The 72089-nt window shown below is 40.1% G+C and overlaps 3 protein-coding genes across 5 annotated transcripts in view; all 3 read right to left on the bottom strand.

Moving 5' to 3' along the window:
* Nucleotides 1-5592: 5592 nt before the first annotated feature.
* LOC121674199 (cytosolic phospholipase A2 epsilon-like) lies at nt 5593-41086 on the bottom strand. Of its 3 annotated transcripts, XM_042048339.1 has the most exons (21): nt 40921-41084; nt 39063-39135; nt 29600-29731; nt 26098-26234; nt 22713-22844; nt 21583-21623; nt 21098-21140; nt 20290-20353; nt 19436-19599; nt 19072-19164; nt 18519-18556; nt 17761-17896; nt 16155-16291; nt 15455-15677; nt 13903-14017; nt 13252-13389; nt 10141-10248; nt 9048-9239; nt 8477-8643; nt 7137-7323; nt 5593-6925 (listed from the first exon to the last, which is right to left on the bottom strand). In XM_042048339.1, exons 1-21 carry the CDS (start codon nt 40945-40947, stop codon nt 6717-6719), a joined length of 2556 nt encoding a protein of 851 aa, XP_041904273.1. In that variant the 5' UTR covers nt 40948-41084; the 3' UTR covers nt 5593-6716. The 3 variants fall into 3 exon arrangements, with proteins under 3 accessions (XP_041904273.1, XP_041904274.1, XP_041904275.1); XM_042048340.1 differs by lacking the exon at nt 10141-10248 and having other exon boundaries at nt 40921-41086; XM_042048341.1 differs by lacking the exon at nt 29600-29731 and having other exon boundaries at nt 40921-41082.
* A 3096-nt stretch (nt 41087-44182) lies between these two features.
* On the bottom strand, nt 44183-68983 carry LOC121674201 (cytosolic phospholipase A2 epsilon-like). The gene is made up of 20 exons (XM_042048342.1): nt 68839-68983; nt 66851-66923; nt 59291-59427; nt 58856-58987; nt 58468-58508; nt 57661-57703; nt 57043-57106; nt 55504-55664; nt 55180-55272; nt 54492-54529; nt 53665-53821; nt 53069-53205; nt 52365-52587; nt 51084-51198; nt 50247-50384; nt 49303-49410; nt 48005-48196; nt 47369-47535; nt 45751-45934; nt 44183-44901 (listed from the first exon to the last, which is right to left on the bottom strand). Exons 1-20 carry the CDS (start codon nt 68863-68865, stop codon nt 44663-44665), a joined length of 2469 nt encoding a protein of 822 aa, XP_041904276.1. The 5' UTR covers nt 68866-68983; the 3' UTR covers nt 44183-44662.
* A 2759-nt stretch (nt 68984-71742) lies between these two features.
* The window catches only part of LOC121673724 (cytosolic phospholipase A2 epsilon-like), a 33134-nt gene continuing 32787 nt past the window's right edge, over nt 71743-72089 (bottom strand). The window contains exon 21 of the mRNA XM_042047333.1: nt 71743-72089. This exon is cut by the window's right edge and continues 269 nt beyond it. The gene's annotated coding sequence lies outside the window, so the exon portion shown is untranslated.

The following is a 72089-nucleotide window of genomic DNA, read 5'->3' on the forward strand; positions in this document are numbered from 1 at the left end:
AAGCAGATAAGAGTTATGCTTTTATACATTTTCCAGAGAAAGGCAGTTGAACTTTAAATGGCAGCTGTGGGAAACTCCCGTCAAGATGAATGGCATACAGTATCCAGTGGTTAAGTTTTATCACTTTTATTTTACAGAGATTTGTTCAACCAAAGAACATGAACAAAAGAGCAGATGAACATCTTCAGGCTTACCCAGTGAAAATTACCATCTTCAAACACAGAAAAACAAATGAATAACAAACTAGAAGCTCCAGTAACAGTAGGCTGTGTCATAGCATCTGCATTCCCAGCATGAAAAGTAGTTCTGCCCACACTGGAAGTACAGGAGCATCTTTTGGCCTCAGGTCATGGACACTCTGAGCTACATCCTGGAGAACTCCTTTTGCAGCTTAATTTAGACAACAAGCATCATTCTTTTTTTTTTTTTTTTTTAATCTGGTCAGAACAGAAGACCTGGTTGACCTTGGAAGACCTGCCATTGGATACTAAAAATACCAGGGTACTTGTCATTAGAGCAGAACAACTTTCCCAAGGCTGGTTAGTTCAGAGAACCATTAGCATAACTGATGATGAGTGAAAGAAATCCCTCTAAAGTTGGTGAACCTGAAGAAAGCTGTGATTCTCTGTCCTCAAGGAAGCCTGTGGAGAAGAAAGATTAATTCTGTGTACAGACTTCCATGTCTGCAGAGTGAATTCCCCATTACAGGCACACTTGGCTATCTATAATGATCTGTACAGCCTTCAGCTAAATCAAGGTGCTCTGCTCCCATCTGAGTCACTCCACAGGGAACACCATAAAGAAAGAAAAGTGCAAGGTTCTCATTAACAACTGACCTAGTGCTATCTCATTTAAAATCTCAATGTACGAAGCTGGATGGTTTCAACTTGGACAATGAAAAGCAGATGCTTCAAGTGGAAGTATTTTCTTTACATCACATGTTTCAGTCATTTAAGGATAGGTGAAGGAAAATAACCCAGCTGTTTCAAAGATGTAAATGTAGTTGCCCTAGCAACAAATTGCACACTACTCCTTTAGTGTAGTGGTATCACAGTCTTATCTGCTTATCACACACAATGTGCCAAAACCAGCACAACCTTGTACTTCCTCTACTGCTTAGGTTTCTTACTCATCTTACAACGTGGTTTGCAGAAGCATCACTCACTTGGCAGAGGTACCTGTATAACATCCGACTGCAGAGACAAGCTGTGGAGAAATAGAGCTACACTACAAACTTAAATTTTTCAACAAGTTCAAATGTAGCTTTGTGATTCCTTTTAATCCCAGTCCTGGACTGGACCAAAACCATTGAAAACCAGTGTACCACTAAATGCCTTGCAAAAATATATGCTTGCCTAGCCTTGAACAGGCCAAGCAAAGTGAGCCTGAGATTATTCTAAAAAGGTGGAAGCACAACCAGGACTGGCTGCAACCACCTCACTACTCTCAGACATATAAATACTTCTATACAAAAAAGCCAGCACTGGAGAGCAAAGTCAGATGGGAGTTCTGGCTCAGCTATGTCCTCTTCCTGCAGGAGAGGAGTGGTGTCTTAGGCCATCACTTGTGCAGTCAGTGAAGGAAGGAGATGTGGAGCAGGAGGGAAAAATGACAGGAGACTGTCATTACTGCTGTTGGTTGTCTTACCCCTGAAACAAGTAAGCATGAATCTTCTGAGAAATAAATTTTAAACCAAAAAGTTTAAAAGTACTAGAATGTATTCTTGTTAAGATCATACTGAGAAAAGTATGGCACTTTATAGCCATTGTATAGATGCATCAGCATTTGTATGCATCTAGCATATAACTAGAACAAACCTCTGATACTGAGAGGTATTCCTGTCCCAGTAGAGAGGCTACCATCATTAATGACTTTGTACAACTTTGCACTCACAGTTCAATACCTGTATACATTTCTTTCACGTTACAGTTACTGATGCACTGGATAAAGCCCAGAACTTACCATACCACTCTTAGAGCTGCCTAATTGAAGTGTAAATTTATACTCGTGTTTCATCCCTCTCAGATTTTATGCATGTTGCAAATGTACAGCCCTCAGTGGTTACCTGTAGAGTGAGAAAGTCCTCTGTGCCTGGAGATCTCTCACTATGGGATGTTGTTCTGTACTTGGAGAAAATTTCCCAGGACTACAGTTCTACAAGAGCAGTTCCCAAAGTTTTTTGCATCACTGTTCATTCTCCACATTTCTGCAGACTACAGGCAAGTTTATCATATCCCCATGAGCTGAAAACCAGCACAAGTGCAATATGACCACCACAGTCCTTCCTCCTTGTGCCCAAACCCAGCTGTGGGTTACAGGCCATCAGCTCCTGCACCAGCAGAGATTATGGACTAGAGATTAAGAATGACCAGAAAAAGTGTTTGTTAAGCATCTGTGAAGGATTTTCTGAATTATTTTCTGTATGTGGGACCAAAGCATTTAATCTTCAACAAATTCTAGGCTATCATATCATCTATTAAATGTCAAAACCAAGTTATAGCCTATATTTACAAAGTAGATATTAAGTTAAAAGAAATGCAGCTCAAGGAGAAATTTGGAGCATGACTTGCTTTTAAGACTGGTTGTCATCCAGCTGAATAGCAGAAATTGCAAAATTGAAGAAACAACTTGCTCAAGATTTAAGAGTACATATTAATATATGTAGAAACTTGCAGCTCCTTACCTGATAGTTATCAGTCTCTAAGGAGGCTCCATTTTCTCAGCAGAATAAAGGAAACGGGAAGGGAGCAAACTAATATACAGATTATTAGCTGAGAGGGAGAAGGCTGCAATAAGCAGTAGTTGGCAGGAAGTTAGGCTGCTAGGGGCCAAGGAACCATCTTTTCCCAGTATTTAATGGCAGAAAAAAAGAAGACAGAGCTGGCAGCTAGGAAGTACTCACAGTGTGCATATCAGATATCTGTAAGGCCAGATGGTCAGAACCTCAGCATTAAGACTTAGTGCCATGACATTTTCTAGATTAGAGATTTCTAGTTGCTGTTCTTTTTAAAGGACCAGCCTATCAAAACTGCTTTGAAAAAAATAGTGAGATATATATTTAAAATGGAGATAAAGTATCTCCATGACCTTTTAGTTCTCAATTTCCTCTTTCTTTTCCTCTTTCCATTCCCTGACATATTTTCTTTACCATTGACTTCTTGGATTTCAAAGTATGTGTTTTCTTTCTTTGTTCATCTGAATACATCATAGCTAAAATTCCATTTTTCACTTTTCTCAGGTATTATAATTTGTTTTTTTCCTTCTATTGTTTCTCCCTCCTTGCGTTTTATACCATCTTAATCTGTCTTAATCATTCTTAATCTTTCCCCTTTGTCTCACATCACCTCTGTACTGTAACTGTGCCTCCAGAAGCTTCAGGTTTGAATGATGGAGGTTTGGTCATATTTGGAACAAGCATGAATACTACAAGCACTAGGGCAGCTGGGATCAAGCTATGACATCTGGATGAGACATCCAGCTGCATGGAGAAAAGGGGATAAGCAATAGTGGGTTGGAGGGAGTGCAAAGGAGACCTCAGGACCCAAGGAGGAAAAAACGGGAGACATGACATCATATCCCAGAGTTTTGATATCATGAGCTGGAGGTGTGGGAGGAGTGCTAGAGAAGTACTTTATGAACACTGCAGGAGTGCTGGGCTTCAGTGGGAGCCCTACAAGGGAGAGACTTTCAGGAGGAACTCGAAGGTACAAAGCTTCAGTGGCATGAATGACACAGAACTCTCAGCTGTTTTAACTATTGACTAAGGTATGAGGAAATAAGGCCCTAATGGCCTCCTCTGTGGTATTATCACTCTAGTAAGGCAGTGGATGTTGCACATACACAGCAGAGCTTTACATGTGAGCAGGTTTTAGCACAGAGTTTCTAAGACAGGAGCCCTGTTCTACCACTCACATTCTCCTGTATCTGCTGTGGCAAACACATTTCCCATCAGTCACATGGTGCAACCTGTAGTCTCAGGGATGGCTAGCTCACTTCCCTCAGAATGTTTGCAATAATCTCATTTGATCACTCTTTGCGCTACAGGGCAGCACAAAATGCTGCTGCCAACCATCCCATTAGCTCCTGTTTCTTCAGTGGCACTCACCCAGTAGGACTGTCCGAGTTCTCATACACCTTGTGAGGAGTTAAAGAATCCCATTGCTGCTTTCCTTAGTTTCATGTGGTCTGAGTCACCTCAGGGAGCTGCCCAGTTCTTCATGCACCTTTGTGATAATCGGAAGGGCTGGGGCACAGGTGCAATTACATGCTAATCCCTTCACTTACTACAGATAATGAATAGGTAAGAAGGAAAAGGCAGACACAGAAAAGATGCAAAACATATTAATTACAACTAAGGAGGTCAGCATGTTAGTGTTTGTAGTTCCTATTACCACATCTACCAAGAGCTCTATCTCATAAAATATTTAGGAAAAATCAGGTTAACTCCTGCTGGTGCTAACACCATGATACAGCATGGACCTAGATTTTTGCAGTGCTTCTCTCCCCTCTAGTTAGTTTCCTTCCTTGAAGGGATAATTCCATGAAGTCACTCCTCTTTCCTGCAAAAAGGGACACTCCCAACCTGCAAAACCAAAAAGCACTTTCAAATGCCCACATCTGCAGCTGTTACCTACATTCTTGTAGTGCTTCAGTACAGCCCAGAGTCAGAGCATAGGAAATGTACCCCATTAAAAGCTGAACCAGAAAGAAACAATGCCCGCAGACCAAGCCACACAAAACTTCCCTGCTGGCCTTCAAGAACAGATGACAAGGATCTTCTGCGAGTGTTCTGCTGGGAGGTGGGACAAACACCCTGGCAGGTGCAGCAGAGAATGCCTCAGTGGCCCACTGAAAGTAAATAGGGCTTCCCACTTTTAAACCAGAAAACATCAAGAGAAGCATAGTTAAAGGTGGGGATGGGAAGAGAGAGGCAGGCTTCTTGAACTCTGGTGTCATCAAAGTCTCAGATGGCAGGGGTAGGAACTTCATTTGCAGCTCTTGAAGCTGCCTGAAACCTCAGCTGTAAGATGGGCAGTTGGGAGAAGTAGCAAACACATGTGTCACACAAATGGGGTTGTCATAATGATAACCAGGGAAGCCTGGGAGGGAGTTAGAGCTGGGACAGAGGAGAGGAAATGCCAAGAGGGACCAGATGACTCGGCAATGGAGATCACAAAGAGGGGAGCCCTTGATGAGCACCAACAAGTAAACAGCCGTTTCAGCACACTAGAGGTTTGAACCCAGGCTGCAAATTGGATGAAGGTGTGAGGGCCTGGAAGAGCAGCCGGGGTAAGGACACAGCACACCTAAGGGGGCTGAGGTCATCTGAGGTGAGCATGGGAAACTAAAGACAACAAAGGATAGAGGAAGACAAGGCATAAAGGAATCATTGAAGGGTGAGAGATCATTATAGCAAGAGGGAAGAGAATTTTTCAGCCTTTTAGAAGTTCATATTTCATTTTGAATTAATTTTCGGTTTTGGCTATGATACATTATTCATAGCTCTGTGTTTGCCAATACATGTTACTTCAGCACAGACAAGCTGCTTTGTTTTATTTAAATCTGAAGTGATTAAGGGCAACTGATACTGACTGAAGCATTGTATCTTTTTATTTTAGATTAGGATCTTTGTTATAATGAAACAGGTTTACATACTATTTGTCTTATTAAAATATTTCCTAAAACAAATAATTATTTTGGTCTTCAACTCAAAAAGAAACAGTTTCAACAAATTACCTTGTGCTATATCCTATGTTGCTTTTAGACAGGCAGGGATTGACAAAATCGTGTGATTACCCATGAATTACCCATGGATATCCATGTAAAGCACTTAGCTTGCCTTCTGACCACAAAATCTCTCTCCCTGTTTTTGATGTTTTAATTCTCACAGCATCCCATCTTATAATAACAAGAAATACTATGAAAACCACTGAAATTAACAGGATGTGGATAATTGAGCTGGATCCTCTAAATACCATGAACGTTCACTGAAAAGTAGAGCCCTGGATTAGATAGTTATACCTGCACTGGAAGAGCTGATCCTGACTCACAATATGGCTTGAAACAGTAGTTTCCAAGAGATTTTCAAAAACGACATACTGCTGGTGTAATAAAACTTCTAAATTCAGAAGTATAGAAAATGTGTATTTTTCATGTGCAGTCTCAGATTTTCTTTTATGTTTAGCTTGGCAGGTTATTTCTAGCAAAATTTCTTGCTGACATTATAGGAAAGTGTAGTTTTCATGTTCTTTGAAATTTTCCACATTTATTATGTATTTTCCTGCTGCACTAGATTTGAAATAAATTAAATATCCATAGCTCATTTGTCTTTACTTCACATACAACTTCTAGTAGTATAGCAAATTTGGAAGGAATTTGTACTACTGTCCCAGATTCATGCATTTAAAAACTTCTCAATAAACCTCATCTTTCCTGATCTTCAATTTACTTCATATACATGTATATGCATGAAAAAAAGTTCACTGGCAGTGAAACCCAACATAAATAAAGCACAAGTCTAATCATTATTTTGTTTGATTGTTTGATCTCTCTACCATGTGGTAGAGAGGAACCACAGGCTGAGACAAGTCTGTACTTTCCAAAGTCTACTGTGCTCGTTTACAGACAGGTCTTGATTCTTCTCTAGAGAAGAATCAAAAATAAAATCCAAACCAAAACAAATCATGCAGATTTCTTTCTGAAACTCAGGAGAATGTTTATTTTTTGTGCTGTCGCTTCTGCTCTATGGCTGAATTCAAAGCCTGAAGGATGAGATGTTGGTTGTTCTGAATGTTGTAGCTGGTCAGTTCTATCAGCTTGTCAAACTCCTCCCCTGTGTAGGTAAAGCTGTTTAAGCAGTAGGGGGAAAAAATGGTGGAAACATCCACATTACCCTGTGCCAACTCATCAGGGCTGCGTTCCACACCTGAAAAATAAAGAAAAATCATCAGTGGGGTATAGATATAGATACCTCCCACTCTCCAGGTGGGGCACAACATTACTCCTTGCTCCCTTGGCATTTGCATTTCTCTCCAATGGGAGGCACAGCAGGGGAGGAAGGAGATCACACTACACCATGTCTCCCATCCCACAGCCAAAGGGCTGCCAGGTGGTGGGAGGATCATCCTATGTCTTACCAGGTTCTTTGTATTTTCTGAAGGAGTCATTCACCAGGGGGAAAAACACCACAGTTGGTGCCTCTGGAGTCTCTGTGTCTTCAAAGATGTAGCACTCCTTTAGATTTTTCTTCTCTTCTTCACTCATGTGGATTTTGGGAAATGGGATTCCCTGCTTTTTAAAGTATTTGGAGGCTTCCTCCAAAGGCTGAATTCAGACAGAAGAAAAGAAAAGGTCAGAAATTCTGCCACATGCCACCACTTTTCCTAATGTACAATGCATCCATTAAAAGATCTTCACAAAGATGTGAGAGCAGGGTTCACTATCAATATCTCTTTTGTCCTTGTCTCTTATGTGAGATATTAACTACTAGCTATTAACAGAACAACAATTCAAGACTCAAGTCTCTACCTTGCACTCCTGATTATTGTTCTACCTTCTCCTTCTCCTCATTAGCCTTTATCTACAAGATAAGTAAAATGTCCATGATTATGGGAAGGGTGGCCTAGCAGCTTATGATACAGAAAGATACCTCTTCTGAAGAAAATCCTGAAACAAGTAGAATGGACAAGAATCTGAAATAGTGAAGTTTTTAAATGCAAAATTACAAATATTTTTTTGACTTGGCATAAAGTATTTAAAAGCCTCTGTCTTAGATGCCTTAGGATGGTTCTGAAAAGTGATGTAAGCAAACAGTGATCTGGGAGCAAACATCACCTTAACTGGAATGTTAACCTTGCAGGTGTGTTAGCAATTTTTGAAAATAGGATTTTTCTTCCTGAGTCTGGTTGGCACGTATGAAAATTTTAGTCTTCAAGAATTTCTGCCTTATCCATATCTAGTAACAGGAATATTAGCTGGTATTTGAAACAGCAGAGATTGTCAAAGGACAATTCTTTTCCACAATTTTGAACGATGACAAAAAAATCCAGTTACTGTTCTAAAGACAGCTGGAAAAATTTTTCCTAATTATACTGCATGTAGATAACTTTATATGACTATCACAACACAACCAAAATGAGTTCATCAGTGGTGGTAACTAGTACCAGATAAACACTCCATATGAGTGTAATCTGGATAGCCAAATGGAGATCACAGGAGCACACAGGTCTAGGAGATAGCATTTAGCTATTAGAGGGTTAATTCAAATAAAATATTTAGAAATCTGATATTACATCTTTCTCAGGGGATTTACCAGCATCACTTGCAAGACCTAGCCATCTGCACAGGGAACTGTAGACCAAGGATCCTTTTCTCCCAGAATCAGTTAAATCTACATAAATTATTCTAAATCTTTAGGAGTTAAGGAGAGCTAAAAGGCAGCAGTTGTTTATCAAAGAAAATCGAGTGTTTTTCACACCGAGGTCTGTGATCCAGAAGAATAGTTTAAGTGCAGGACAACATCCACTTTCCTCTCTGGCCTCATGAGCGGTGGATAGCTAATATCGATGTATCCTGCCGTGTCTGCCAGGCACATGAACTCTGCTGTTTCTGTCAGCTGGTTGGGGAAATTCTCTAGTACGGTATCTAGAAGGAAATATTTGTTACAATGAGTGATTCACTGAAGAAACAGTGTATCTGTTGTTTGACTAATAAGGAAAAATTGGGAAAAAAAATGCCTCTTGGCTCTCCATTACATTTACTTTCCAAGACCCTGACACACTACAGAAGTTCAGCCTTCACACATAAAAGAATGACCTGTTCAATGAGAAAGAGTTCCTTCATTTCTCATGTTGCTATTCTTCCACCCCAAACGAGAAGTAATTTTCTTGTCCTGGAGTCAAGGGAATTCCTGAAGCTGATTTAACTGCATGAAATTTAAATAGTTATCTTGAAATATTAATTTCCAAACATTCATCCTCTGCCTTCTCTTTACTGATGAAAACACCAACCATCTAAGAAGGCAAAAAATTACCTTCAAGGATGTTTACCTTTCCATATACAGAAGTTTTTGCTCTGAAGGTATTCGTTGTGCAGCTGGAACCCCTTCAGGAAGTTGTAGAACTTTGAAACCATCACCCGCTCCGTCAGGATCCGCCGAATGATCCCCATGATGCCACATTCAGGGGTGACCAAGTAAGTCTCCAACTCGTGTCTCCTGTCTGATGGAGAAGGCTCTTCTCCTGAAAGATAGAGGAGGTGAAAAAATTGTTGTTTTGATATAATTCTTTGCAATACTTAAAATAACAGAAGACATCTCTCATTAGCTAGGGAAAAGAAGATCCTAATAAGGCATTGCAACATACAAATAAATCGATGTCAAAATAGGAATAAGAAGAAAATCAATCTTCAATAAAGCATATTCCATGAGAAACAGAGTGGCAACAAACTTGCTGAAGCTGGAAAAAGTGATCTGCTCTTTGATAGAACTCACAGATTGATTCCCTGTGTGAAGGTCAGAATCTGGACCTGTTCCTTTCAAAATTAATAAAAATCAGCTTCGCAAAAAAGAGAAAGGGAAAGCTGTCAGGACACTTAGACATCCATAAAAGAGCAGAGAAAAAGAGTTGTGCTAAACAGCACCTCATGAGATTGGCAAAGAGGGCTCATGACTTTTTATCACAGGCATTTATTGAGCTTAGGGCTTTGCAACACTTCCATGGAGAAAGTGATAGAAACCCATAAACCAAACTCACTAACTGACTTCGAACACAGGAAGAATAACCAAGGCCTCTTAGAAAAAGACAGGTTTACAACAAGAGCAAAGAAAATTGAAATGGAGTTGCACGTAATTGTTATATCCAAGTCTTCAATAACAATGTATGAAAAGTACCAGCTGCTGAGGCAGACACAGAACACAGCACTGGGGTGTTTGTTACAACATAGAGGTTTGCTGGACCCCTGGCAAAGACAGTCTGTTTAAAACCTTCAGTAGTTTTATATTTGCATAAATTCAGTCTAAGAGAGATTAATGGAAATAATATTGCTGTGAATAAATTCAGAGGGGAAACCTAGTTAGATACAGCTGACAACATGAAACCTCTGGATTTATGAGGCAACAGGTAAAACAGAAACATAACTAACCAATATCAACAGTGCTGTGTTGGGTACACCTCAGTGAGCGCCTTTGTGTAGGATCTGATGAATGCCAGGCATCCAAGAGGTTGTATGAAAAGACATTGCTCCATAGGCCTGTGGAATGGAGAGAACAGGGAAACTTCTTCAGAAACATTTTAATGGAAAACATCCCTTTAAAAAAAATAATTTCTCAGCTTTGCAAGGGGTATTGGAAAGCCTCAAGGTTTCCAAATTATTACCAAAAACTATATGAAGTTCATTTCAGCAACTAGCATTCTGTCCTCAAGGAGGAGCCTAAATAGTTTAAAACATTGTGTGAGGCCTTCAGCCACTGTAATTCATTGCCACATACAAACCAACATTTTCCATCCTATAATCAACTGTCATAAGTAAGCAAAACCATGCCATTTCCTATAAAACAAGGGTCTGCTCCACAAAATATGTCATATGCAAGTGGATACTCAGTTAAAGGTTTGGATGCTGCTCCTGGACAGTCAAGAATCAAATGGTTAGAACCACAGTTTGGGATAGTCTGCAGAAAAGTCCTCTAATACAAGACGTCTTTGCTGTCCCTCTATGATTTCACTTTGCACAAGGACTTTTGAGGGAGACTCTTCTCCTTCTATTTGTTGTTCTCATTCCTATAGTCTTTCTCCCACTTTTGCCATCCCAGGTTAAAGAACATCAAAAAATGTCTCCACAGTGCAGAAATCTTCAAAAGTCCCTTAGATCTTGAAAAGTATCTCTTCGTCCATGGCTCTGTCATAGGCAACAAGAGGAGCTCAATCAGAATAGGCAGTGCTGTGCTTTGCCTTGAAAATCTCTACCAGTGAAAGATTTGCAAAAGCCATACATTGTACAGGATGCAATAATTTGAGTTACACAATAAAATAGTTATTCATCCCATAAATTGTTAACAGAAATACAGTTCCCTTTTAAACCTGGCATGTTTCTGAGTGGGACAGAAAGCCAAAGGCCTTCTGCTTCACAGGAAGTCCTTGTAAGAATAGACTCTCTTAAGATATGTTAGAAATGCATAATCAAGAAATCAGTGGGGGCTCTCTGGATTTACAGTTAGCTGGCTACCAGAGTTCATTTGCACATAATTACTGGCCAGTTTCTGTCAAGAAAACCTTCTCTTCCAGCAGCTTGAGAAGCTTCTATCCAACTCTGCTGCGAGAAGGCAACTCCTCTGGTTTCTCCTGTCTTCTCTTGGTGCCTTTTCACTCCGTAACTCTTCCTGTTCCCTCAGCCCTGGGAGTAACACACTGTTCCTGCATTTTAATATGTTTCAAACATTGTTGTGTCCTCAGAACCTGTTTATAATTATATAGCAGTGTTGCCCTAACCTCTTGCACTGAATTTTCTTTGTACCTATATTGGCTGAAGTAAGAACTGTGAAGAGGGATGGTGTCTTTCACTAGGCTGACAGAGTTGAAAAGAACAGACAAGCTCTCATGAACCCCAGACTTTCTTCTGGAAACATGAGGGTCTTGTATCCCCATAAGCTCATCCAGTCTTTCCAGCTCTAGCCACTGCTCTTTAAAAAGGCCTTTCATCTCCCTGCAAATGACATCTTGCTTTTATCCTTGAACTATCATGCTGTAACTAACAGTACATTTTAATAGTAACCCAAGAGGGCATTGCATGTGGCATCACTAGATGGCAACATTGCTTTAACTCGCCACCTTATCCTTTTTAAAGACGCACCCGTGGCTGCGGGATCACCAGGCTCAGGTGCCAAGGCCGAGAACAGAGCTCAGCGCAGGCTGGACATGTTGGGTGTGCTTGCTACCTGGCCACCTCTGGTATGAACACACTACCCCCACTGCTACTAAGGAACTGCAACAGAGGCACAACATTCTCAGAAGAAGGCTCTGTAGTCTCACCTAGCTTTGTGACCTACCTCTAACAGAGTGCTTAATGGAAAAGTAAAAGAAAAAGGGAAGAATGAAGGGATCTCTTCTTCAGCATATTCTCCAGTATCTCAAGCTCCTGGATTTGGGATTTCTAGTCCTGGTGGCTGCATCTGTAGTACTGGGTTTCAGAGCCACCAGTGGGATTTACCTTGCATGAATTTTTCCTGCCATTTGCAGTTCTATTCATACTCTTGGATCCTGTGTTTTCTTCTGAGTCTTTTCTGTCAGACATCTCTTTTCTTAACTCATGACATCACTAAAAGCTCTTAGCATAGCTAATAAAGCTGTGAGATTTAGTGCTTGTGAGACTAAGCACAGTCTTTTCTTTCTTATGCCCAACTATTATCTCATGTTTTGAACAATATGATTCTGGACTCCTCCTGTATAATACAGACATTCACAGCTTCTCTGAACACTAAATAAGGAGTACCATGTGGTGTTGCTGGTTGTATGGATTTGTCACTTTAGAAGTTAACAATTTTTGACCCGTATCCTTGGTGTCCTGTTGTGTCTTATGCTCATTTACATGTCAAATATCTGTTTAAGAGCAGACGGACTTGTCTGCAGAAACTTTACCCCAGAGAACCAACATACAAGGGTTGTAGTAGAGTTCCAGTATCAAGCAAAATTAAAACAATTGAATAAAAACTGCAAAGCTGTTTTTCATATATTACTGGATGCTATCCAATTTACTGAATTAAGAATGATAAATTTTAATGATTTATCACGGTAGCAAAATTACAAAGGATTTAGAATACTATTAAACTTGAAAAAAGTGTCAGTAGCAGTTCACAAAACTACTCTAAATTGCCGTATTTTGTAACAAACTCAGTAACAACATTACTTTGGCTTCTCAGATCATGCCATTCATAGACAAATTTGATTGTAAGATCAGGTTCAAAATACAAAGTTTTCACGTGGAACTCTGCTGCTGGTTGGTCCAAAATGAACCTAACCTCTTCAAGCAGCCCTGAAACTTCAGGGATGAGCATCACTACTCAAGACAAAAGCAACAATGAATAGTGTGAGTTGAAATTTCCTCTCAGTACTTTCAGCCCATCTCCATTGTCTAAGGAATTCAATCAGAGGTGAGAACAACCTGGTGTAAAATTGGTTTCAGTCCAATGCAGGGTTTGCATTATATTAAAAATAAAACACATTTTAATGCAATTCAAATTTTTGCAATAGAGCACATCACCTTTCATGAAGCAGATTCGGGACTCAGGAAGTTTCCTCATCAGGCGACCCACAAAGAACTCACTGCCAAAATCCTCTGCACGAATGAAGGCACCATATTTTAAGAACCCAACCTCATAAGGGGTGAACTCCACCCATTCTGCAGAGACATAAAGCAAACTTTTAAATCTCAATCCTATCCCTACTTCCCTGCTGGCAGAGCTATAAAAAGGCAAAAAGGCAGCTGCAGGATAAGCCCTATCTGCAAGGTGACCACAGACTGGCCTTCTTCAGGGTAGGGAGTTATCATTCAGCTGGTGTCAGCCACTCACTCAGTAATGTTTTACAGTGTTGTTCATTCAAAACTTTCCAATGACCCTCTCCAGAGAGAACATAAGTGAAGTTTATATGAAGAGGGGTCAGCCTAAGTTACCCCACATGTGGAGCTAAGGCTTGTGACTACCTTGGATGTCCTTAAACACTTCCCCAAGATTTCTCCTGCCCCATAGAAGATGAATTCCTCCCATAACCTAGGCACAAAGTCTGGAAATGGAAAAGGAAGTTAAGGAGGAAAAGAAACTGTTTATAAATGCTATGGGTCAGCTGTACAAGAGGTTGAAGTATTGCTAATGCCGATAGTTTAAACACCAAATGAGCCCATTTTTGCCATCACCTTTGAACTCTGAAAGGCTGTAATCTTCTTTGATGTTGAGGATCATGTAGATAGGTAGGGGATTTTGACCCTGACTCAATGCCTGTTGCTCATCTGAGAGTTTGTGGTTATTTTTCTGTGAATTGATAAAAGACAGAGCAAAATCAAGGGACCCTCTTGGCATACTCTATGACTTCCAAAATACAGCAAAATACATACCCTGTTTCCCTCTTAATTTCATCATTCTCTCGACTCATTTTGTGTCCAAACATTTTTTTAACCAAGGAGTGATCTAAACATTCACATATCTACATAGGCTTATTTAATTACAGGTACAGCTGTAGGACACTTTTTAAAAAAATGGTCTCCTGTTCTTTCTCATAAATACATCCACTTTACATGGAAATTTAAGTTCTCACAGGGAGGAACAGAGGAAAATAAACCAACAGTATGACTCTTTAGTTAGGTACTCAGGTACTCATACTTGAAGAAGGAGACATAGGTTTTCTGGTCTACAGAAGCCCCTTGGCTGCTAATTATGCATTAAGAGATACATGGGGATAAAACTCTCAACAAGTTTGCAGACGACACTAAACTGGGTGGGAGTTGTTGATCTGCTGGAGAGCAGGAAGGCTCTGCAGGGGGATCTGGACAGGCTGGATCATGGGCCAAGGCCAATCATATGAGGTTCAATAAGGCCAAGGGCTAGGCCCTGCACTTGGGTCACAATAACCCCAGGCAGTCCTACAGGCTGGGGGAAGGAGGCTGGAAAGCTGCTCAGCAGAAAAGGACCTGGGGATGCTGGTCAACAGTGGCTGAACATGATCCAGTGTGCACCCAGGTGGCCAAGAAGGCCAATGGCATCCTGGCCTGGATCAGCACTAGTGTGGCCAGCAGGACCAGGGCAGTGACTGACCCCCTGTACTTGGCACTGGTGGGACCACACCTCAAGTGCTCTGTCCAGTTTTCGGCCCCTCACTACAAGAAAGAAATTGAGGTGCTGGAGCATGTCCAGAGAAGGACATGGAGCAAAGGCAATGGAGCTGGGAAAGGGTCTGGAGAAAAAGTCTTACAAGGAGCAGCTGAAGGAGCTGGGGTTGTTTAGCCTGAAGAAAAGGAGGCTCAGGGGAGACCCTATCAATCTCTACAACTCCCTGAAAGGAGGTTGTAGACAAGTGGGGATTGGTCTCTTTTTCCAAGTAACAAATGATAAGACAAGAGGAAATGGACTCAAGTTGTGCCTGAAGAGGTTTAAATTGAATATTAGGAAAAATTTCTTCATTGAAAGGCTGGTCAGCATTGGAACAGGTTCCCCAGGGAAGTGGTGGAATCACGATCTATAAACTTGTGTAGATGTGGCACCTGAGGACATGGGTTAGTGGTGAACATGATGGTGATCATGGATGGACACAAAGGTCTTTTCTAACCTTAACAGTTCTAAAACCCCTTTGTTAGTAAGCAGAAATCATCTGCTGGATAATGCTGGCATGCTGTCAGGCATCTGTCCTTGGAGCTTCATTTTCTATACAATAGTATTCAGTAGCTGTTAGAGAAAACGTAGGGAAAACGCTACCCCATCATCTAATGCTTTTTCCAGCAGAAGCCCCCAAAAATCAACACTAGAGATCTGGTATCCTTCTTGCTTCCGCAGTTTTAGCTCCTTTGCATAGTATTTCAAGCTCTCCAGGGAAAAGCAGCTTAGCTTGCACTTGGTCATATGTCTGCGGACTTCACCAATCGGTCTTGATAGATCCTTCTGTGACCAGTCAGCACTCTGATACAAATGTGACAGAGTCCTGGGGAAAAGAAAGGAAGTGCATTGTCATATGCTAGAGAAACTTTCACTTTTCAGACTTAGATTTAAGGTCCACATCAAATTAACTAGCTGAGGTTCTTTAAAAGCATCTTTTGGGCTTAGTTTATTATGTAAAAGATTTTTTGATTTAGAGGACTTTCCAAAATCACTAGCGAAGCATGAGGACTTGCAAAAAGCCCCTCCTTGCTACTAAGGTTTATGCACAAGGCTGTGATTTGCACCCAGGTGACTCTGTAGGAAAGATCCTGGACCTGAAACAAAGAATCAAGGAAAATCTTGATCCCTGTAGGCAGCACCTAGGCCATACACTGGCTTGGGCAATGTGCTCCTAATGCAGCAATAAAGAAACCTTGAGACTAAAGCAGTGTGCCTTTCTTTACCAAAATAAAGAGAAGAAATATCTCACACAGCAGACTATAGAGGTGATGAGTCATGTGTTTGTTCAGGATCTCCTTACCATGTTGAACCAGATGACCCAGTGATGTATGAAATAGCATCCAAGAGACCCAATTTTTGAAGACCCAACAGGTTGCCTAACAGAGATGTCAGTGCCCGAGTGCCACCTCCTGTTGTCATCACTGCTACAACTGGTACCTGTTTAATCATCAACACAGCAGTGGTAAGCAACACTTTGTTTACCAGCACAAGTGATAAGAGCTGAGTGAAATGTAGTATTTCAGTCCCACAAAAAATTCCAACATTTCACCATTTCCCCAGGCAGGGAAGAAAAACAAATGAAAACTGCGTATTCTGCGCAGGAAAAAAAAAGTAACTAACTGATTTTGAGGATTTTGATAAAAAATCAATCATTTTTGATTGTAAATTTTTACATGCTGGCTTATCAAAGCAGCTCAAAACTTATTGTTTCAAGGCATTTCAATATTACACTGCATTTTCCTTAGCAAAATATCTCATGAGAGCTCTGTTTTGATAATGAGCAGAGCTTATCCTCTCTGTAAGTCAAGCATAATAGCTAGATTACATCTCCTACAAAGTACCTAGAGTATATAATTGCAGTGATGAAGCCTAATTGCATGGAAATCTAAATTATGTTACCGGAAGACAAATTTCTCTAAGGAGCCCACTGAGAGAAGATGATCCAATTGACATTTTCCACACACATTTCCAGGAAATTGCATCAAAGAAATACTCAACAGTTTCCTTATTCAAATTGAACATTTCAGGTCAAAGCAACGTATTCTGATTTGGATTTACCTGACTATAAGGAAATATTCTCTTGCTGGAAAATTTGAAAATAATAGTTAGAAGTACTTCCCCTAAAAATTCTTATACTTAAGAAATTACTGTGCCAATAAGAAACAATGTAGTAATATTATCAGTTTGTGAGCAGGGATATCATTTATAATGTCTAAAACCATGCTGTCATATTTTACCTAATATGCCTTTGGCCCACCTGTCCTGGACAAAGGAGAAAATACAGGTGAAAAAAAATTAACCAACTCTCAAGTTGGTTCTTCATTTCTCAAGTTCCTGATCACAGACCATTCTCCCTCCCTAAAGCACCAACCATTCCCATGCCAGCATGGACATTACAAACCCTAACTCAGACAAGCAGATGAGAGAAAAAATGTTGAATGTCTTTGTTCTATTTGAGGAACTACAGCTGAGATGATGAGCACCAGAGGACAGAGTCTATAATAAGACACCTTCTCATCAGCCAGTATTATGCATCACTTCAACTGTTAGATTTTGTCCCTCCAAAAATCTGATAATATAAAATACCTTATGGGGTCTTGGTGACTGAATGATCAGCTAAAACAGTCAGACTATCCAGGTCTACAATGCACAGATGAAAAAGAAATAGAGAAAAAATGCTGATTTATAGCATTATGTTTTCTGGAAAAATGTGTATCAAGAGAATGTACACAAGAGATACAACCCTGGCTCTCACATTGCTTCATCTAAAGTACAAAATGTAGAAAATGCTTTACATGGTGCAATGAATGTATCAGGGCTAGTTAAGAAACAATAGGCAAAAGGCTATGAACATAACATATTCCTGTTACACAGCATGTTACAGTCTCTGTGATGCTTCCCCATACCTCATGATCTTGTAGGTCTTGCTCTAAATGTAGTGCTTTTTTCAGAGCAGAAGCCACAAACTTCTTCCTTTTCTGTAGGAAATTTTTCTCCTCCATACAAAGATCAAATTCCAAGCGAGCATCTAAGTTTCTGGACCTCAAGCAAAGTCCAGGGTTAAATAGGGTGTGCACGATCACTTAAAATTAATGTCTGCTTACAAGCTGCAACTCTATTATTAGGCTTAGAAAAGCTGCTACTCTGGCCCCATAAAAGCACATCACAGATGGTATAGATAAAGTAAAGGCTGATAAACTGCAAAAAGCAAAATCTTACAGAAAGAAATATTCTTTATTACTACAATAATTTTCAGGAAGCATCTAACATAAATACTGCAATCCATATATGGATACTATAAACAGTGGAATATTTAGGATTTCTTGCCTCAGGACCTCCAGATTTTATAAATACAAACACCCTGTACTTCTTACAAGTAAGGAAAGTGAAGTGTAAACACATCTTTTTCTAAATATATAGCTCTACAGATGTTGCAACCAGAAAACATTATTCTCCCCATCTAAACTGAGCTCCTATATAGCAGCATAGCAGGAAAATTCACCTAGCACAGTTAACCAGCTTCTGGACATGGGTAATGAACATAGGGTGAATAGGTAATATAATAATTGACAAAATACTTTCTCCCTTAGATACAGAAATAGGTAAGAAGGCAAAAAAGCATCTTTTTTTCACAACCACAAAACCCGAAGACAGAATTTCTTACCAGTCATTTGACTTCACATGTAAATTGATTGTCTCATCCTAGGAAAAAAACCACAATATAAACACTGGAGATTACGTTATGTTCCTTCTTTACCATCAGCTCTGAAGCCCTTCTCTTTTTCTAAAAGCTACATTAAGCCACAAAGCCATAAGAATCAGAGAATCCATCTAAATCTTAAAACTTCTCCAAGTCCACTTTATTTTCTTTATATTGTTTTATACTAAAGATAAAGAGAGCAGTATGCAGCAAAACCCAACACCAGCTCTGCCAGTGTGTTCCGTTCTGCCTCATCATTTACATTTGCTCTGATCTGCATTAGTCCCCCAGGTGATCACAGAAATCCCTTTGTCATGTGTTTGCCTGTGATTTTTCTTTTCTGTTTGGTTCATATGAAAATGTACATGTCCATAATGCTAGAAATTGTTAGGAATCAAAGGGCACTAAGAGTTATATATATATATAAACCCCTACTTCACACGGATCTAATTAACTCGTGCCCATTGATCTTTAGTCTATAGCTTAATATTTATTCTAAGAAGTTTGTATCAATCACCTTTGCTACTTCCACTTTCTCACTGAATGGAAGTGAATCCAGAGGGATAGTGAGGGATGCATGACAATCTTTTTTCTCTTCACTTGAAGTACACTGAAAAATAAATTATAATGTAGAAAAATATTTCACATATACACTATAAAAAAGCACTGTCTCCAACTTACTTTTTTCAAATGGGGTCCTTGTCCAGCAGTATTCAAGTTGGCATCTAATATTTGTATGTCTTAGAGGTTACAATGCTGTTTCAGAGCTGAAGTTCATGAAAGATAGCTCTTAATTAAAAATACAAACTCTTTCTATTTGCCTCAGTCAAGTGTAGAAAACCATGAGTTTACTGTGCTTGCTCAAGCTAATGACCACATACCGAGCAGAAATGAGGCTTCTTCTCTGCTAGAGCCATGCACAACTCTGACAGGCTGTACTTGATGCAATGGAAGTTCAGGGGCTTCACAGGTTGCCAGAAAGAGCCCAGCGACAGGGTCTGGGTCTTCTCGTACGATCCCTTCACTGAAAACAAGAAGTCTTTTTCTGAAAAAAGAATCCAAGCATCAAAAATATACAAAGAAATTAGTGACTATGATCCCAGAAATGGAACACTAAATGGTCTTTCAGAAATTTATATATAAACCATTCAACAATGCTTAAAAGCTTCCAAACTCTATTTATGCAACAAGAGAACATTACAGGAAATAGGAGGAGAAGAAAAGCAAACAAGCAAATCAAAAACAAACCACAAAACCCCAAAAAGCTTATGAAGTTGCAGTAGATGTTTTAAAAAATCAGACATACAGGCAAATTGGACAAAATGTAAGTTGAGAGAGAAATATATATTTACTTCTACTTTACAGCATTTATAAGATTCATTGTCATTCTAATCATTCCCTTTAATTTCAAAGTCCAGTTTTTATAGTTAGTTAGCACAGACACACTATGTTGGATCTGTGAACCTGTGTATACACTCCTAATCACCCAGTTCCTGTCCTCTAATTGTAAGAACAAAGTAGGAAAATTACCAGATAAGAAAATGACAAAACAAAACAAACCACAAGCCAAAAAAAAAAAAAACTAAAAAAACCAAACCAAACAAACAAACAAAAAAACCACCTAAAAAAAAGAACCCCCCCAAACAAACAAACAACCCCAAACCAACCAACCAACTGAGGAAAAATCAGTTAACCATAAAATAAGGCGGTTTTAGTTTCTACTTTGGAGTCTAACCGGAAGGTTCTTTCTTTGTCCATCTGTTGTCCAGCAGGACTTCCAAGCAGGAAATTTCACGAGACTGTAGCAGGAATGAACAATGAGAGATTAAAGTATATAAAACATGCAATATCAAGTCACTTCCCTGCTACCTGTCTGGTCACCTGAGTCCCTGGGATCTGGAAAACAGTCCACCCTGTGTTCGTTAGGCTGATAAGAGAAAGATTTTGTCACTCTGAAGATGTGACAGGTTTCAACTGAAAGAAAAATGGTGGTGGTTTTGGACAGGACTGGGAAGATGAGGGAAATAACACGGGAGCAGTGGGAGTGTGCTGAGACATCCTGAGGGTTATACTGATGGGTTGGCCAAATCACGGGGCTGTCCTTGCCACCCTGCTTTGGTGAAGCTGGACAGTCAAGTGCAACTCCTCTAAGTAATGAGATAAGGGAAGCTGAGAAAGCAACTTCCATATCATCCTGTGGAAGTGGGGAAAACAGGATGGCCATGAGGGAGTCACAAAAGAAGTTCCCCAAAGGAATGACACAGCAGCAGTAAGTCAATGAAAGACTACTTCAGGCTTTGTCAATAGGCTTGATACCAGCCTGTGGTGGTGAACAGGTTTCTGGGTATCCCAAACGACTGTGCACGTTCTTTCCTAACACATCCTCCCACAGGGATCAGCACAACAGGATGGCTACCTGTGTCTGACCCCCATCTCCCTCCCCTTCAGCCCTGCCTGCAGTGAGGTGTTGGGGCACCTGCCACATTCACGATTCCCATCACTATCATGAAAAAAAAGATAAAAGAGCAATAGTTTAAAATTACCACTAATACACCATTAGTCACAAGCTTTTCAGGAGGGACTGGACTGAAAGAGGAAAAAAAAAAATGCAGTCAGAACTAGTATCACCTAAATACATCCTTAAATTAACACCAAGGAAAAATACTTTCCTTGATGTTTGTCTTGTCCAGCATAGTCTCAAACATGTCACTGATCTGAAATGTGAGACATCTGAAATGTGTTTTCCCTTTTTTTTTTTTAATGAAAATGGTAAACAATAGTTGTGATAAGTATGATGACTGCAGTTCTTATTATCTTCCCTCTTCTATCAAGTAATAGGATAAATTAATAACCAGGATGATTCTTGGTAGATAAGGAAGACAGAGTTTTAGCCAATATGCAACTAACTTCATCAACACTAGCTCTTGCTGTTGTACTGAACATTTTAAACTATATTATACTAAATGCTAGCATGTGTTTGACTCCTTGCAAAGGGATACTTCTACGGTTCCATGTGGATGTTACTCACATGCTCTCCGATGTAAACTCAACCTCTAGCATCTCCTGTGTCTGTAAAAGATTAATTTGTTATAAGCATATGAATTAATTTTCTTTCTCATTGGCTATGGTTGTCAATTATTATTCTGGCTCCTGAAAGAGTTCTTCAATCAAATCAAATTTCCTTCCTACTCCAAGGTATAGTGTGAAGAGAGAAAGCATTTGAGTTAGAGTGATTTTGGAAGTCTTCTCCCTCCTTTGTTAACTATCAGTCCCCAGGCCAACTAGCCCTGTTCTGTTTGGTGGTGAGGAAGAGTAGAAGGGCAGGCAGTCCTAAGTCCTGCAATAACTGGTGGCTTAAAACTGTCTAAAGGCTTGGGGTTTTACTGTATAATGTTATCAGAGGACTGATACTGCTGTATAGAAGAGAGCATTCTCAATTCTTCTGATCAAAAGGACTCCTATAACATGGACAGTACATTGACCAGTGCCCAGACAAGTTAAGGTAGACTGCCTGCCGAAATCACTGTGGAGCTGAATACCCACATACACCCTATAAGAAAAGTCAGTGAAATAGCAAATCTATAGAAGTATCTAAATTGAATACCCACATCCCACATTGAAGTCATCATGTATGTGTTCAGGCACACTGAGATAATGAAACAGTTTGAGCAACTGGCTATCAACTGGTTTTAGCACCTCAGTATGGATCTTTGGGTTTATTTTCAGGTATGTTCAAAAGAATTACAGGACAAGGAATCAGTGAATACAGTAACATCTGTGCTAGACTATGTCCAAACTCATAAGTGCTTGTGCCAGAAAAGGAAATTCTAACAGAGAAACTTTGTGCAATGGTGACCAAGTTTTGTATTTCCAACAAAACCTGTTTGAGCAACAGAGTCAAGAAAGAGGGGAAAAAGGCAACTCTGGTGTCAGAAAAAACCACCTGTTAAGAAGTTTGATGAGCTAGCAAAATCCTTCAGGATCATGTCCTTGTCTACTTTGCTGATTACGGTTTGGAAGGTTCTTTACAGGGTATATGAAGTGCATACCAAGAGGAAACAAGCTCTCCTACCTACAATTACTTTAAAAGAATTTATTTAGGAGGTAATACCAAAAAATGTATTTTCTTCCTGTGGCCAAGGCAGTTTTATCACTCACCTTTGGATTTAGCTGAAATGTCAAGTGAACAGTTTCTCCAAGCTGGATTTTAGCAATATCAAGGAGAACAGTGAAGAGGAGCTCATCTTTAGTGACTGCATTTTCATCATAGACTTTCATCTCAAGAACATTCTGTGAACAGAGGCACAGAATGAGGATCCTACTTTGAGACCTTACAGAGGCACAAGATGATGTACTCAGCATGTTAAGGAAAACAGAGAAAGGATGGGGAGAAGTGAGAGAGCATGTGCAACTTGGCATCCATGCAGAGAGGAAGAAAGATATTCTGAACCTAACACAGAGCTGGGTTTGTTGCTAAATGGTCCTGCAAAGTAATTTAAATGAACAAGGCTAGTAGAATCACTGAATATTGAAAAATATGTTTGGCCTCTAATTTGGTTTGAGGTCACCAGTTTTCCTTGAATTGTAGGAAACCTTCTAGTGGTCAGGACTTTGTTGCTGTTGGTAGAATAAGAAATCGTTGGATATTAGCAGCAATTAAAATACATTAGGATGCTCCATATAATTACTTCATGGTTGCATAATTTTATCCTGTAAATTATTAAACAGATCACATGCAGATAATTACCATGGAATCTACAGAAAGGGATATGCTTTTGTTATATTGCACAAATCCCACTAAATAAATCTCCTCTTCTCTCTCCTCTGTCATGTGTCTGTTTGGATGGACAGGAGAGGGTAACAACCTCTCCGGTGCCTGATTGGTAGCTGGACACGGGATGGCTCAGAGATGCCTCCCAGAATGCTGAGCAAGTGAACTTTAACTGCTGTTTTCTCAGTGGGGCAATAATTCAGGCCTCTCTCAATGTATTCAGCAGCTCATTTTCATGTAAATTACAGGGAGCGCTTATCTCAGATTCTTACTTACGAATCAGATTTAACTGGAACTTGCTAAGAGGCTTGATGTTTATTAAAGACACACAGTTAGGCTCATGGTCTCCACACAAACACACAGATAAAACAGAGTGAGTGCATGAACTTTGCTGTCTTAGAAGTTCATAATGTGTCTCAGAAAGGTCCATACCTAAATATGATGAGTTATTGACTAGACAAATACACTGAAAGGAAGACACTCTAGATGGCAAATGACCTTGAGTTTGCAATTTACTGTCCGAAGACAGAAATGCTGCTGATCTATAAGGCCACCTATGTAAATGCACTGCTCTGTGGTCAGCCCTGTCTGTGACACTTGCTGATAGAAACATATTGTCAAGAGGCAGAGACAAACAGCCACAGCAACTTGGTTTACAGGCTAGCCATGAATAGCTTGTAAAGGATTATGGATGGTGATGGAGGTGATATGCTTAAAAGCAATGGTCTGCAGTTAGTAGAAGGCAGGCTTGCACTGAAGAGCAGATCAGTTTACCTTGCTGTGATACTGCAAGAGAATGTCCTTATCTGGCTAAAATGACTGACTTATTTTCGGAGTGACCAACTGATTCGAAGTCCCAGTTACTCCCAGCCAGCCAGGAGAGGTATGCACAGGGTGCTGGCTGGCCAAGGGAGATCTCTGGCTGTGCCACTGGGATGCTGTGTGGGAAGCAGCCAGGGGTGTCTGGGCAGTTCACGGTATCTATCTCTCCTGACAGAGGATATGAGAGCAGCATCACTGGGAGCCAGGTAAGGAGCAGAGCCAGCCCTTAGCAGGGCTGTGTGCCACCAGCTCTGGGAAGGGTCACCCTCCTGCAGCTGTGGGAGTTGTGCCCACAGTGCAAGCCTGGGAAGCTCTTTCTAGCCAACTGTGTGTGAGACATTCATCAAAACAAATGCCTGTCAGTAAACACTGTTTTTCCTGGTGAGAACCAGCACAAACATGCCCAAACTGGTCTTTTCTTCCCCAATGGGAGTGTATGATGTGGTTTTACTGAGCTCTGGCTACCAGGATTTGGGAAGATGAATACCTCAACAAAACACAAGACAGGAAAGGAGAAAATAACCAGACCAGCAGACTCTGGTTCTGCTCAGAGGCTAATGAGCAGAGGAATTGCAGTGTGTACAGAGAAACCTGCGAGAGCCTTAACTTAACTGCTGAGCTTTAGTTGTCCCAGATCCCCAGGATACATTTTTGCAGCCCACACTCAAGCCACAGCCACCACCACCATGCTGCTGTTGCCACACACTGAAAATTACTGCAGCTAATGCCACATGTCTTGTCTCCTGCTGCAAATTTACTGAAAGTAAGCATAAGGTCTTCCCAAACACTACTCCCTGAAGGACTAGTTCAAGCAGCTTTTGTGGCCAAGATATTTTTTTAGCTGTTCTATGTGGTATTGCAGTTTTAAAAATCCTTTCAGGAGGAGCAGGTGCTCGTGTGCAAGAGTTGCAGATCAGTGAGTGTTTGTTCCCATGCTGAGATGTTTGTCCCTTGCCTTTCACCTCTCTGATAAACCTTCAGGGCTTCATGAAATTGCGTCTCACTGTCATTTTGAAAGAAGTCAGAATTCTTTTAGGTTTGCAGGGAAAGCACTGGCTGTAGGCCACAGATGGGCAGACATGTGAAAGCTGAAAGCTATACCAAGCAAGGCCAGTACCACCTAACAGTGGAAGAAAGCCTGAGAACACCTACCATGGAAAACTTCTGCAGTCAAAGGCAAGAGGGATTGTTCACTGGAGACCCTGTGGTATTGCAGCACATTGAGCTACTCTGAATGCTCTTTTGGAGGAATTTATCAATGCTTGAGAGAGCCAGGGGACTGGCCTACTGATTTGTCACTTGAGAGAGTCCTGATCTGGCACCAGCACTAGGAAATGAATGGTGCAAGCTGTAAAGCAGAGACTGATTGCCCCTGGTGTGAAGTAAGCTTGGTTCACTTGGCCTACCAGTTATCTTTTTAGGCTCCTAAACCCTGATGTTGATGCTGTCTTTTGGAGGGAGAAGATAATGGGACTTGCAAATCTTCTTAAGCTTTAACATTTATCATCATGATAAAAGTTCATCAAGTTCTCTTTTCAAACTTCAACTGTTGCTTTGTGACTTTTTTGTATTTCTGGTCATTATAAAGGAATAGTAAAAGAGTAAAGCCCTGTGATGCTTTCACTACCTAGCTCATACGTATATTTACACTATTCAGTTTACCCTGAAATTTTCACATTTTTTCTTGAAAAGCAGTGATGAAAAAAGGAAAAGAAAAGAAAAGAAGAAAAAGCAAAAAGCAATAGAACACTATATGAATAGTTATGAAATATCTTGGTTATTTTTTACGTATCAGAAAATTAAATTTAATTTTGCTGCTACATTCTACTCCAAATCCCTTAAACCGTATCCCTGTAGTCCTTCACACATATTTATTTCTATTTACCCTAAATATTGATCACACAATGACATCTCTGCCCAAAAGAAAAACAAGCACACTCTGCATCTTACCTTTACTTGGCTCTGGATCCTGAAGCAAAATGTTTCATTCCACACTGGATCTTTGCAGTTCTTAATGGTTTTGGTCCGAACAGTCTCCGGGGAAGCAGTGGGCAAGGACAGGCTTACATAGCAATCAGTTTGGCTAACTGTATTTAAAAAGATGTATTGTAACTAACAAATTACTACAAGTATCTTAAAGCATAGCCTTATAGCACTGAATATATACAGCACATTGCAAAAAGGAGGTGTTGTTTCTATAACTTTTCTGACAGCTCCTTATTCAATACCATTCACTACTATTTGTTACCTCCTGCAGGTGGGATCTCGGGTCATTAATGGAGATTCAAACAACTGGTAAGAAAAGAGTACACAGAACTAGTTTTACGTAACAAACCTGTTAGTGGTATGTCCCCTGTTGGTTGCAAATGAAGAGATTTCTGTGACAGAGAAGAAAAATGCCTACACATTTTAAGAGAACCTTTTCCAAGGGTAAAACACTACTTTGAGCACTTACACAAGAGGCTGACTTTGTTCTTTGCTTTTGAGAGGGGAACAGAAGAGTTCAAAAGGGTATGGGTACAGAGGATCTTCCCCATCTGGTCTGCTGCCCCCACATGTCTGTAATCCAGTCCATGTAACGAGCTGACTGTCTCACCCAACATATGATCACATCCCTTTACCATGAAAAACAATATGCAAAAATAGGGGTGCACTTTTGTCTTACTGTGATTTAAATTCTGACCCCTGAAAGAAAATTCTAATTTCTGATAAAGGTGGTAATGTAACAGAAGGTCACACAGTTAGCTGTAAGTATGGCATTAAATCTTAATACACAGCAGTTACTTTGGGTTTGCTCTGTCTCCCAGAAACCACACCCACACCTGGCTTGGTGGGCACAGCTATCACAGAATCATAGAATGGCCTGGGTTGGAAGGGATCTTAAAGTCCACTTAGTTCCAACCCCCCTGCTGTGGGCAGGGGCACCTCCCACTAGACCAGGTTGTTCTGTGTGCTGGGCACTGCCACAGGGTGTTGATGAATTGTCTCTTGTGGGTTGCCAGAGTTTTCAGGTGAGAGGCAGGTTGGGTACTTGTATACCTGCGCAACTAACTTTCCTTCTGTGTGTCAGTCTGTTGTATGTAGAGTATTTGGTGGTGGTTAGGAATCTCTCTGATACTGCTAAGAAGATCATTGATTTTTAGCAGGGAGCAATGCAAGGCATTTGCTCCTTAGAGCATAAAAGAATTGATGCCTTGTGAACCTGTGGTAACAAACTGAGACCCTGATAATATAGTGAAGAATGGTGGGACTGTCTCTCTACACTGTCATCCACCCTTTCCAGCCCTCCCATGTTGAGCAAATCTGCTGTCCTTTCTAGGGAATGGACATTTCTTCTGTCTGCTGGACAACTAGAGCTGTCTTCAGTGTTTCCAGCTTCAAGAACTTGTTGTGTATTCACAGTATAGCTCAGACTTGGGTATAATAACAGGCAGTTTGGCACTGTGGGATAAATGCTGAGAAGCAGTATGACCAATCAGGTAACATGCTGGAAAAGGTCTCATGACATGTTGGCTCTAGTCCCACCTCTGCTCCAGACTGCTAAGTCACTCTGGGCAATTGGTTTAATTTAAAATTTATCTTGCTTCTCCATCTGCATTTCCCCATGCATAAAACAGTGATAACTATCCTTTCCTCTTTTGTAATCTGCTGGGATGTGACCCAGGAAGAGAGTGTCTGATCAGTAACTATATAATTCTTTCTCTACCAGTCTCTTGGTTCTCATTCCACATTTTCTTTAAACTTGTGGGGTAAACCATGTTGCAATAAATAGGTGTTGCTTAAAGCAATTTGTGCAATCAGGGTATGTATGATTTATCTTTCAAGTCTTCTGATACTGTCTGAACATGAAACATCTTCCATTTTTTCAGCATACACTTGATAGTTTCCCCCTTACTGCCCAAAGTAGGTAAGAAATTACTTCAACATTGCAATAAGTTTAAAAATATCCTAATATTACATACAAGAATTAGAGACATCTGCATTTGCAATTTTAAAATGCAGAATATATGCAATATATCTATTGATAACAATTTATTGGTAACAAAACATTTTGTTTATCTGTCTCCCACACACTATTTTTAAAAAATTCTTTCATTGATTTTTAACATTTGAAAAAGATAATACTAACTTTGCATAGGTATTTCCTCAGATGGTGCCAGAGAAGCAGGCTGTTTCTTCAGCAACTGTATCTGCAGTTATTCACTAATGATGTATGTGTGTTTTAGAGAATTTGTTCATTTATGGTCTGGGATACCTCTTTCTTACACATACAAGCTATGACTCCTGATTTCAAAGAAAGGCATTCATTATTTTCAGAGTATCAAAGAAGTGCTAAACTTGTGACTTACATTCATGTGTCTAGATACAGTTGTGGTAGGTTCAGTTCTTCATCCTCTCTGAACACAATCTACACCCGACCTGAGAGGCTAATCTAGTCTTTAGCAAGGCTGATCACCCTTAATAAGAGCAAAAACAGAGTCCCACAATCTGATGATCCACATTTAACACCAACTAGGTTAGCAACCAGTGAGGTCTCAGTCTCAACATAGCCTAAGACAAGAATGGAGACAAAGATATCCGACTCTGAAAACAAACAATTAAAGGCAGGACACTGCACAAAGAATAACAAATTATACCCCAGAACTATAATATTGCAGGATGCATCTGACAACTTACCTATACAACTCAAATTTAATTACATTTTGGACCAGATCCCAAATACACAATGTTAAACATAAGTGCAGGTGGTGAGATTTAGCACTGACATCCTTTTGCATACACTTTTAGCCCTGGAGAGGAACAGACGGATGCTCACTCAGTGTCTCCCATGTTGCATTCTCTTCCACTCTTTTCCTGCCTCCATCATAAAATGCTTTAACTGTTACCAGCTATGAAACATACCCAAACTGAAGAGGATTGACTTAGGCAGCCTGGCATACGAAAAAGAGCTGAAAGACCTGAGTTTGCTAATTAAACAACACCAAAAAACATTGTCAAATAGTCAATTCTGTGATGTCCAAATGATTGATACAAAGAGGATAATGATCTGTGGTTCTGTGTGGCCAGAGGGAAAAATTAGAAGACTGCTCCAGCTCTTAGAGGATTTCCTCTAACAAAAGAGATTTTATACATTTTCTAGGCAACTAGAAAAGGTAAATTTTATAGGTAACTCATTTCGGACTGTATTAGTAGCCAGACATGCATGAAACAGTGACAGACAAGCTAAACTTCATCCTGCTTCAGGAGATGAGGACCAGCCCAGGTGAACCCACAAGGTTGTCATATGGAATTGCTGCCATGTTTACGCTGCAAGGCAGAAAACAGGATAATCATGTCACATCAATTATAGTGCGTGGAAAACAACTAAGCCATTTCCCTGCCAGGGTTGAGTCTCAGGGAAAGAAGTGATAGGATATACTTATATGGTACACTAGGCCAAGAGATCAATTACCAGATAGCTGGGTGCTGTCTCCAAAACAGCTCCAAACTTCCTTCTTTGACACACATGAAATAAAACTGGAAGTTCCTTGGAAGAGTTGCCACCTTTTCATTCCAAACAGGTATAGTGTCTGAGGAACAAGGCCTAAATCCATATGATACAATCATCAAAATGAAACAACACAAAAAGCAACACAATGTAATGCAGAGAATCCCATGCACAGCTGAACTACAAATCATGCACTTCCATAGGCATACTCTTTTTAGACTTTTTTAAAGCCTTACCACTATTTCACTGTTCCCACCCTCAGATAATCAGCCCATAGGACCCAAAAAGTTGTATATTTTTGGAAAAGAGGTATTATCAAACAGTCAGATTTTCTTTGTTCCACCTTAGACCATCTAGGGGTCACATGTGGTGCAATCTCAGCTCTATCACTAGGTAAGATTTTTAAGAAGGTTCTTCCATTTCCTGTTAAAAATAAACTAGCCAAAGTATAAGTCTTGGTCAGACATCAACACTGTTGATGCAGACACAGAGGGTAGTTACAGCATCTAAAGAAACCATTATCAAAAGAAAACAGAGTAGAAACAGACTTGGAAACAGGCTGCAAGCAGTACACACAAATGCCTTGGATTTCAAAGAAAACAGGGATGCTAACAAAATCAATACCAGAAAGAGCTGAACCACCAAATCAACACTCACAAATTTTCTTTTTTTCAGAAACTGTTCACAAGAATGTTGTTCACCAGTAAGGGAATAGAAACAAAACTGGTTTTTGGTGTAGCTAAAAGCTTTTTTTCCTTAAGTATCATTATTTTGACTCAGAAATGCCTCTGACTTGCTTAATAAAAACAGGCACTTATGGTACTTTTACTGTCTTCCAGGGTTTTTCTGAAAAACATCATGGGAGATGTAATCTTATGCAGGAACTGACACTAAGCTGCAGCACTGACAGTGCACTGCAGAAGGAATTCTGATTTGAACTTATCTATTGAGACTCAGTTTTGAAACAAAAACTTTGCTACTGAATGAATAACCTTTATTGCAGGGACATTTCTTCCAGATATTTTTTTTTCAAGTAAAATTTGGTGCTGAATAGAAGTTACCAAAAAGCTGTAGCTCAATATAATGGTGAGGACAAGGTTGGCTGACTAGCACGAGGTATTCTCCTTTTGCTGTGTTTGATCTCTCTGAGAACCAGAAAATATTTACAAATATGATGAGGGAGGTTTAAAATATCCCAAAATCTCATTTACAGGAAGAAGCTAGCTTTGATGGTCTGTAGGAGCTTACTGTGCACATAAATAAAAATAGATACTTTGAGATGTTCTTTTTTTCTATGGTGAAGATGGAGGAGCTATGCCTAAGGAAACAGCATGAAAATAATAAGGCACATGATTATAACTAAGTAACAAAAATAGGATGCAATATGCCACCTCATTTCTCTCAGGATGGTTTGCAGTAATAAATATGAAGGTAAAGACACTGATGCTGATAGATTAGTTTGGTGAGAAAAATGCCATAACAGACTGAAACAACTCACAGGAAGCAGGAGTGTTTACACCACCATGTAAATAGGTCCTTGTGTGCCTGAGAATTCTGCCCAGAGTCCGTAAATGTCAGTCACCATTTTGTGAATTAAATTTTGGACCTACCGGGCATAACACAGGGGAGAAAATTAAAATTTGGTTATTTTGGTTTACTTGATAAGAAAATAATCCATTCAGCCTGGATTAAAAGCTTCCATTGCAGCAGTGGGTCATCCTGACATAAATGCTATGATTTAGTTGCAATTGTCAATGTGCACTTTGCTTTTGACAGCCAAGTCTCCACATTTTACACATCTTTTCTACGAAGATGTCACCATCCGTTTCTTTCACATCAAAGTAAGCCACAGAAAAACACACAGCCTCCAAACTGTTGTTTTGTTGTTTGGTTGGGTTTTTTTTAATCACAACTAATCCTATTTTTACAGTGAAATTAAATGATCTTATATTCTGGCTGGAGTCCTTCAGGACTCACAACTGGTCTAGAAGCCTACAGTCTACAGTGAGTAAGAATGAATGAAAGCATTAAGAATAGATATATTTGAGTAACAAGAAACATTCATACCTCGACTTCTTTTGTCTAATTTTCATTCTTGAACTGAAAGGGAACTCCTAAAAAAACATAGTCAAGATTGGTCCTGAACAAGTAAGAAAAGATGGATGCCTTTTTCAGGAAGATATTCAGAAATACGGTCAATTTTTTAGCAGAATATGATGCAAACAAAAGCACCAAAACTTTTGAGTGAACCTTACTTTCAACTTTCACTGGCTACTACTGCAGCACTACTTTATTGTCTCCTGCTGAGAGTACAGTCAGAGAAAGTGCCCAAGAGAGGAGCCACAGTCCCATGTGGACACTCTCCTGTATCTTCTCAGCAGTGCAAGCTATCACAGCCATGCCAAATGTAGCCTCTCTACTTTGCATTGACTTCCCACATAATAGCAAATCCCATCTGGGTTCTTGGTCCTTATCTACAACATAATCAGTGTCCTTGGTTTACAAAAAAGGTTGCCCAAAGCTCCAGAGACCATCACTGATAAAGGTCCTCAAGCTCTGAGAACCTTGCCTGTGGGCAAGGCTTTCCCTGGCACTACTCCAGGTCTTCAAAACCTCCACAGTGACCAAAGTACACAGAAGGCCATATTGCATTGTGCTTTTATCATACCAATCACCTCAGCAGCATTCGTCTACATCCATTGGTAAGGATGCTAAGAGAGACAGATGCATAAAATAAAACATGTTTCTGCTCAGAGGGCAGAGAAAGAATGAATCACTAGTGACAGATATCAGTCACACTGCATAATGCATAACTGGATGAAAAGCAGATACTGCTGTTTTGATGAAACCAGAACAGGCACTGAGGTGTGTAAGAAAATCTATTGGGATTCAATGTATCTAAAGGTATTTAAATGTATTTTTCACAATAAAATACCAATCATGAGAAGTTGTACCTTCGCCCCCTGTCCTGATTCCAGCCAGAACAGGGTTAATTTTTGCAGTAGCCAAGAGCAGCATGGTCAGGACCCAGAGGTTATTGCTGGGAGAGGGGCAAAGGGAGTCTCTTCATTAATATTATTGCTCTTACTGCTCCCTTTCTTATCTCTCTGCTGTTTCCAGTAAATTGTTCTTATCTCAACCCGTAATCTTTACCTTTTGTGCCTTCAATTCTCCTCTCCAGCCTGCCCAGGGGAGAAGCAAGTTGTTGGGAGAGTATTAGTGGGAGCATTAAATTGGGAAGTACCATTCCTAAACCATCAAACAAATACCTCAAAAAATCCTGAAGCAATTCCTGTAATGAGTAAACTTTTGTTACCAATCTTCATGTTATTTATGAATTCTTTGGATGTCCAAATGGCAACTAATAGTACTGTCAACACAGATCTATTGATATTTAATTTGTGGTTCAGGTTTAGTGTCCAGCAAAGTATACTTCTGTCTTAAACTCAACACAAAATTGTGCAGCAGTAAGCAGGATATAGAGTAAAATATGGTCCTTATCAAGGATGATCAAATATTCCAATGTACAATAACTTTAAAGAAGATGTGGCAGAGTATAAGCATGAGAAAAGGCAATGCTCAGCTCACTTGTTTAAATGGTGAGAAGTCATTACACAGTTCAGCCCAAGGAAATGTGCAAACATAGAAATCCTATTCAGGAATCAAAGAACATGCTTCTTCGTAAGTATCTGTTTTCTGAGTCCAAGCTAGAAAGGTATTTCCTCAGCAGAGTCTGCCACTGCCTTTTAACTCTGCAAGCCAAATGGCAGAGGAGGAATGAAGGATCTTGAATCACCATGTGGATCTGTGTCCTCTCAAAGCACCATGTGGTTCTACATTGCTGGCATCACCACCTACTCATTCCAGCCTCTCTTCTCCACCCAAGCTTTTCCCTTGTTCATTTCCATTGCCTCCACCCTTTTCAAACCTGTTTTAAAACAGGTTTTGACATTTTAAAATATTATAAATATTTTGAAAGCTGTTTCAACCAGTTGTTAACTAGAAGCCCCCACTAAACAAGAGGATAATGAAGTCAACTAGGAACACGTAGCACCATCACAGCAGTCTTTAAGTTCATACCTGTTCAGTGAAGGACAAGAGCTGCAATGCCACCTGCACTGGTACGGTATTAGAGCACAGTAGCTGCTCTCACCTTTGCTTTTGAGGCAGAGATGAGCCTACCATTTACCTACGGTTCTTTACTTTCACCAGTATCTCAGTCAGCAACCAGTTCAACCTCCTAATGCCTATGTGAGGCTTCTAGTGTCCTTGCTGAAGCCCTGGCTTTGGAAATGAGGAGCTATGGTTTTGAGAAACTCTTCAAGATTACAGCAAGAATCTAAAGGAAGCCAGGGAGGAGCATCATACACAATACCTTTGACCACCAGAACAACTTTCAGTTGTTGCACACAGAAGCACGCAGAAGCCAGCATGGCTGCAAGATGATGCATGTACACCTACATACAACCCACTGATATCTAACAGAAGAGATGCAATTATTTCCACGGCTGTAAGGGAATGTGCAGAGCAAGTAAGGATCTCCTTGATTATAAACAGCATTGTCCTTTTTAGTGGCAGCTTATGCTGCTATCAAGGCACAGAGGAAGCTTTTTGTCTCCACACTATTTACCATGAATACAACACAGTAAAATTGTATACAATACAATATACACTACACTCCATCATGGCTATCAAAGACTTGAGAAAGGGAAAAAAAATGTAATTAATCTTGTAGACTAGAGAATACAAAACAGGTAACCTGAGGGAAACTAGGTTTATGTATGTGTTTGGTCACAATAAACTGAGGAAGAGCATGAGCAGACTTCGTTAGCATGAGTGGATGAAACCAAAAAGAAGATTGAATAGAAAGAAACAGAGGTTGTTAAGAAATGCAGCTATGAAACTGATTCACATAATATTCACTGAGATTATCCATTCATTTGTTACTCCTATTATTAACTGTGGTTGTGACTTTATTATAAACATCAGTCAGGACCAGGCCTCCATTTCAACAGGTACCTCAGTAGTTATGCAATTACTTCTTGAAACTGATCTAATCTGCTTACAATTACAGTAAGAAAAGCCCTACTCCGGGATATGACATCACAGGGAGGATCTTCTTGTGATTACTGGCTGCTTTTATACCTGTTTCAGTTTCTTAACCAGTTAGGAAATCCCTGTTTACAGGATTGTTGCACGTTGGCATTTATCCACATAATGACTTCTCAGTCCTTGGGCAGGCATTTATCCACATAATGACTTCTCCGTCCTTGGGCAGATTCTTCTTGCCAAGCATTTGTCTTGGTCTCTTTTAGGATTTCTCTCCATTAATGCAGAAGCAGCCTGTCTGAGCAGGTAGTGGTATCAGGAACCTAAATGATGTGCCCTGAAAAGACACCAGCGCTCTTTTTGAAAGGACCACGTCCCAAGATTACTCTTAACCATTGCAAACATCAATGACCATGGGAAACAATTTCACCCCAAAGCGAATGTTCCATTAGCACTGGCCAGCCCAGGCAGCTGCCTGTTGGCACTGCCCATGGTGCCTGACTGCCCTCTTTGCACAGACTGTTGCTACCCCCTCACACCAGTGCTACAGTCAGAGGTAAAGTAAAAGGAAGTATACACAGCATGCTGTGATCATGTCTTCAATCAGTACTTTCCACACACAACAGTTTCCTTTGGAGAACATGGCATTGAAAGGGGTTTTGTTATTTTGATGGTGCTACGCAGGATTTAGGTGCTATAAGGAAAAACATTGGTACTACTGCCTTCAAAATTTTAAAATCAATAGGCAGTGCAGCATTGTGAGCTTGCTATGAAATTACATAGCAACATGCTCAGATTTAACCAGGCCCAGATTTAGTACTATAGCTAAAGAGAAGCCTAAAGCTTTATCTAATGAGAATGCTAACTGAGATTAGTTTTCAATACTAAAGAAACAAAAAACCTTTTTGTAGCCTTGGACTTTTCTAAATACCATGTAGGACAAGTCACTAATTTTAAAGACATTTTTTGTTTCCTGAATGGAGTATTTGTGTTAAATACACATGTGTACAAAAGTTTATATTTTAATTGTAGCCCATGAAGCAAACAGGTTTCTGTTCCATAGATGTCAATTTGCAGTGTAGAAGATATTTTATCTCCTGGAAGATCAGTGAACCTAGCCACTGGGAAAAGCGGCATGTAAAACCAGATTTGCCAGCTGTGCCAGCCCATGGCCTGCTGTGACTGCAGTGGCAGCCTCTGGGATCAGTGAGTGCCAGGTGTGCTCCAATGGGACTGTGCACAACAAAGCAGGTCTGGGCAGCCACGCTGTAAACAAGATCTGCTCTAGGGAATCTACACAACACCCTAGCTCTTGTTATAAACAGCACATGGGGTGAAATGCAGTGGTACTTCGGCAGCAGAGAAGTCTCTCCAGAAAGTAACTGTGCCATGGTTAAATGGTGGAAATGCAGAGCCCTGCATAAAGTTGGCTTCTATGAAATAATTGTGTGACATGAAGATAAAAACGATGCCCTCTTCCAGTGATCTTGTCTGGTGGACAAGCCTTTGGAAAACAAAAACATGGAGAGCCCAGGAACCTCAGCTTGTGACTTTTGCTCGTGATGCTATCACTGTCTCCCCATTTTGCTGGTGCCCCAAGCAAACCCTGTTGGACAGTTGCAAAGAAATCGCATCCTCCAGGCAGATTTTGCAGAAATGCTGCATTTTTTAAGATTTGTGACAGCCACAAAGCTGTCACTCAGTTTTAAAGCCAGAGATAGAGGCAATCATATAATGATTAGCATTCTGCAATTCTTGAAATAAATACAAGGGGGAGGTTGTCTTGCTGCAAGAGCTGATATATCTAATATGCAAAAAAGGCCTTTTCATACCAGCCAGAAAAGGACCAAGTTTTCTCATGCAGGCTTTTCTGCTGCCCATGCAAGGCAAAGAGCAAAAAGAAATGCCTGTAACTATTTAGGCAGCAATATAATCACACAGACCTCCCCAAAGAATAACATCCTGAAACTCGGAATGGTGTTTCCTTGTGACACTGAAAAAGAATATCTGGGTTCCTGTCCAGAGCAAAGTGAGATGACAAGTATCAAAATAAGATCCCCTAATGGCCTCCAGAAGTCAATAATTTGGGATATAACAATTATATGCAAACACTACTGCTGACTCAGAAGCCAGATCTCTAAGCTACAGACGTCAAGAACCACAGAGCTCTTGGGAGAATGGGGCAGGGAAAAGCATGGTTCACTATTTGTTGTACCCCAAAGTATTTATTATATGTCAGTTCTGCAGACATAGTCTCAATCCAAATGAGATTTTGATCTGGTCTGGTATCACTATTCTTTTAAATTTTCACAAGGAAAATTTAGCCAAACTCAAAGATGCTTAGAAATTGCAACAGCTATGTCTTCATGATATGTACTACTCAGATTATAGTTACCTGATAACCTACATAATGAATGAGCAATTCCTTCTGGTTCATGAGTAAGCCTTATTCCTAACAGACTTAAACATATATTAGTACCCTAATTCTTGTTATTACACTTACACCATGTAGAGACACAACCTTTTGTCTGATACAAAGGGAAAGGTCAAGAGATGATGATTACAGGTGACTGCCACAGCTAACCTATAATAAAAAAATAAGTCCTATGTTATATGACGTGCAAGATGTCGGGAGACATGGACACTGCAGGTCATGGTCCCTCTGCACAAAGAGGGCTCATTATGTGTGCAATGCCACAGCTGAAGGAAAGCAAAGTGTACTCATGCTTGACAGGCAGTCTTCCAAAAATAGATTTGACTCCAACAGAGCACCAATTGCTCTTTACAGCTGGAATTATTTCTGTGCCAACTTTCAACTCTCTGTCCTCGTCTCTGTCTCTCTTAACAATTTTAAATCATATGGAAATAGTAATCAAAACAAATAAATGTGAGCTACATAAAAACTGTACTATACTCTCACACTGTTTTTTTCATTCAATGTAATGCTTTTTAACACAGTCCCATTTCTTGTGCTGTGTATCACACCATGTGGCATGGCTCCACCAGCAAAATTATTTGCTCTGAGAGAGCGTATGGGTACAGGGGAGATAAAAACTCACTGACTCTCTGCTGTGACACTGGTAACTTGGTCCTGATTCTCAGAGGGAAAATAAAATGTGGTGCTCCGTACCACACAATAAAGAAAGGCAATCGGAATGGGGAATGGAAGAAGCAGCTCCTCTCTCACCCTTGTCACCTAGCACTGCTTCTTCTGGCTCTTGCTAGCAAAGACCTTCCTCCACACCTGGCATTGGAAGCAAATCTCATGTTACAGCTTCAAACCTGAAGTCAGGTAATCAATCATCTGCTCAAAATGAAGATACAGGATAAAGACTAATAAAAGATAAACAGCTAAGTAGCTATGGATTTCTGGAAGTTCTATTGTCCTTAAGAACGTAAAGATCATAATTTCCAACCATTATAAAATGCTGAGAAAGAGAGAAACATTTCTAATTTTAAGGCCAGAGGCACACGTTTGGTTATCAGCTCTGTAAGTGGTTGTCTTGATGCTATTGCCTGTCAGGGCAACTTAGAAATTCCCTTGGGCTGGTAACATTTATGCCAGAAAACAGTTCAGCTGAGATAGAAATGACAGAGTGGGAATTGAAACATCCTTTCGCTTTTCTCTGAAGATTCGCTGTTTTCAAATAAAGGCAATATCCCATGCTTGACACAATGGCAGAAAAGCAAGAATTTAGTAGTAATCTCCATAGAGGCAAATATACTTCCTGTGTTCACTTGGTCTTATTTGATATACAGTTTCATATTCACTTCCTTTCCATTTTGTTCCTGACTTGTTCTTTCTTTCTGAGTCAGATATTTGAGATATTGAGCTTTCTTTCTCCTACCTGAGTAACTGCTGAGATTTTTTTCTCTTCATTTCCACTTTCACCCGTTCCACCAAGTCCTCAGAAACGTTTCAATGGTACTTGTTTATCCTGAAAAGTTTACTTTGAATACATTTCAGTGAAATGTAGTTGTGTTACAGAAAAAGAAGTTGTTTGACAATAAGATATATAATGTTCCTTCTATCTTTTCTTTAAAGCAAAAAGAAATTCAAAAACAGAAACTGAGAATTAACACCTGAATTTGTTCATCAAAGCTGGCTCTGAACCTTGTAAGCAGTTAAGGTACTTTACAGTACACCACAGTAGACCTTTGATGTTTCCACTAACAATAGGAACATGCTATAAACCAAAAGGTATTGTTTATGTTAAACTGTATTCTAAGCATAGTCCAAATTCAAATTTACATCAATATTTGAAACCAAGGTGTCACTTCATACACAGATACCAGTTACAGTGCTGGTAGCAAGCACATGTTCTCTGCATTCAGAATTGAACTACTAGCGAGTGCAAAGAAAGATTGCAATACTCACACAGATCTGCCTTCCTCAGATTTTTCATTCTTATGATTTTCACAAAGAATGAACAGCAAGGGCATTCGTCACTCTGCAGAAAAATTACAAAGTTTATTATCTGCATTAATGTAAAATTGTTTATGCTTCGTAAAACATACTTTATGTGCATGTTTTATACTTTATAAAATATGCACAAATTCCTGTTGCAATTTTCAAAGCCGTGCAGCAAAATTGGAAGATGAACTGCTTGTACTGCTTTGGAAGTTAAAATCATGTCTACGTAGATTTAAAAAAATGAAAATAGCTTGAGGGAATATTCTGCTGTGTATATATGTCATTGACAGAAGAAATAATTTTTTTGTGGCACTGATTGGTGAGTGAGGCACCATCAGCACAATGCAGCAGAACATGAAAGAAAGCAGATGCAAGAAAACAGCTTTGGAAGAGAGGTTAACAAAATTTCCTCACCCAAACCAGATGCTGGGTATTTGCAAAAGGATCATTAGCTGAAATATCAAGTGCAGAAGGAAAGACAAATAACAGACCTTACTCAAAACTATTATTAATTCTTTTACTACCTAAAACTTTAGCTATTGCTTCACTGGAAGCATTACCTACTTCCTCTCCCATTCTCTGCTAGCAAAATGACTCCATCAAATTCCTTAAGGAAGTTACATCACTCCTTTTTCCAGTTAGAAATGTATTGAGGTGAGAAGTTACCAACTCTCCTATCATTCTGGAATTATGATAAGCTGACCTTGGTCTGTTTTTTATGTCTAACTCCAAAACAGAAGGATGTGTTTTTATGTCTTCTGTCTGGGCTTAGGTTCTGGGTGGAAAAAGTCTCCTGTCCCTCCCCTCACCCCCCCAATCTCTAAGAAACCTCTGCTTTTACTCTTGATGCTGTTTCAGTGGTTAAGGGCAAAGGGAAGAGCGGACAGTCTCTTTCCTTGTTTTGTATGCATACTTTCCACACAAAAACCATTGCCAGGTTCTGTTCAGAAGCATGAACTTGTAGATCCTTAGTGTTTCTTTGACCAGATTGGTTAGACATTCCCGTGTGTTATTTCTTAAGCCATTGGGATGTCCCATTTGAGATCTGCAAGCATCGATGCACATTTTTGTTAACACACATCCATGTTACGGAGAGAAGCTCTATAATCTCCATTTTATAACCAGGGAAGCAGGGCACAAAATAATCAAATAGCTCGCTCATAGCAAACTGAAGATTAATTTCAGAACTGAGAAGAAGACAGAGTATTTACATTCCCTGGAACCCAGGAGACAGTTTCAGGGCTTTCCCTCCCACTTATGTTCCACAGAACAAAAAAACAACAAACAAACAAACAAAAACACACATGAAAAAAGCCAACTTCCCAGACAGATTGATGCACAAAACAAATCTCAGTCATGCACAAATATAGAACTAGGACAATCACTGTTAATCACGTTTTTAGGCAGTGACTTTCCTGTGTACATCACTAGCAGGTGTCTGCTAGCACATCTACCTGGGCACCACATGTGTTTATAGTCATAGCTGGCATATGCTGCACTGTGTAAGAGCATAGCTTACCTAACGCTTGATTCAAACCACAGATTCAGCCCGAATTCACAGAAAGCTCCTGTTAGGCACTTCAGAATGTTTCCCAGCCTCTCTCTGAATCACCCCCTATGGCTGCACTTCACTACCAAGAGTGCCTTCACTACCACTAGTGCCCCAAGGCAATTAATACCAGTAAAGTCATCCTTACATAAATAAGTAAATACATAAATGAAATCAGAAATAAAAGCTCACAAACCCTCTTCTCCCAACCAGAATCTCAGCCACAAATCCACCCCAGGCCATCTCTAGCTCCTTGAGCTTTCACACCCCTACCTGACCAGCACTCCAGTATGAGCCCATGCTGCTCCCAGCTGCATACAATTCAGAGATGAATTGTCACTTCACTGTTAGAGGCAACAGCTGTGATTCACAAACTACCTCTGCAAAATTTAAGGAGGCACCTGCTGAGGAGCAAGTGTTTGATCCCAGCCCCACCTTCCTCATTGCATGAAAGCGAAAGTATGAAGAGAGGAGGGGAGGGAGTTTGCAGAGTTGGTTTGATAGCTAAATACCAGAGGTGTATATTTGGGAAAGGCTGTACAAACCAAGGTGCCAAGAGTCATCAGCAATTCAAGATAAGGGAGTGATAACACATAGCACTTATGCATGGATATCTGTGTTCTAGCAGCCTTAGCAAGGAACAAACCAGAGAAGATAATAGTAGCTACATGTAGGCACACAGCACTCCAATCAGAAAACAAAAGTATTGTGAATGAAATAACTTTAAAAGGCCTTTTCTTAAACAAAATTGTATTTATTCTCCTTTTCTTGGAGACAGAGGGGGCTGGAGTTGGTTACTGACAGATGTTTCTAAAATTTAATTTGTGTATTTGTCAGAGGGATATACATTTTCCTGCTTTCAGAAGCCTTCCACAAAACTTCTAAGGAAACCAAGACAAACCCACAAGTTCTGCTAATTAAGGCACATATTGATTCATCTCTAAATGTTAACATCTTGATATTTTAAGCATAATGCAGTGCCATCCAATTATGATATAAAAATGACAGCAAAGTCTTCAAATTTCTGGCAGAAAATCATGCAGCAATAACCTTTCAGTTACAGCTAAATCTTCATCTTTTGAACAGTGAGATGGTGCTAACAACAGAAACTGCTGAGTTTAATACCACAACTCTGGATCAGATTAAGAAGGTTACTCAGAAAGTCCTCCATGAACTTCTCCAACCTGAGTCCTTCCTACAGGCTGCAGTTCTTCACAAACTGCTTCGGTGTGGGTCCTTTCCATTAGGGTGCAGTCCTTCAGAAACACACCCTTCCCACATGGGTCCCTGCCAGCAAACCTGCTCCAGTGTGGCCTCCTCTCTCCACAGGCCCTGCCAGGACCCGCTTCAACACAGGCTTCCCACAGCATCACAGCCTCCTTCAGGCATCCACTTGCTCCACATGGGGTTCTCCAGGGATTGCAGGTGAATATCTGCTCCACCATGGGCCAACATGGGCTGAGGGGGACAGCCTGCCTCACTATAGTCATTTAACAGCCAGTTAAATAGTTATTTAACAATTGTTTAGCACAGGCATCAGGGGAATCTCAGCTCCAAAGTCGGGAGCACTTCCTCCTCCTCCTCCTTCACTGACCTTCGTATCTGCAGGCCTATTTCTCACATGTTCTCCTCTCTCCCGCTGCAATTGGTGTTGCAGAGGTTTCTTTCCTATTTTTAAATACATTATCCCAGAGGCACTACGACTGTCTCTGATGGGCTCAGCCTTGGCCAGAGGTGGGTCGTTCTTGGAGGCAGCTGGCATTGATGCTGTTGGAGTTGGGGGAAGCTTCTGGCAGCTTCTCACACAGGCCACCCTTGTAGACCTCTGCTACCAAAACCTGGCCATGCAGACCTAACCCAGCAGTGTTCAGCGGAGGTAGGGAATGACTGGGCCACCCTGTGGTGGTGTAACACCAGCCAGAAATTAAACTCCAAATAAACTACTCCCCCTCCCCCCTCCCATCCAGTAAGGGAGGGACAAAAGGAGAGATTTATGGGTTGAGATAACAATTTACTGAAAGCAAAAAACAATGGAAAAACACATAGTAACAGCAGAAATGTTAATAACGAAAGTATACAAAAAATGTATTCACTGCCTTAGCTTAGTACAAGGAAAGAAAATGGAAGGCCAGTCTCTAGGCCTCTGTCACCTCTCCTACCCAAGGGCTCCCTCTGTAGGAATTTTCTCCACAATAAGTGGTGCAGGGCATGGAGCTGGAGAGACCCTATCCCAAACATTGGCTCTCAAGTGCCTCTGCTTGAAGAGAATCTAGTAGTAGTGCCAGAAAAGGCACTTGGGACAAAACATCTAGTTTGAACATATGAAACACCATGCCAGTGGCTGAGAAACTACTATTTCTGGCTTGCTTGGGATCATCTGAGATTTTAGGGTGCATCACAAAATCTGAGACGCAACATACAAAAGGTGAAGCAAGCCGTACAAGACATCTTCAGAAAACTGCTTCCATTGTCTCAGGAATATGTGTTTTCCAACCAGTCTGAGGCTGGTAAAACTAGGAAGGAGCAGATGTTCACCATTACTATTAAAAAGTTCACAGGCAAAGTCAAACAGAGTATCTAATCTTGACTAAAATATCCCCAAGAGGGAGCAACAACTGGGAAGCGAAACTGGACCAGATTTCCTCAGGGAGCCTGCAGACTTTGCAAAGCTGATGGAATGCCCAGAACTTTGCAATCAGAGGAGGACTTTGACAAATATAATGACACCCTCCCTGGCAGGCATTAAGGAGTCAGTCACGATACCCATTTCGGCAGTTCAGGTACCTTAGTTTGAGCTCACGAGTGGCTGCTCAGATAAAACAGTGAACGGGATTTTAGAATATAAGGCAGAAATTGTCTGTGTACCTTGTTGAAAAATTTGTGGAAAGAAGGTACTCTCCTATAGCTCTTCCTTATTTGTTTTAGGCCAGGCTCTGAGGGACTCCTGTAAGTCTCATCTTGGCTGACCCTTCACAAACTCCCAGATGCCAGCATCTGCCTTTCTTTCGCAATGCTTCTGTGGGGCTACTACCTAAAACCAGCAAAAACCAACCTCTTAACCAGCTCCAGATATAGAAAAGAATACCTCTCTCTCTCTCCAGTTACTCACCTCTAAGGAAGAATGCATATAAGCGCCACATCTCTCTCTGCTGGACCTTTTTTGGCCTTAAGTGTGTTTGAGCATGGGATACGCTGTGATGCAGTGAAGAGGAAAGTGTTATCTTACTGCATGTCTCCAGTGTTCAATTACCATACATCCTGCAATCCCTTTCACATGCTCTCTGTTTTCATAATGGTTCAATACACTATACTGAACAAGTTCCAGATGATGCTAAAGCAAAATTGCATTTTGGGGAGATAACTGAAGAACACATATGTGATCTGGGACAGGACATGGTTGTGAGAGGAAATAGCAGTAGTCCTTCAAAACAAATTTGTACACTTGATTTAATTGATAAGAACAGGTGTCATCAAAGACCTAAATGGCTACTGATCCATATCTCTGTTATCCAACACAAATATGAAAAATCAAACATCCTTCATAAAATATTTATTTCATGACGATTTATGACCAAAAAAAAAGCACCTGGGAAACAAAATCTTTAAAGGTAGAAGGCCATCTAATTCAGGTTATCAAAACAAAGTAAAATGTCTTAAATTGATACTGCATGGTCATCACCTTCTGTGTCTGAAGAGGGCTTTATGGATTTGCTACCAATAGTCCCAGTGAAATGCCAAAATATTTTGCATATGAAAAAATATTAGGAACTAGCCACCAAGACCATAAGAGATTGCAGCGAAAGAGAGCTAATGCTGTTTCCCTATCACACACAGCTGAATCTTCATCTTTTGAACAGTGAGATGGTGTTAACAGAAACTGCTGAGTTTAATACCACAACTCTGGATCAGATTAAGAAGGTTACTTAGAAAGACATGGCCCCTGCCAATATGGTGAAGTGTTTATCATGTATGTGCTGTCTTGGTAAATACTTAGTAAGGGAGAGAATAATGCTGTTCAAGCAGAGGGCTGTGCCTGTGATGCTGGCTGGCTCAGGGCTTGTTTCTTTCGTGCCACAGCCATGCGCAAGGCCTGAAGAATCATGTTCTCGTTGTTCATTATGTTGTAATTAGTCAGCTTCAGAAGCTTGTTAAAATCTTCTGCTTTCAGTGAGACCTCCCTGGTTGAGTATGGAGAGGAGAAACTGGAGATATCAACCTTCCCCTGTTCCATTTCAGCAGCACTACGTGTCATGCCTGTCAAGAGGAAATAAGAAATGTGTTTGTATAGTCCCTCACATGATACTTTGATAGAATGGGTCAAGAATAACTTGGAGAGATCACAGATGCAATTGCTATAAAGATAAGTGCAGTGCTATGATGTCTGAAAAATCTACTTCTGAACAAAGCCTATTGGAATAAAAAACAAGTCGCTAAATGTCATTTCCATTGCAATCAGCACTGTCTACTGGCCAGCTCATGGCACATCATTTTGTATGGTCACTGGTGCTCAAGTCTTACCAGACAGGTTCTTCAGTACAACACAAACCAGTAACAATAGAGATATATAAGACCGGAGGAAGCAGAATATTAGTAGGCTTGGAAATGATCTTAAAAGCAAAGTCTCCATCTCAAATACTAATCCAGAAGGACACTTCATGTACTATTGCTTTGATATTCCAGTATATTCAGCCAGCATATTAAATGGTCTAAATAGAAGGCACAGTGACCCTCCACAGAACTGTTCTACACTGTGATTCTCACCTAGATCTGACTGTCATAAAACCACACATAATTTAAAAAATATGGTTTTTTCTATACACTAAAGTAAACTTCTGGAAATTACAAGAGATTAGTTTCCATTCCTCTAATTGAGGAACACATTTCTTCTTTCCCTGAATTGCACCAAGACACAAATAAAATTATGCACAAGACTTCACCAGATTTTGCAAACAGTTTGAATCATCCCGTTTTGCAATCTATTCACTAGTATGAACAAGCAAACAAACAAAGAGGGGTTGTATTGGGTTGAGGAAAAAACACCCAGGGAGTGGGATTGGGATTGTTCCTTGAGTCAATAAAGTTAGCTGGGTACTGTTAACTTACCAGGTGCTACATATCTTTGAAAAGTGTCGTTCACTAATGGAAAATAAAGCAGCAGAGGAGCTCCTGGGGTGTCTGCACCATCGAACATGTAGCACTCTTTCAGGTTCTTCTCATCATCCATCAGTCCAATGCAGGGAAATGGAATTTCCTGCTCTGCAAAGTATCTGCAAGCCTGCTCCAAGGGCTGGTCAAGAGCAGCAGCACAGGGAACAGAAAAGATAGCCAAGATCAGATTGCTGCCAAAGCCCAGTAGTTCATGCAAAGTTGCACAAAACAGACTGAGAGGCAGACACCCAGAAATAATGCGGACACCTGCAGACCCAAGGACTGGTTTTCAGTTGCCTAAGGAGCCATTTGGAAATAGTTTTCCAGGAAAATACCTAATATCAAGATGGTAAAGAGAGTTTAAATCTGTACTAAGGCATGTCTCTAAAATGGGAATATGATATAGGAACAGAACAGATAAATTCAAACCATGTTATAGACCATTAATTAAAGGAGGACTAAGTCAGAAAAAATGTGGATGTAAACAAAACTAAATTTGCAGTCCAAGACAGTAGGATTCCCAGTCCCATTGTCTGTTTATATAGCAGGATAACTCGTGAGTTGACCTCAATAAACTTCAGCAGGGTTTAGAGACCAACCTACCCATATCTGTAACTTTGAATTTTAGAAATAACATGAGATTTTCAAATAACATATTTTAGACCTCAAAATATAGCACTAAAAACATTCATCAGAAAGCTCATTTGTGATGACCAATTTTTTTAAATTATCTAACAAAAAAGTACCACCTCATTTTGAATTAAGTATTTCCAAAAGATTTCAGAATACTAGAAAGAAATATAGTAGAAGATATTATCATTTCCACTGAAGTACAAAGACAAGTATTTTTCATGTGAAGTTGCACCATTGCAATGTCTTCCACTTGAAAAACGGAGAGAACCTTAACCACTGAACATTGTGGGTTTTGGGGTGTCCCACAGGGACAGGTTTACAGTTTCAAGTCTGTATTCTGAGGTCTAAAACTGTCTATATATGTGGTAAATACTGATTTCAAAATCTATATAACCATTTTAATCAAATCAGATTTCTGCAAACATAGTAAATGCATTTGATACCTTGCTCCAAGTCCACTATTTAAGGAGAAAGAATATATTTATTAAGAGAGATAAAAATAAAGATTAAGAAATTCATTACTCACTAGGCTGTTCCTGGACAGCTAGAAAATTAACATTAAAATAAAAAAGCAAAAAAAATCTTACATTTAAAAGCAAAATGCAGATTAAATTCAGCACTTGGATCACAAAAGTTTCCTGGCTATATTTGTGCTATTAAATATTATATATAAGACTATAATAGATGTTGCAGCTTGACTTTCTTAACTTCACTTTGCCTGTCTGTATTTCACTGGTGAAGAACTTAGGGATATTTCAAAAGTAGTTTGAGAAAAATAGACATATTTTCCCCTCTAGAAATTTCCCTTTTTCTTCTAAGGTTTGAAAACAGAATGTTACTAAATTCCACTAAGTTCCATGTTTCAGAGACATTTGTTTGAAAGTTGTGCAAAGCAAAGCAAAAGCTGTTAGGAAAAAAAAACAGTTTTGAGACTTCTCACCAACGTCTGCGATCCACCTGTGTAATTTAAGTGTATGATGACATCCACTTTCCTCTCTGGTCTCATAAGGGGCGGGTAACTGGTTTCAAAGAAGAAAGCTGCATCCACCAACTCCAGGTGTTCCGAGCTGCCTCTCAGGTCATTAGGAGAGGTGTCTAGCAAAGTGTCTAAAGAGTGGAAGATTCAGAGCTATTAGCAAACTGCAGAAAGACATCTGTCAAGTTAGAAAGCAAAAGGAAGGTGAGCTCCCCTCCCATGCAGTATCTCCCCTTGGCTTTAGGGTAGCATGCAGCAATCCTAAGGCTCCTTCAGCCTCTCCACTCACATTTTGTTGGTGTTTCTAAACCCATGAACTGCACCAAAACCTATGCAGATGTTGACTTTGTGCAGAACCCAAACCCTAGCAATTTTTATTCCTGTGAGGACTTTGAATACCCAATGACCCAATAATTGAACATTTGTGTTAGTGAAAGTGAAAGGTGTGAGGAATTCCTTCATTCTCCCTCCTCTCAGTGAACGCTAACAGGTAACCACAAAACCTGCTTAGTTCTCTTCAGGACATGCAAACGTCCCTCACTAATTCCCAGCCCCTGTGCCTACCCCAATGAGACATGTAGGCAGGAGAGCCATCCACACCTTTCCATTTCATGAAATGTTCGTGCTGGATGTACTCGTTGTGCATCTGGAAGCCCCTTAGGAAGTTGTGGTATTTGGAGACGGCAGGGCGATCCGTCAGGATATCCCGGAGCGTTGTGGAGAGGCCGCTTGTAGGAGTGAAAACACATGTAGCCATTTCATATGGCTTCTCAGGCAGGTCTGGTTGCTCCTCTAGAGATACACAGCATAAATGGCATTACATTGAATTACAACCATAATTAAGAAGAGGCAAGACACAAAGAGGAGAAAGGGTCAATGAGTCTTCTGTAATCATGTGTTCACAGCTCAGCATTGTATTATTTTCCCTATGATCTGCTATGAGTTCCAGTTAATTTCATGACAAAAGTATAAACTTACTTGTGTTTTCTAAACTCTGATTGGTTACACATGACTAAAAGAACATTTTTCTCATAAAACTGTATGGTTTGGATACACACTGAAGTAATTCACTTCTCCAAGAAAACAACAAACAGGGGAAATAATTTTATTAATACATTTTAAGGGATTACTGCTTTTCGATTCCATGTAGGTTAAATTTAAAGCTTATTTTGAAAAGCATAGAAAAATTTTAGCATTTTGCTTTCAAACTAAATATTTTTACTTTTAAAAAGCCAGTTTGTCCTATTTGGTTCAGGTGTAGACACCTGAATTCAACAAAACTTGCAAATTACTTATATAAACTCAAACATAAGACTTTGGCGGGTTTTTTCTGAAAACATAGTCCACAGAAATGGGACCCAAGTCTGTTCACTGGCTTTTCTTGAATTTTATCATGAAGATGCTCATGAGTATTTTCAAGGAATGGTCTTTCAGTTTGGAGCTGCTTCTCTCAGGTGGTGTAAGATCTCCACTACGTTGACTTTGATGTCTACTAAGTCTTTCAGTTTAGTCAGATTTTGAGGGACGGATGTGCTGTTCAGGGCAAGGAGATGTTGAAATGGAAACAGTGAAGCTTCTTTCTGGCTAACAAACAGATGACATGAGGCTTTGACAGAAGTGTTTCTTTCCAAGCCTTTTAAACACAATACTTTAGGGACCACCTTATGTGTCCATCCCTATCTCCTTTACATCAAGGCCTGTCTGATGGTGCCTTTCCTTCTTGTCACAATCTCACTAGCGAACCACTGCCTATTCAATAAAATCAAATAACTTAATTTTTTTGGTATGTTCCATACCCAGAGACTGAGAGAAACAGGATGACAGAAAAGCTTAAAAAATGGGAAATGTGAGTGCAGTTACCCTGTCAGAGGGGCCTGGAGGAAGGTGTTTTGGTTTACCTATTTCAGTCACTTTGTCTTGGGTCCACCTGTTCCAGAAGTCCTCTGAATTGTCAGCTGCGTGCCAGGCATCCAAGAGATTTTTGGAGAAGATACTACTCCACATTCCTAGAAAGTGGGAGAGGTATAATAAGCAATGCAGATGTAAACACAAGTTCTTTTAAAACTGCCTTCTGCTCCTTCCCCAGCTTTTCTCTAACTTTTTCGCATTTCTATCAAATTTTTGCAGACGTTTAGGCATCTATTTCAGTGCCAGACTCCAAAGGTAAACTTATTTCAGAATAAAATTCAGTCTTTTCCCTCTCACCATGTTTTACCTGGTTACCTGGAACTTTTTTTTTTAATTTTATTTTCAGCTGTCATGTTCCTATTTTCATTTCCTTTTTCCTTTGATAAAGAAATATTTTCAGCCAGCTGCTTCTCTGATTCTCTTCTCTCTTGTCCCACTGATTTCTTTTCAACTTTTCATTTGGCTTCCACAGTGTCATACATTTCCAACTTTGAAAAGTTTTTGCAAGCTACAGGAAATTATGATGCTTCAAAAGCAGTCACAAAGGTACGACAACTTCTTTGTCATTTTAGTTTATTTTTATCTTAGACCAAATGATAAAACCACCACTGCTGGCAAGGGCAGTTGAATGAGTCTCAGGAAACACAGAATCATAGAACATCCTGAGTTGGAAGGTATCTACAAGGATCATCAAGCCAGCTCCTGGCCCTGCACAGGACAACCCCAAGAATCACACCCTGTGCCTGAGAGCACTGTCCAAACTCTTTCTGAACTCAGGCAGGGTTGGTGCTGCGACCACTTCCCTGGGGAGCCTGTCAGCTGACTGACCCAGTACCTCTGCTGCCTCCTGCTGACAGCCGGTTTCTGGGGGTGAGTTCCTGACTCATTAATGTTTCTGTTAAAATCTTGTCACTCCCCCAGCTTGGTGAGTTACCTTGCATGAAGCAGATTCGTGACTCAGGGAGTTTCTTCATCAAGCGACCCATGAAGAACTCACTGCCAAAGTCCTCAGCACGAATGAAGGCGCCGTACTTCAGGAAGCCCACCTCATACGGTGTGAACTCCACCCACTCTGCCAATACATGCACCAACAAGGTTAACGCCACTACAGAAAATAGTCCGGTTGTTACGCTTGGAATAAGCCTTTCAGGCATTGGTTCTCGCAAGAAAACTGGCTTAGCACATGTCCTGAGCAAACCCTGCCAACAGCCACCGCTGAATCAGCTGTCACACTGTGCGCAGGTATGTGAATGAACAATGTCAGGGCTGGGGAAAATTTTAATTCTTTTTTTTTATCTAGTGAGTACAAAGTTTTCTCATGGAACGTGGACTAAAACACACATTGTCTTCTATTGCCTTTAGCCAACTATGAAAAACAGAATAATAGAGTGGTTTGGATTGAAAGGGACTTTAAAAATCATGTAGTTCCAACTCCCATCATGGACCAAAACATATATTAAGTAAACTTAAAGATCTAATGAATCACTTTCTTTAAGAAATCATATAATTTCTGAGACTGTGCCACAGAATTATATTGTATTATTAGTCTGAAGTAAATACCTGAAAATACACAATCATATGCCAAGAGATCTTGTAAAATACTGAACTCTTGACGTGTATTATGTGCCAACCCAGTTACTCTACATTTCTGAACACTATTTCTCTGGCCTTGGAGTGAGAATTTAAAACAATTCGTCATTATTTATGATTTGTCCCCACAATGTATCTCCCTGGGTGAAAATATAGCTCTTTTTCAGAATTCAAACATTACCTCTGAAGTCTTTGGTGGCAACTTTGTCCTTGACGTTAAGGGCAAGGTAGATGGGCAGTGGGTTCTGACCTTGGTTCACTGCCTGACGTTGATCAGAAAGTCTGTGGTGGCTTTTCTGGATTTGGAAAAAAAAACCCAAAGAGTTAGATTATAATCAGTTCCTTAAAGACATTATCTTATAAAGTCTAAGACAATTTTCCTGAATTTGCTCCTAAATTTACTTCCATGTCCTTGAATAACAGAGGACAAGAAAGCAGGAACCATTTCTGTTAAGATAACCAACCATGTTCTGCTTTCAATATACAATGACAGCAATGAATCACTTCACATTTTGTTCTAATATTGTATGGTTAAATGTAAGTTAAAATATATGGCATATCTGGGTAATAAAGCTGTTACCATATACTTCATCTGTTTATCATACGAGTTCTTCAAGGCAGCATGTTAATGACCCTTCTAATCAAGATTTCTTTTTTTAAATACTGCTTTGAAAGTTAACTTCCACAGAGGAAAAGTTCTTGAGCTGTCCAATACTAAAAACATACACATGAAATGGAGATTTTGAGTATACTTTGGCCAAATTAAATTCTAGCAAATTTTGCTATGTAGCACTGAGGCTGGAAACACTTTGTGAAATATGATACGAGAGTATTTAATTTTTCTGTTTCATCTAGACAAAATGTAAACCATGCTTACAGAAATTTGAAATAAAATAGCTTTTTCTCCAGCTATCACCAGTCTGGAGAAAATCTGGAATGTTTTTGCTTGTATCACTACAATAAAATTAGAAATTGAAGATCCTGAGAGGTCAAATTCAAAGTGGCTGAAAGGCACCCACTGCAGCTACTATATCTCACCAGCTCTGGATCTATATACTTCCTTATCACTAAGTCACAAACAGCTGGATGTAAAGGGTACATCTGCAGTATATTCAAGTTATGAGTGCAGCTTGTGCAAATAATGCAGCAGTGGAGAGATAAAAGCATAGGGCTATAAAAAACACCTAAGAACCTTAAAAATTTCTTGCACAGCTGTAGTGTTAATCATCATTCTGGTTACTTTAGAGCTAGCCTGAGCATTTCTGCTACATTCAATCACACTTCAGGCTCCAGTGTAGACATATACTGTGTCTCCAAGTTATTAATGTAAATAAGTGGTGTTCTGCTGTGGACCAAATACAGTGTTACTGACCAGGTGTCTCTTCCTAGGGCTCTAGTTTCTTGCAATGGTCATAAATATTAAGTCAACAACTTTATGAGAAGAAAGATGTGTAGACATTACCCCATCATTTAACATGGCTTCAATCATGAGCCCCCACAGATCAATAAAAGAGGTTTTATGTCCTGCTTGGGTCCTTTGGCTCAGTTCTCTGTAATAATTCCTCAGACTTTTCAAGCAAAAAGCCCCCATCTTGCACTTGGCTGCTTGCTTCCGTGCTTCAATAATTAGTTCCCCAAGATCCTTACGTGACCAATCAGCATCTTCATATAGCTTTGTCATTGTCCTGGAGACAGGAAACATGATGGAATGCAGGGAAAAATGAACAGGATGCTTTTAAAACTCAGAGAATACACTTTGCAGAATTTTGGGCACTTATCATTTTATCTTTTAGTTGCTCTCCTCTTTGAGCTTTCTTTGAGCAGAAATGCAAGTCTAAAGGCAACCAGTCAAAAATCACTTCATCTGAGATCCAACACAAGCAGCTACACTAGCTGTCAATGCTGTTTCTGTCAAACAGTAAATAACAATAAAGGACCAGTTTGCATAGGATTAAGGATGTTTACACTTCCAACAAAGTCTCCTCTTTTGGTTAGGGATAGGTCATGATGCACAGTAGTCCTTTCACAGGTAACCTTGGCATTCATAGCCCAAAGATGGAAGTAATAACTCCATTGATCACCTTTACCCTTTCGGAAACTAACATAAAACATGGACTTTTCTTAACACAACAAGATCCAAACAACAGTATCAAAATGACTCCTCACCATGTTGTGCCAGACGAACCACTGATGTATGAAACACAATCCAGAACACGCAAGTTTTGGAGACCCAAAATGCTGCCATACATGGCAGTGAGTGCTCTTATGCCACATCCTGTTGTGGTCACAGCCACTATAGGCACCTGTTTGACACCAAAAAAAAGAGCAGAAATCATAGATGAAAGAGTGGCATTAAGGTGCACATAATGTCAAAATATTACAGAAACACAAAAGCAGCATCCAGACACTAGTAAAATAAAACACATAAATTAAGAGATAAAGCAACATTGCTCTATGCTATACATCCCTGTGGAATATACTGGGTCTTGGCACTTCAGGGAGAATTTTTAAGAAACACAAACCAAACTATTGGTTTGAAACATCTTCAAATGGTTCACTTGTAAGCTGAGTGGAAACAGAGATTTTGCTCATCTAAACAGACAGTTGAACTCTCTAGCTGAGCAGCAAAGTGCCCTGGAGGACAAGCTGATATTAACAGTCCTCATTCCTTATTCAGATAGAGGTAAAAAAATCATCCCTCATCTCCAGGCTTGAGGGAAAGGAGAGAGAAAAATCCTCCAGCAGTGCCCTTAACTGGTTACCTCATGCTCCTGCAGATCTTCCTCCAGATGAAGAACATCCTTTAGTGCAGCAGCAACTACCTTCTTTCGGTTTTGCAGGAAATTCTGTTCATCTGTGCATAGGTCAAACCCCAGGCGGGCATCAAGGTTTCTTGGCCTGAAACACAGACCCTGAGTCCTGAGACCAGGGCACAGATATTGTTATATTATTAGTCACTGTGGACAACTCCAGCTGTGCTTATGTGTGTTTACAGACCAGTTTGGGGACAGTATAATGTAATAAATGAGAATCAACAACAGCGCAGACAGGCCTCTGCTAATTGCTGTAGCTGAAAACAAGGATGCAGATGGGAAGGCAGAGCATAACACTGTCCTGTTATGGTATCTACAACAGACTTCCGGTTTTATTTGCTCATATAATTAATTTTTCAAGTTTCAGTAGTGCTGCCATGCATCCTGTAACTACATAACCACTTAACAGGCACTGCAGCCGTGAGATTAGAAAAACAGCTACCTATGCCTTGAAGTTATTTTGTTTATATAATTCAGAAATCTGATTTATTTGTGGAGCTGGTCTTTCCATCTGTGGGCATAGTAGTGCGCACAGATCAAGACCTTTTGCTGAGATGCACTAGCAGCTTGGATATTTGGAGGACAGGAGATCCATGATTTAACTTGCCATCAATTTAAAAGGAGAACCTCACAAATAGAAGCCTACAACCCAGTAATGAACTCACACATCTGCTCCCAATTGAGCCTGCATTGACCCCTGCTGATTTCAAATGAGCTTTGTGTAGGAGCAGATGCCTCCCAGTTACAAGATCAGGCCTTGCTGGAGACTCACTTACCATTCATTTGCCTTTGTGTACAAGTCAATTGTCCTGTCCTGAAAAGTACAATACAAACAGTGTAAGCATGCTCAGGTCGTTACTCCTGCGCCTTCCTCCCCACTCCATCTAGGGTCTGAGTTTCACTATCTTTTAGTTCAGCAACGTGGCTGGAGAATCTGGCCAGCAATGGTCTGGACTGTGAGAGACCTTCACAAGTTCCAGCAGAGTCTGGGTTGAATAAAAGTAAGCCATTCACATAAGCTAGGTGGGTTTAGGGCCCCTCAGCTTCTAATAGCTTAACATTCATTATGTGGGAAGGTTGTTGAAAGCTGGACATCTGAACCACACACATATGAATGATCTCTGTTTTATCTTCTACTTCAGGCATTCCCTTTGCAAATGTAAGTCCTAATTGTCATATCCATTACTGTTAGCTTGCACACTATGTGATGAACTTACATATTAGACATGTCCTCAGGAAGTTAGTTTAAACTCAGAACAGGGTTGCACAGAGCATGCCTGGAACCACGTGCAGAACAAAAGAAAAAGTAACTATTGCATAATTGCAGAGTGACTGTCATTCACACCTTACACTGTAGTCATGCTTCATGTCTGACAGGAACTGAATCACTGAGCTCTAAGACTAATCATCCACCAAACTGAATGTGTGTTGGGCTGTTTACTGTTAAGAAAGACTTGTTCTCACCTCTCCTATTGTTATTTTCTCTTGTATAGGAAGCGAGTTCAGAGGTAGAATCACAGATTCATTCATATCCCTTTCATTTTGACTTGATATAGACTGAAAGAAATGGTAAGACAAAAAATAAACAAGTTACCTTTTCTACAAAAAGAAAAAGGAGGAAAAAAAGTTTAAAAAAGGTAAAAAAGGAAAAAAAGGTAAAAGTCTCCCCTGTCTCACATACATGCACTTACCAATTCCCAGTACACACAGACCTGCACACACACTCGGGCGTTAGAGGTCCCCAATGGAATGCACACCGCAGAGCCCTTGTTAGTGGTGCCCACGTACCCTGCTGAGCCGCCTCCGCCGCGGCAGAGCCACAGTGAGCGCCGACTGGTTGTACTTGATGTAGTGGAACCTGGCCGGGGACGCCGCGCACAGGCAGGAGCTCAGCGTGTGCGTCTGGGTTCCTTCGTACGACCCGTCCACAGTCAATGCAAACTTTCTCTCTGAAGCAAAGGTGTTTCAAACTTAAGTTCTTCAAAAAATGGGGATCATTTGTTTGCACAGTAATGTAATAAATGTTTTTCTAAAGTAACGATGTCATTTTGTTATGCAAATTATAGGAAGAATAAATAGACTGACTTATCTGGGGGTTGCAGTTTTAGAGGTGGTATACAGAACGTGCCATATAGTGATTGTTCCTATAGTACCACTGCACTTAGATATATTTCTGATAGCTGAGACTACAGCTCTGATCATTAGGTAATGATTCACAGCCAATAATAGTTTGGGGGGACACTCTCTTCTGAAAGTCTGAAATGTGAAAAATACCTTATCATTACACTAGAATAATGTTTTAGTATTACATACTGTCTTGTTGCTGAGATACTTCGAAAATTTTGGACTTTCAGAAAAAACATGGGTTTTTTGTATCAGACCACAGTTCTCTTTGTTATCACTTAAATCTCAGTCCCTCTGTCATGTTTCTCTTTCCTTCAACCTGTAATATTTCTTTTGAAATACTTCTGGCACTTACAAAGCCATGTCTAGTGATTTTTTTCCTTTCATGTAAAAAGCATCAGATATGTCTGTTCAAGTAAGTAAAAATGGTCTTTATATAGAAAGATATCAACCCACAAGGTTCAAGATGAAATATATTCTGTAAAGATACACACTCCAAATTATGTAGTCAGCCTTCAAAAGAATTACCTGACTTAAGCATTTTCAGTCACATCTAGCAAACTTTTTCTCTGTGACAGCTGAGCTCAACTGGATCATCCAGGTGCTTAAGCAGTGTGCTGGATTGGGGTCATCATGAGATGTCAGGACAAGACACTTTAAAAACTGCCTAGGAGGCACACAGTTCCACAAGTATGGGCTTGACATGGCAGTGACACACTGCTTTAAGTGTGCAGCAAACGTCTTTGTTAATATACTGTGTCTTGTTTTTCACCTAATGGCATTTTTGTATTGTTATATTTAAAGAAATTTTATGAAGTTAGATGGTAAAATAGGCCCAATTCTCATTCTGACCATTTTCTTTGTCCCAGAATCCAGAAACAACAGGAGTTAGCTTCAGTTTAGGACCCAATAAACATCAATTCCTTGCACAAATGCTTTGGAAAATTTTAAGTATCTGGCAAGATGTTACTGCAGAGAAAAATATTTTGTGGGGAAATGATACCACATGCTTATCTCACCACATTCAGGAATAATCTGAGTATTTTTTATCATGTACAACCTCCTGCACAGGCCACTGGCATCAGTCAGATTTTGTCTTGTATCGTAAATAATTTTAAACCAGGATGTTCAAGTGTAAAACACTGAGTGTTTCTGCCATTAAGTGGCAACCTGATTTGCTCCATAAGTCAGTGCAATGCTCACCCATAGTGTCCTTCCTCAGCCTCCCATCATTCACCTGCACGTCCAAGCAGGAAACCTCACGGGACTGCAAGAGACAAGCAGGGCAAGAGACAAAGGCATTCACTATCAGGAGAGCTCTGCCTCATCCAGTCCACTGGACACATGCCCACAGGGTCTTGGGGCATGCACCTCAGGGGACAGGTGGTGCCAGCCTGCAACCCCGCTACTGGGTCTAGGGAGATGGCATTGGACTTTCCCATGGGAAATAGCAGAATGCATAGGGATGAGGAAAGAGAAGGGATCTTCTTGCTCTGCCTGCAACAGTGGGGGGAGAGGAGGATCAGCCACAGGAGGAGGCTCTCCAAACAGGTTTCCCAGCTCTCCCTGAGCAGAGGGTGGGATGTCATACCCCAGAGGCCAGCTCAGTTTAGGTGAGCACTGGCGGCAGCTCACAGTCTTCACAGCTTTCACCTCTCCCAGTGTGAGTCTCTAGGTGGGAGCACAGGGGAAAGCCAATGCCAACACCAACTGTGTCTTGGTCAATGCCTCCATGCCACCACATGGCCTGGTACCTTTAACACCAGCTTTGCAACATGCTTTCCTATACAGCAGGGGAAAGGATTATCAAATAAAAATTACCACTAGAACTCCATTAGTAACAATGTTTTCAGGAGGATCTGGACTGAAAGACAAAATGGAAAACAATCAATTCAAAATCAGCACATTCTTATTTTTCTCCTTTTCTTGATTCTTCTTTAAGCATTATTACATTATCTTTATCTTTAAAAGTCCATCTTTGGACAGGCAGCATGGACAAACAGCATCAGAAATTCCACATATTCCAGCATATTCAATCCAGTTTGCCTCTCACAGGTTAGAGACTGGACTTTAAAACGTTTGTGGACATCTGCTAAACTGAGGAACTCATCACTGTATCAGACAGGGTCATTTTCTGACACACTGAAGAAAATTTACACAGGAATGGCATAATTACATTATTGCCCTAAGTTGTTCAGTTCAAACCTGTGGCATCAGAGCTAAAAAGCTGGTGAATTCATCCAACATGCCATTAAAAAAAGGGGAAAAAATACCATTTGCCTTAAAAATCCACAGCAGCACTAGGATTGATCTACATGCTTATTCTCTCCATTAACTGTACAGTCAGCAAAGAAACACAGAAAGAAAATATTCTTATGACAGACTAAACATCTGGGATCCCACACTAAGGAACAATAGGGGAAACTTAAAACTTCCTCCTATGTAGAATGTGCTTTTCAGCTTGGTGAGCAGCTGCCATCAGGGATGTCTCTATGCTCCCACCAGCACCCGTGCTTGCTTCTGTTTTATTCAGATGTTGACAGTGTTAAGGGGCTGCAAGTGTGAATTGATTTGTAGTAGTAACCTTGTATTTCCATCTTATACCTCCACCTATTTCATCTTACACACCTGCTCTCCATTGTGAATTCAACCTCCAGCTCCTCTTTTCCCTGCAAAAGAAAATAAAGGCAGTCACTGCAGGTTGGTCTCCTGTCAAGAGAGATACCATACAGGAATCTATGCTCTTCAGTGGTCTCTATAAACCAGTGTCCACCTTTTGTTACTGCATATGCCACAGACTTAATTTCCTTCATGTTGTATGTGTTATACTTCTAGTATCATATTCTTCTAGCATCTTATCCATTAATTTAGCAGACTCCTAGTGTAGGCCTTGCAGGACAAGTGGAATACGTACTGCAGGGCCTCTTGGTGGCTGCTCCCTTTTGGTGTGCTCTCCACATAAGCATATTCTCACTGACCACACCCTCTTTGCTTTGTCCTTGGTTTTTATCCATACCTGTGGATTCAGCTGGAAACTTAGCTGAATGTTTTCTCCAAGCTGGATTTTGGAGACGTCAAAGAAAACCGTGAGGAGATGGTCATCTTGAGTTATATTGTCCTCATCACACACTTTAAGCTCTAGAATGTTCTGGGGAAAAATAAATATGAAAGGTTTAACAAATATAACATGTTACAGATATTTCATTTGAGTTGAAGAACCTTGGGAAAGAAGCTCCAGAATGAAAAAATAAAACATTGCTGTTGGTCTCTGTGTACTCTATTTGACAGTCTTATATGCAGGCAGATACAGTCTTATCAAACCATGAAAATCTAAATAGGTGCAGTAAGAGAGTGTGAATACTTCGCAAGGGAACTCAGAAAGACCCGTGGAGTGGAAGGACTATATGGTATGCTTGATAAGAATAGCTGCTGGAGGTATCTGCATTCTTACCTTAACCTGGCTCTGAATTGTGAAATGGAAGGTCTCATTCCATGTCGGGTTCTTGTTGTTCTTCACAGTCTTGGTGCGGAAATGCTGCACTGAAGCTGTTGGCAGGCTCAGGCTCACGTAGCAATCAGACTGACTTACTGTTGAAGACAGGGAAAGCAGGAAAGCAATAGACCAATGAAACAATCTAGTTCCCTGTCAGGTGGTGCCCTGTGTGCATTTTTAGCTCTGTACACAAAGCAATACACAGAGTTCAGTACCATCAAGCTGCTGCTAGACAACCATCTTGCTTTACTATTGTGAACGCCTGTCAGTGTGCTTTTCTTGAGAACTACTTCTTTTTCAATTCCTGAGAAAAAAAATATTCAAAATACTCAGTTGTGTTGCTGAAGAGCCATCCGTACACATTGGGGCACATAAACACAGCGGCCTCACGGAGCTGGGCACCGTGGACATTAGCAGCTGTGACAGGGGCTGCACATGAACAGAGCCCAGCTACTACACACTGGGGCTTCTACAGGTAAGCATGAACATGCCTTTATATGTCTAGAGTAACTCTGGCTGTAAGTTCTGTCTTGTCTACTGTCTGAGCATCATTTCTTTTCTCTAGGACCTCTGGCTGCCAATGTGGAGGAGGTAAGAGCTCATTGCATTGAAGGTTGCCATGAAGCCAAATTGCTGTTACAGAAGGCACATCTTCTACAAAGGCATCTGCTTTCAGTTAACTTTCTTCCCTTATGAAAGTTAAAGAAGGAAACACTCAACAACACAGTTTTTCAAGAAAAAAAAATATAAAGAAAAAAAATTCAAGAAAAGAGTAATCACCTGTGGAGATGAAATTAGTTGAATTTAATCTTCTGTGAAGAAGATTATAAGAAAAGCATTGAAAGGTTGAACAGTTTGATAGATAACATTTGCTTTGAGAAGCAGCTATACTGGGGCAGAGTTTTCAGCAATAAAGCTGTATAAAAAAAGGGTATTGCTTAATGTCACTGTTTTCACCTGCATCTCTGTGCCTCAGCCAGGGTGGCAAAGGTATTTGCAACACTTCATGTGCAGGTGAAAGCTTGTCTGCTGTTCCCAGCACAGAGTGAGCTGACATTGCTTCTCTGCACAAAATTGCATTGCTCTGTGGTTTCCATTCGATGTGTGTTCAGGTCATAAATTTCACCTATGAATTCTAATGTTACCAGATGTAGGGAGGGCATATTCAGTGTTTTTGTTTTCCTTTCTCAGCTGAAGAGGCCAGTTGTAAACCGTGGCTTTACAAATCCATCATAGGAGCTTTTAGTGGGAAACAGTGGTTAGCAGCAGTCTGCAATGCTTGCATCATCAACAAGCACTTTCATTCTGAGGTCAGAATAATCTACCTGCAAATACATTTGTCATCATTACTAGGAAATAGAAGGCAAGTATGAATCATTAGATTAACAAGCTTGTAGACCCACACTCAAAAGTCACGGATGATCACCCTACAGAACATGATCTCTTAGTTAGGGATGACAACCTACACAAGTGCCAAAGATAGCAATGGGGAGTATTGCCATAAATGCCAATCCCATTAGTACAATTGTATTTCCTCTGTTTGTAATGCCATGTACTCAACCATTCCTGCCATCACATAACAGACACACCTTCATCTGAACAGCATCTGAATAGGCCTAAGTCTTGTCACACTCAGTTTTATTGGCAGACTGGACTCTGGGAAACACAAAATAATTGACTTGGCCCATTATTGACTCCCCACATGTAACTCAAGGATTAACAAAATCAACCTTTATTTTCTCCTCTGACTTCTCTGAGGCTTAAGTCATCTTTTCTGAGTAACTCTGAATGGAAGAAGAGTAACTTTGACTGATGAAGTAGTTGTCATATTAAGAGATACAATTTCTAAAAAACCATCAAAATACATAGAAATCAGCTGAGCTGTTAACAATTCTAATAGCTCCCAAAATTCTGTGTGCATACAGGAAATGTCCACATAAAAATCTCTTTTGGCTCTTGGGAAGCCCAGACTGATATCAGCGCAGATTGCTGTTGGCTCTTGTCCCCTCTAGGAGAAGGATCAGAAGGATCCAAATGGGTAGGTCTATGGGTGAACAAAAGCTTATTTTGCTGACATTTCCCAATTAGTAATACATGCTCTGACTTCATCTGTTGCAAAGAACAAAGTCTTATTTGGAAACTCCATCAATTATTTTTTCTCTGTAAGTAATCACTGTCTGTTACCACACTGTATCATACACCTTTAAGAAATAACTACCTGTCAGACATCAGAGCCCTGACTTCTCATTTAGATCTCTGACTTTCTCAGGGAGACTTCTGACACAGCCACTAAACAAGCATGCTTCCCTCTTCCCATCTTCAAAATGTGTTTGGTGATGCCCTTTGCACTTCCAGAAATGTCCTCTTAAAGCTGACTACCTCTTGTTTGTAAAGTATTTTCCAGGTGTTAAGAGGGAAGCATTTACAACACCCAGGAAACTTTTTTACACATCTCTGATACCTCAGTCCGGTATTCTGCCTGACCACCTCCAGCTATAAGCAGGTATGTGTGAAATGGCACTCCTCAGCCTACCCTGTGCCCTACCTGGTCGGTCTCCCTGCAATATCCCACTGCCTCTGCATGCACACGTATGAGGTTCCCATTGCCAGCCACGTGCAAGCAAACCCCCATCACCCTGGTACTTAAGCCTAACCACCACCTAACTACAGCAACTACGCTCTCACAAGATACACACAGCACAGCATCACACCAGTGACCTGTTGGGTCTCTCCCCTCGATCACGACACGTGAACAGCTGTCAAACATGCTTGGGATGGCAGCCATGGTATTTCTGTGGGGCAATATCCGGCCAAAAGCAGGTGTGGCAGCAGGTATTTATGAAAGCACAGTCTCTTCGTCCAGTTATTACACTAAGTGTCTAATTATCTTCCATGATAATAGCAGGCAGGACTGGATCTTAATTGTGCTTTACCATTAGGAAGCATTACAACAACATGACCCATGCTAAAAAACACCACAGCCATAGCCCCATGCTGCATCCCAAAGAGCAGGGCATCCGCTCATCTGGCTCGAGCTGAAATCTCACCTGCCTCACAGAGAGCTCAAATTCAAGCAGAGCTAAACCAAACAATTTTAATTCCATCTCCTTTTTTGATGTTAACAGCTGCAACCTTCAGCCTGCCTGTAACCTGGGCAGAAGCCTTGAGCATCCTTCTCCTCATGGACTGCCTTTAGCTCCTCACTGTTTCTGGAAGGTAGATTATTCATGACACTTATGGTATAGTCTTTTCTTGTTGTGCTGAACCAAGAATATGGTCTCAAACACTGTTTGCCCAGAGCATCTCCTTGACCTGGTCACCCTGCACTTGGATCCAGCCAAGCCACAAAATACAAGCTATCAACACCAGCTGAGAGAAGTACTTTTCTTCTTTTTCCCCCACTTCATAGCTGAGTAGGTATCTGGCTGAGGGCGGGTGGACAGGTCAGCACTGCTGTCTTCTAGAGGGTAGAATATTAGATAATTGATGTCATTGAAACTTCTTATATTCTTTTTTAAATAAGAATGTGGGCTTCTTCTGTGGCCTTCCAAAAGGCTATTTACAGTCAGATTATCAGAATTTGTTCTGTCCAAGGAGATCAGTTCCTGTCCCCAGGGAGCATTCAATATTAATCTTCTAATAGGTAAACTTCAAGAAAAAGCTTTCACACTTTCTCCCACCCAGCCCTTCACACTGGGTGGAGCACCCTACAAGTATCGCTAAATCAGTATTAAGAGTCTCATTTACATCCCTCCCTAAAACACCCCTTTGTTGAGATGTTGCTAAACAACCTTCCTTGTTGGCCTTCATCAGTCCACATCCTCTGATATTATAACCGTATTTCATGCAGCACCTAGAACAATAGGCTGCTGGTGCGTAATTGCAACTGCTTAAATGGTGAAGTAAACAATAAATAACAATGAAACAATAACAACCGTGCGAGGACAGAACACCAGAGGAAGTCTGCATGTTCCTGCAATAAGTATCGTGGTGAAACACAGTTCCTCAAACAATAATGTATTTCACTGACTATATTTCTTTTCAGGATCTCAAGGGAATTTTACATGAATTGATCTCATATGTGGCAGAATTGCTACTGCAATTCCATTAAAAAAAGTTTTGTTAAAAATATAAAACATAGTTAATAATTTTATAAAGGATAGTACCCAAATTTATGTCTTATATAAAAAAATCCAAAATTTGAAGTTTCCAAAATTAAAAAGCATAGTTTAAAAAAAAATTGTAAGAGCTTAAAAAATATCGTAGTCTTACTAAGCAAATGATTAAGAATATTTTTAACTCTATACTTTCACATTGTTTAACCCTTAACACTCTGTTTCCTTGCTTTTCCATTTGCTAGTTCCACTCAAGGACTTAACTTCTCTGCAGTATCTTATTCTTTAGTCTCTTTGACTTCTTTTTTTTTTTTTTGGGAAAGACCTTTGGTCTTATCAAGGAAGGACATCAGTGCCAGAGGACATTATGCATCACATTTAGAGATGGGTGTCTAAGGGGAGTATAAGAGAGAAAACATCATTTAATGCTCTCTCAGCCCTCAGAATTTAAGATACACGCTTCCTGATCCTACTTTAACATGATATTTTTTTCTTCTCTGAACTTGTCCAGACTCTGCCTGAAACCTGCATAAACTTTTGGCATTCATTATCTCCTGCCATGGGGAATTCCCAAGCTGAACCTCATGCTGTGAAAAGCCACATCCTTCTGTTTGTTCCAGAGCTATGGTGGTTGCCCAAGGTGAGCAGTTGATCTTGAAATTTGAAAATTCTCAGCAGACAAAGCTGTGTTTTTAAGGGTGGGTTGGACTGATGCACATCCAAGTCTTACCCCATTAGGGTGTCAGGATGCTTATGGGGGACACACCCAAATCTGGGAACTGGCAAGCAATCACAGGTCCGGGAATATCAAGAAGCCCAGTGAGCCTGATGAGGATGTGGGTGTGCTCAGTGAGAAAGGGGAATGTGGAGAACACAAACAAGGCACTAAATTCACATGTGTTATCAAGGATATCAGATATGCATTAATACACAAGTGGAAATTAGTCTTATAAATTACACACCGAAGGATCAGTGGGAAGGGTACATTAGAAAGATTCGGGGTTTAAAAAGCAGAATTAAACACTTTAAATTATCTTATTTAAAAATACTCTCTTATGCACTGAACTCCCATTAAAGGTCTTTTACTATATATTGCATAAGAGATGTTAGTGAGGTTTTGAGATTCTCTTGTTCTGGATTAATTTTCCCATCTCCATTACCTGGAAAATGGAGCAGATAGACTAATAATGAAGTTAACCTGCAGCACCACGTTGGGAGACCTTTCAAGCACTAGATGAGTATTAGACAAAGTGATCTGAAAACTCTACAGAAACCTAGTGCAAGGTTACACACAATTGGCAAGAGATAGAAGAAGCTGATTTTAAATGTCAAAAGTCAGTAAGGTAAAAGAAAAATAGGTGACACTTGCCAACTTGTTCTATCTATAAAAGTTTGCAGGAAAAAGAAAGTAATAACAACAGGGCTGAGAAAAGAAAGAATGAGAAAAAAAATCAGTGTTAGGAAAATGGTCCTATACAGAAGTCTACTTTGCTGGTGATGGAGGACACATGCTTCTGAGTTTGTAAAGCGGTGTCAAGCTAATCTTTAGGGAACTGTAAAGATGACTGAATCAACTCAACAATACTCCCCTGGTTTTACACAAACCAGCAAAATTTTGTTCGTTTTTTTTTTGTCTCAAGACTCCCATTTTGCTGCTTCTCAGTGGAAGGCCTCTAAAGTTACGAACATGCAATTTGCACTAGCTTTTACACTGTCAGCAAAGTTAAGCAGAGGTTAAATTAATTCATTTAGACTTTCGAAATATAGGTTTTTTTCATATGATAAAGAGCCTGTCATTGAAATCTGTGACTCCTACAAGTCTGTCTGCATAGAAAAATATGTCCTCAAACAGCTTAAAAGAAAATCTTACTGATAAATACAGCTGACAAATGTCACACTCAGTAAAATCAAGTGTTACTGGAATTAAGCAGCTGTCAGTCAAAACTCGATTCAACATTTAAACGTAAGCAAGGCAGTGCTGCGTGACTGATACGATTTTCTTTTCCTGCATGATGAATGTCCACAAAAAAGCAAAGCATTCACCTTTTGCAAGTATTTGTCCTGGTTTTTTCATGCAAAACTTTTTCCCCTCCAAAATCACCTCTGTCATTCAAAGTGCTCCTTTAGAAAGCTTTATGGGCTGGCAGGACACAGCTTGGACTGGGAAGCAGAAAAGGCTGAGCATTTCACTACCAGTCCCATGCCCGAGAAACTTTCTAGTATTGAATAGGACAGCATCAAAACATAATAAACTCCATTCAGAACAAAACCAGCTTAAAGATGAAAATGAAAAGCATTGGTCTAGATGAGAAAAAGTTAGAAAGGAAGTTTGGTAAACTCATTATCATGCAGATGTTTTAATAAAACATCATTATCTAGGGAGATATCTAAGGGTTGCAGTTTTCCACACTTCTTTTTTCAGTTCAGCATGCACATTTGTACATTCAAATAGGTTTTAGCTGTAGGAAGGGATTTCTCTCCAGACTATAACTGAGCTTCAAATATGGTTTCCACACTGTAGAAGTAGTCCAGTGGGAAGGTTCATATGGATTCTTCTTCCCCATACATTCATCAACAACAAAGCATCTTACTGCTCTTCAATAAAAATCAGTGAGAAACTCTTCTTCACATACCTTTGGTCTCTAGACAAACTGTTGCAGAACTTGGAGCAAATAACGTTGGAAAGGCACAAAAATCTCTTGTCCTGGATCTTTTTATGTGAACAACTTTAGCTTGGGCCTGTTCATATAGAAACTTTTTGCATTCAGACCTTTGTATAAATGAGCAGACACAAGACAATCAGCCATCTCCTCAGACAGGAGGAGGTGGTTGTCATTCAAGCTGTTTTTTCTAATGTTTTGCAGTTCAGGTACTTACGGACCATTCATAAATATTTGTGTAACTATAATTCCTGGGCAGTTTGTAAAAATATTTAAGAATAGAAAAAGCTAACTGTGAGCCATGCCTATTGCTGAATCAAATTTGATAATCTGTAAGAGATGTCAAGTGTGCACTCCTGAGCTCACGTTGAATACTCTTTGATAGGCCCAGGGTTACACAATGGACAGGGTAGACTTTAAAAAGGAACCATAGAAAGAAAGTTCTTATTGCAATCTTTCCTGTGACTAGAAGAACATTTATTTACAGATTCAGGTGGGAAATATTTTATGCATTCTGTATAAAAACATGTTCTGCATTACAACTGGTGGCTAGACTTCAGTGTTATATCAACAAAGATAAAGAATAGTATCTTCTGTGTTACCTCATCTTCAGCATACCAGAATCACACATCTTCTATCTCTCTCCTTTTATAAATAGTCTGTAGTGTTTGTGACACTTGATATATTCAGAGTAGTTTTACAAGCCTGAGGATGCTCCAGGGGTATACAGCAAAGATACTCACACAAGTCTGCCTTTCTGGCATTTTTCATCTGTATGATTTTTACGGTGAGCAAGTTGCATGGCGATGGTTCTGTCTGTTGAACAGCACACAAAATGCATGGGATGAGAGTGCAAAAAGGAAGAACAGAAGCACAATCAGAGATAGAATTGAATTAAGTGTTTCAGTTCCAACCGTCAAAAACATTTCTAAACTGAGCTTCCTCCTTGTGCATTGTCTTCTTCCCAGAAGGTTTTTAGCCAGGTGTGGCCACAGACCAAACCTCTGATGTCCTCCATTTTTCATTCTGAGGAAACTTGTGCTAACCCTCAACTGAGGAAACTTGTGTCAGCCCTCAAGTATCTGACTCTTGCAACCCAACCTCAGAGAAATGTGTGATAGAGAACCTTGCTGTGTTATTAATACAACTGACACACATCTTGGTCTGTGAAAATTCACAGGATGTCATATATATCCACTATATTTCACAACAAACAGCAAACAATCTAGCAGGGCAGGAATTAATAATGATATCATGGTGTAATGATGCTGCTCATCAGTTGATTTATAGCTACATAATTACATTCTTATGTCTGATATGGAGCAGTGCTGGCTTTTAAAAAACAATGACCTGGAAAGTGCCTTCCAGAGACCTACCCCAAACTTCTCAGGAGGAGTGAGTGAAAGCCACAACTCTGTAATTATTTCTCTGTGAATAATTCAGCTCACTCAATCTTCCTTAACTAAAACTCTCAGGAGTGTATCGAAGGAAATATTTGCAGCCTTCCAGTACTTAGAGGGGGCTTATAAACAAGAGGGAGAGCAACTTTTTACACAGCTAGTGATAGGATGAGAGGGAATGGTTTTAAACTAAAAAAGAAGATATTTAGATTAGATATTAGGAAGCAATTCTTTACTCAGAGGATGCTGAAGCACTGTAACAGGTTGCCCAGAGGAGTTGTGGATGCCCCATCCTTGGAAATGTTCAAGGCTAGGTTGGATGGGGCCTTGAGCAACCTGGCCTAATGGGTGATATCCCTGTCCCTGGGGATGGTGTTGGAGCTGGATGATTTTTAATCTTCCTTCCAACCCAAGCCTTTTTAAGATTCTATGATTTTGGGAAACCACCTAAACCTAAAAGTGGTTACCGAAAGATATTTAACAAACCTGTGAGGAAACTGGTTTGATTTTGTCATCCTCTCATCTTAAGCAAGGATCAGACAAACAAGGTACTTAATATGTAGGGACTAAAGTTGAGGTACTTTTTTCCCTAGGTAATTTGCCTTCTTAAAAGAATAAAAGGAGGAAAAATTACACATTTAATGCTCTAAATGACAAAAAAAACCAAAAAGCCACCACCTAAATCAAGCAAACAACAACAAAACCCCAGCCAAAAATCCCACCAACAAGAGACAAACAAATCCCATAAAACCTCCCAGTAAAGCACACCAAAAACCAAGAGGAGCAAAAGGGAAAGAGCAAAACTGAGTAGTGATGCAACAAGCACATATGAGAGACACCTCATGCACACTACCTATAGAGCAGGGAGTATCACTGCAACAAATACGTATATCAGTATGAAACAATATGTTACCATTCATTCCCCTATGCCCCAAAACTGCCACAATTTTTGAGAGAACTATACTTAACACCTCACATAATACTAGTTTCCTGACTCTCCCTATGCATTCATTGACATTAGTGATAATTACTTATTTTTCCTCAGTGTGTTGTTTTGCCTAACCCAGCTGGATGGAAGCAAAAAGGTTTGGTTTTTTTTTAATTGGGAATTTTCAAAATAGTAAATTATTACATCACTAAAGTTTTTGCATTCCTGAAGTGAAAACACAAAGCAGTCACAAAACCCAGCCAGAAAGAAACTCTTGGTGGTCAGGATAAATCTCAGAGCTGAAGATACAAGAGGTGGAACATCAGCTCCTACAGCAGGTCCCCTCTGCCCCCAAGGGCAGCCTGCTCAGCTCATTGCAGGGTCTCCTCTTGCCTTTTCTTACCTGGCTCTTGCTGTAGAACAGCCCCATCGTGGTCTTTTCCCTGTCTGAGCCAGGTGTGAAATGTGGTAGTGGATGTGTACAGAGGAGTCTCAGCCGGGCAGCTGCTTGTGCTTTAAGTGGCCAGGAGCCGGCAGGCAGGTGTGTGAGTGCCTGACTCAGCGCAGCCTCACCCCGCCACCGCCACCTGAGCAATCCCCAGCTCCTCCTCCTCTTCCTCCTCCTCGCTGCCCGGGAGCTGAGTGCAGGCTGCACACCTTCTCCAAAGCACCCAGGTTCTGGCACTGCAGATGGATGGTCTTTGCAGTTGTAGTTAGAGGGAAATGAAGACTGAAAAGTGATCTTCCCTTCATGGCTATAGGCACCAAGCAAATGTTTTACACTTTCAAGCATCCTCATCACTTTTTGAGGAGGCCATAATGCTCTTGCCCACAGGTGTGCTGTCAAACTGCAGCGCCTTGTGGGGAGGTGACTGGCAGCAGTCAGGGACCATCTGGTTGCCCAAGACTTCTTCGGCCAAGGGCATCCAAACACACCAATGGGCATACAAAAGCCTTTTTGTAGCTTTTATTGCTTATAGATGGTACGTGGTCTCTAAGTAAAGACACATCTGAAAGAAATTTTGTTATCCCCATCTCACCTTCTATTTTGCTGTAAATTGTAAATTTACAAATGCTGTAAATTCAGGCAGTAAGTTGTCTTTCAGCCAAGCAGATTTTGCAGTGACAAATATCACATGAAACAATTCCCAAGTCACCTGTAGAACATGTAAGAGAGTTTCCCTTGTAAAGAAAAAGCTTTAAAAGCTCACTCACTTTCTCAAAAATTTTGTTACTTTGTGTATCTGAATTAAGATGCTCCAGTGAACAACCTCTAAGAGGACATATTAGGGAGGGTGAAATTAATGTTGAAATCAATGTTAATTAGTCCTCATGTTCTCACATATTCTTTATGTCTTCACATTTATAAGACTTCACTGCACAGGAGACTACACATCATGTGAGGTGGTCCCTGCCTCATTGAGGGAGTACGCAAAATTAGTACACAAGAAATAAAAAAATGAGAGTTTGGGTTTTGGTTTTGTCTTTTTAAAATAATCCTTGCTATTATAAAAATTAACAGATCAATCAATTTCAAAATAATCTCATTTCTCTTTGCAATGAACTGAGAACAAGTTGATAAAGGTAATTTCAATGACATGATATAAATTATAATTTCCTAAAATATTTGGCATTTTAAGACATTCTAACCTAAGAACTAGCTCCAACAAATGTCACCCAAACTTTGAACATATTAAAGATAAGTAACTAAAAGATCACAAAAAGCAGTAGTCAAAGGAAGGTAACCCAAAAGGAAGATATTCCTAGAGGATGGCAAAAGCTCAGTTACAAGTCTGCATGTTTTTATCAGTGATCTTGAATATCTTGAAATTAAAAAATAAATATATATATAAAACAATCACAATTGGTACTATGTTTCAAAAAGACAATATTGAAACACTGGGGAAATTGAAGAGCTTGAGAGTAGTAGGAACTCTCAAAAAGGGAAAGGTGGGTGCCATATCAGCCAGCAGGACACAATGAAAAGCAGTGTTAATCAGGTTCAGGCTGCATATTGCACCTACCTGGGTTTTTTCCATCCTATTGTTGAGTAAGTTTACCCTGTAAAATAGAGTGAAACATCCTCCATCCTACTCTGTTTCATTCCTGGCAAAAAGGTCTAGGAAACCATGACAGTAAACCCAAATATATCTCTAGAAAGGACCCAGAGGCACCCCATGAGTTAGCTGTTCTAGTGTATTGAAGCAGAACCCTAATTACAGCTGCCTCAGATATGGAGAGACAAAAATCTAGATTTAAACATACAACATTGTACCTGAGAACAGGGTTACACCATGCTCTTTCAAGAGTTTCAGGTGTATGAACACAATGAACATGCTCATAAGTGAAAAACATTGCCCACTCCTTCTCCTCCTCCACCCAAATTGCTCTTAGATGCCCCATCAGCTGGGGGTGGTTTTTAGGAAAAAATCAAAGAGTCCTTTTCTTCCATCCATTACCTAGAACTTCATTCCATACAAACAAGTTTGTCACTTCTGACCATAGTCAAGACTATCCGGATCTCAACACTAATTCTGCCCTGTTGACTCTGTCTGCATTTCCTTGCAATGGTGGGAGTCTTTTATTAACAAAAGGAAGATAATCCAAAACATTTTCTGAGCTCCTGTGACTAATCTCTTCATGAATCACAGCTCCACAGTGCAAGGCTGATGTTGTGAAAGACTGAGCTTATGACCTGCCCATTGGAGAGTTGTGAGAGAAGCCTTTGGCTACTACTGTCCCCCAGAAGACCTCTAGGATGTTTGATAATGAGAAACCAATCTCTCAGGACAATCCCTGCAAAGACCATTTGCCTGTAAGTGTTGAACAGGTGTAAGAGGTATGTCTGGAAAGGATCCCTAAAGGGTCTCTTGCTTTGCCCTATTCTATGCAGACAGCTAGCAGCCACTTCCCATCTTATGAAACACTGGGAGAAATCACAAGGTCATCCTTCAGGAACAGTAAAGGCAGGTAAAGATGAGTGAGACAGCACAGTCAGCAGAAACTCCAAGAGAAAAGTGAAGGAAAGTTGGGCAACATGTCTACTACTTAGGCTGAATATAAGTGGTTCTGTGAACAGCAGCTCAGAGAGGATATGTTTGATCTCCTGAAACAAAGATGACCTAATTCAGGGGTATTTTTTATTATTGGTGAAAACTGTATAAATTTTTACAACATTGATACTAACTTAAGAAGCTTATTTTCAAAGATTTATGAAGACAGTTAAATACAAATCTCATAGTGGACAGACAATCAAATCAGAGAAGATAACCTTCAATAATTAAATAAGCAAGACCAGCACAGTGGATTAGTTTTTCATCAAAGAAATTTCATTTCAAGGGATTGTTGTTCTGCCACACAGAAAATCCACCACATAAATACTATTTTGATACAAATTTTAATGTGCCACATATTTCATTATTATCTTACACAACATTGTAATAATTTATATTGAATATATATAGCAATTGGTAAAGTAACTTGGTAACAAAACTAAAAATGAATTTTCTGCTTTGAAGTTTGTTTTGGGTTAAACAACTGGTAAATTCCAATCTTTTTGTCTGAAGAGCCATGTAAATAGGGTGGAGTCCAGAATGTCCTTAGGACGATGTGACTTCTGCACGTATCACCAATAAGAACCAAACATCTTGACCT

The sequence above is a fragment of the Corvus kubaryi genome, unplaced genomic scaffold, assembly GCF_017639235.1.
Source record: "Corvus kubaryi isolate FWS band 111438036 unplaced genomic scaffold, C.kubaryi_AGA036_p1.0 66, whole genome shotgun sequence".
In the NCBI taxonomy this organism is placed as follows: Eukaryota; Metazoa; Chordata; class Aves; order Passeriformes; family Corvidae; genus Corvus; species Corvus kubaryi.

Excerpts from the sequence above, each read along its gene's own strand:
- LOC121674199 (XM_042048339.1), bottom strand. The coding sequence starts at position 40,947 with ATGGGCTCATACTGGAGTGCTGGTCAG. Across the intron at positions 13,390-13,902 it reads CAGCCTTTCAGAGTTCAAAG|AATGGGTGGAGTTCACCCCT; the intron begins GTGATGGCAAAA and ends ATGTCTCTGCAG. Across the intron at positions 8,644-9,047 it reads AAACTTCTGTATATGGAAAG|ATACCGTACTAGAGAATTTC; the intron begins GTAAACATCCTT and ends ATTTCCTTCTAG.
- LOC121674201 (XM_042048342.1), bottom strand. The coding sequence starts at position 68,865 with ATGGGGCTGTTCTACAGCAAGAGCCAG. Across the intron at positions 51,199-52,364 it reads AAGCCATGTTAAATGATGGG|AAAAGCCACCACAGACTTTC; the intron begins GTAATGTCTACA and ends TTCCAAATCCAG. Across the intron at positions 47,536-48,004 it reads ACATTTCATGAAATGGAAAG|ACACTTTGCTAGACACCTCT; the intron begins GTGTGGATGGCT and ends TCCACTCTTTAG.